We start from the raw sequence: 72,089 nt of genomic DNA, 5'->3' as shown, positions 1-72,089 counted from the left end.
TCCCACTCCCCTCAAAGTCTAGTGTCGACCTACGATGTGGAATATCAACCAGCCTATATCGCCTACGGGGTGCTCCTTTGTGGTCAACCCGTCAAAGCTAAATGTAGAAAATCTTTTAGAGGAAAAACAACGTGCCAATCAGCAATTCCCTTCAAGTCTAAAAGCAGGTTCCCACTCCCCTCAAAGTCTAGTGTCGACCTACGATGTGGAATATCAACCAAAAATTCCCTTCAAGTCTAAAAACTATTTCTCTGCAAGGCTCTCTAAAAATCTGTTTAAAAGATGAGTATTTCAGAATCTTGACGTCAGTTGCACTCTTGCACATAGTGATGGGCGCTTTTGAAGCACTGATTTGTGAAGCTTGGAAACCTTTGTGAGTCATTGGTTTGGAACCAGTGAATTGGAGTTCGCATCAAACTGGGGAAGTCACGAAATTTCAGGAAAGGAGCCATTGCTGCTTCATAACAGTTCCGAAATCTTTGGAAATTTCAATGATCCGCCGCTAGGGCTGTTCGCTGTAAACCCATGAACCAGTGTCTGCTTGGGCTTTACCTGATCTCAGTTGAACTGGTTAATTTTATCGAGATTTCAGACACATTTGTGCTATAAAAAAAATTGTAATAGTTCACAGTCTCTTATTGTCCTCATCAACCAAGCTCTCCATACGAAAAAAACAAAATAATAAATAACACATTATGCATACACGTAATATTTTTTGCTATTAGATGATCTGTACGATGCATTTAATAGATTGCACTTTCAACCAAATATTTGACACTAGCGTGCAAAAGGTGTTTCCAGGCATGTTTGAACTGATTTTCAGTTGCCTTTACACCACTCTGACCAGCAGCTGTCAACACCATGCAGAAATTTTTAACAATTTATTTTACGATGCAAATAGTTTAACTCATTTAAAGTTTCAAAAAGCTTTGTCTGAAAGCTAATTGGTACCTGAAACAATGTTGAGCTTTGATTTATGATCTGAAAAAAAGCTCTTTGTCACATCATGGAAAGACTCTCATCAATGTTTACAACCAAAATCACTTCTACTACAAACTGCATTAATACCACTCAGATCATACCCCTTTCGTCAATATTGCAAAAAGCAATAGAGAACGATCATTAACGACAGAGCTTGAAACCAAAGCCACAGCTCTGTCTTTGATTCACTCTCAGAAAGGAGCATTACAGCTCATCATCATGGGTTGGGAGACAAATGCTTTCGAAACACATTTCCAAGTAAAGAACTATAGAAACGATCCCTGAAAATATAGTCTTAAACTTTGATTGCAAAACAAACAGATTTCTATTCTGAAGCGCCAATCCTCTCAGATGGTTTTGTTTTGTTGACTTCTGTGGGCTTTAACGTCCGCACGACCTTTCTGCACACTTTAGAGCTAAAGGCACATTCCCACTCCCCTCAAAGTCTAGTGTCGACCTACGATGTGGAATATCAACCAGGCTATATCACCCACTGGGTGCTCCTTTGTGGTCAACCCGTCAAAGCTAAATGTAGAAAATCTTTTAGAGGAAACACAACGTGCCAATCAACAATTCCCTTCAAGTCTAAAAGCACGTTCCCACTCCCCTCAAAGTCTAGTGTCGACCTACGATGTGGAATATCAACCAAAAATTCCCTTCAAGTCTAAAACTATTTCTCTGCAAGGCTCTCTAAAAATCTGTTTAAAAGATGAGTATTTCAGAATCTTGACGTCAGTTGCACTCTTGCACATAGTGATGGGCGCTTTTGAAGCACTGATTTGTGAAGCTTGGAAACATTTGTGAGTCATTGGTTTGGAACCAGTGAATTGGAGTACGCATCAAACTGGGGAAGTCACGAAATTTCAGGAAAGGAGCCATTGCTGCTTCATAACAGTTCCGAAATCTTTGGAAATTTCAATGATCCGCCGCTAGGGCTGTTCGCTGTAAACCCATGAACCAGTGTCTGCTTGGGCTTTACCTGATCTCAGTTGAACTGGTTAATTTTATCGAGATTTCAGACACATTTGTGCTATAAAAAAAATTGTAATAGTTCACAGTCTCTTATTGTCCTCATCAACCAAGCTCTCCATACGAAAAAAACAAAATAATAAATAACACATTATGCATACACGTAATATTTTTTGCTATTAGATGATCTGTACGATGCATTTAATAGATTGCACTTTCAACCAAATATTTGACACTAGCGTGCAAAAGGTGTTTCCAGGCATGTTTGAACTGATTTTCAGTTGCCTTTACACCACTCTGACCAGCAGCTGTCAACACCATGCAGAAATTTTTAACAATTTATTTTACGATGCAAATAGTTTAACTCATTTAAAGTTTCAAAAAGCTTTGTCTGAAAGCTAATTGGTACCTGAAACAATGTTGAGCTTTGATTTATGATCTGAAAAAAAGCTCTTTGTCACATCATGGAAAGACTCTCATCAATGTTTACAACCAAAATCACTTCTACTACAAACTGCATTAATACCACTCAGATCATACCCCTTTCGTCAATATTGCAAAAAGCAATAGAGAACGATCATTAACGACACAGCTTGAAACCAAAGCCACAGCTCTGTCTTTGATTCACTCTCAGAAAGGAGCATTACAGCTCATTATCGTGGGTTGGGAGACAAATGCTTTCGAAACACATTTCCAAGTAAAGAACTATAGAAATGATTCCTGAAAATATAGTCTTAAACTTTGATTGCAAAACAAACAGATTTCTATTCTGAAGCGCCAATCCTCTCAGATGGTTTTGTTTTGTTGACTTCTGTGGGCTTTAACGTCCGCACGACCTTTCTGCACACTTTAGAGCTAAAGGCACATTCCCACTCCCCTCAAAGTCTAGTGTCGACCTACGATGTGGAATATCAACCAGGCTATATCACCCACTGGGTGCTCCTTTGTGGTCAACCCGTCAAAGCTAAATGTAGAAAATCTTTTAGAGGAAACACAACGTGCCAATCAACAATTCCCTTCAATTCTAAAAGCACGTTCCCACTCCCCTCAAAGTCTAGTGTCGACCTACGATGTGGAATATCAACCAAAAATTCCCTTCAAGTCTAAAAACTATTTCTCTGAAAGGCTCTCTAAAAATCTGTTTAAAAGATGAGTATTTCAGAATCTTGACGTCAGTTGCACTCTTGCACATAGTGATGGGCGCTCTTGAAGCACTGATTTGTGAAGCTTGGAAACCTTTGTGAGTCATTGGTTTGGAACCAGTGAATTGGAGTACGCATCAAGCTGGGGAAGTCACGAAATTTCAGGAAAGGAGCCATTGCTGCTTCATAACAGTTCCGAAATCTTTGGAAATTTCAATGATCCGCCGCTAGGGCTGTTCGCTGTAAACCCATGAACCAGTGTCTGCTTGGGCTTTACCTGATCTCAGTTGAACTGGTTAATTTTATCGAGATTTCAGACACATTTGTGCTATAAAAAAAATTGTAATAGTAGTCTCTTATTGTCCTCATCAACCAAGCTCTCCATACGAAAAAAAAATAAACAATAAATAACACATTATGCATACAAGTAATATTTTTTGCTTTTAGATGATTTGTACATTGCAGTAATAGATTGCACTTTCAAGCAAATATTTGCCACTAGCGTGCAAAAGGTGTTTCCAGGCACGTTTGAGCTGACTTTCAGTTGCCTTTACACCACTCTGACCAGCAGCTATCAACACTATGCAGAAATTTTTAACAATTTATTTTACGATGCAAATGGTTTAACTCATTTAAAGTTTCAAAAAGCTTTGTCTGAAAGCTAATTGGTACCTGAAACAATGTTGAGCTTTGATTTATGATCTGAAAAAAAGCTCTTTTTCATATCATGGAAAAACTCTCATCAATGTTTACAACCAAAATCACTTCTACTACAAACTGCATTAATACCACTCAGATCATACCCCTTTCGTCAATATTGCAAAAAGCAATAGAGAACGATCATTAACGACAGAGCTTGAAACCAAAGCCACAGCTCTGTCTTTGATTCACTCTCAGAAAGGAGCATTACAGCTCATCATCGTGGGTTGGGAGACAAATGCTTTCGAAACACATTTCCAAGTAAAGAACTATAGAAATGATCCCTGAAAATATAGTCTTAAACTTTGATTGCAAAACAAACAGATTTCTATTCTGAAGCGCCAATCCTCTCAGATGGTTTTGTTTTGTTGACTTCTGTGGGCTTTAACGTCCGCACGACCTTTCTGCACACTTTAGAGCTAAAGGCACATTCCCACTCCCCTCAAAGTCTAGTGTCGACCTACGATGTGGAATATCAACCAGGCTATATCACCCACTGGGTGCTCCTTTGTGGTCAACCCGTCAAAGCTAAATGTAGAAAATCTTTTAGAGGAAACACAACGTGCCAATCAACAATTCCCTTCAAGTCTAAAAGCACGTTCCCACTCCCCTCAAAGTCTAGTGTCGACCTACGATGTGGTATATCAACCAAAAATTCCCTTCAAGTCTAAAAACTATTTCTCTGCAAGGCTCTCTAAAAATCTGTTTAAAAGATGAGTATTTCAGAATCTTGACGTCAGTTGCACTCTTGCACATAGTAATGGGCGCTTTTGAAGCACTGATTTGTGAAGCTTGGAAACATTTGTGAGTCATTGGTTTGGAACCAGTGAATTGGAGTACGCATCAAACTGGGGAAGTCACGAAATTTCAGGAAAGGAGCCATTGCTGCTTCATAACAGTTCCGAAATCTTTGGAAATTTCAATGATCCGCCGCTAGGGCTGTTCGCTGTAAACCCATGAACCAGTGTCTGCTTGGGCTTTACCTGATCTCAGTTGAACTGGTTAATTTTATCGAGATTTCAGACACATTTGTGCTATAAAAAAAATTGTAATAGTTCACAGTCTCTTATTGTCCTCATCAACCAAGCTCTCCATACGAAAAAAACAAAATAATAAATAACACATTATGCATACACGTAATATTTTTTGCAATTAGATGATCTGTACGATGCATTTAATAGATTGCACTTTCAAGCAAATATTTGCCACTAGCGTGCAAAAGGTGTTTCCAGGCATGTTTGAACTGATTTTCAGTTGCCTTTACACCACTCTGACCAGCAGCTGTCAACACTACGCAAAAATGTTTAACAATTTATTTTACGATACAAATGGTTTAACTCATTTAAAGTTTCAAAAAGCTTTGTCTGAAAGCTAATTGGTATCTGAAACAATGTTGAGCTTTGATTTGTGATCTGAAAAAAAAAAAGCTCTTTGTCACACCATGGAAAGACTCTCATCAATGTTTACAACCAAAATCACTTCTACTATAAACTGCATTAATACCACTCAGATCATACTCCTTTCGTCAATATTGCAAAAAACAATAGAGAACGATCATCAACGACAGAGCTCGAAACCAAAGCTCTGTCTTTGATTCACTCTCAGAAAGGAGCATCACAGCTCATCATCGTGGGTTGGGAGACAAACGCTTTCGAAACACATTTCCAAGTAAAGAACTATAGAAATGATCCCTGAAAATATAGTCTTAAACTTTGATTGCAAAACAAACAGATTTCTATTCTGAAGCGCCAATCCTCTCAGATGGTTTTGTTTTGTTGACTTCTGTGGGCTTTAACGTCCGCACGACCTTTCTGCACACTTTAGAGCTAAAGGCACATTCCCACTCCCCTCAAAGTCTAGTGTCGACCTACGATGTGGAATATCAACCAGCCTATATCGCCTACGGGGTGCTCCTTTGTGGTCAACCCGTCAAAGCTAAATGTAGAAAATCTTTTAGAGGAAAAACAACGTGCCAATCAGCAATTCCCTTCAAGTCTAAAAGCAGGTTCCCACTCCCCTCAAAGTCTAGTGTCGACCTACGATGTGGAATATCAACCAAAAATTCCCTTCAAGTCTAAAAACTATTTCTCTGCAAGGCTCTCTAAAAATCTGTTTAAAAGATGAGTATTTCAGAATCTTGACGTCAGTTGCACTCTTGCACATAGTGATGGGCGCTTTTGAAGCACTGATTTGTGAAGCTTGGAAACCTTTGTGAGTCATTGGTTTGGAACCAGTGAATTGGAGTACGCATCAAACTGGGGAAGTCACGAAATTTCAGGAAAGGAGCCATTGCTGCTTCATAACAGTTCCGAAATCTTTGGAAATTTCAATGATCCGCCGCTAGGGCTGTTCGCTGTAAACCCATGAATCAGTGTCTGCTTGGGCTTTACCTGATCTCAGTTGAACTGGTTAATTTTATCGAGATTTCAGACACATTTGTGCTATAAAAAAAATTGTAATAGTTCATAGTCTCTTATTGTCCTCATCAACCAAGCTCTCCATACGAAAAAAACAAAACAATAAATAACACATTATGCATACATGTAATATTTTTTCTATTAGATGATCTGTACGATGCATTTAATAGATTGCACTTTCAAGCAAATATTTGCCACTAGCGTGCAAAAGGTGTTTCCAGGCATGTTTGAGCTGATTTTCAGTTGCCTTTACACCACTCTGACCAGCAGCTGTCAACACCATGCAGAAATTTTTAACAATTTATTTTACGATGCAAATGGTTTAACTCATTTAAAGTTTCAAAAAGCTTTGTCTGAAAGCTAATTGGTACCTGAAACAACGTTGAGCTTTGATTTATGATCTGAAAAAAAGCTCTTTATCACACCATGGAAAGACTCTCATCAATGTTCACAACCAAAGTCACTTCTACTACAAACTGCATTAATACCACTCAGATCATACCCCTTTCGTCAATATTGCAAAAAGCAATAGAGAACAATCATTAACGACAGAGCTTGAAACCAAAGCCACAGCTCTGTCTTTGATTCACTCTCAGAAAGGAGCATTACAGCTCATCATCGTGGGTTGGGAGACAAATGCTTTCGAAACACATTTCCAAGTAAAGAACTATGGAAATGATCTCTGAAAATATAGTCTTAAACTTTGATTACAAAACAAACAGATTTCTATTCTGAAGCGCCAATCCTCTCAGATGGTTTTGTTTTGTTGACTTCTGTGGGCTTTAACGTCCGCACGACCTTTCTGCACACTTTAGAGCTAAAGGAACATTCCCACTCCCCTCAAAGTCTAGTGTCGACCTACGATGTGGAATATCAACCAGGCTATATCACCCACTGGGTGCTCCTTTGTGGTCAACCCGTCAAAGCTAAATGTAGAAAATCTTTTAGAGGAAACACAACGTGCCAATCAACAATTCCCTTCAAGTCTAAAAACTATTTCTCTGCAAGGCTCTCTAAAAATCTGTTTAAAAGATGAGTATTTCAGAATCTTGACGTCAGTTGCACTCTTGCACATAGTGATGGGCGCTTTTGAAGCACTGATTTGTGAAGCTTGGAAACCTTTGTGAGTCATTGGTTTGGAACCAGTGAATTGGAGTTCGCATCAAACTGGGGAAGTCACGAAATTTCAGGAAAGGAGCCATTGCTGCTTCATAACAGTTCCGAAATCTTTGGAAATTTCAATGATCCGCCGCTAGGGCTGTTCGCTGTAAACCCATGAACCAGTGTCTGCTTGGGCTTTACCTGATCTCAGTTGAACTGGTTAATTTTATCGAGATTTCAGACACATTTGTGCTATAAAAAAAATTGTAATAGTAGTCTCTTATTGTCCTCATCAACCAAGCTCTCCATACGAAAAAAAAATAAACAATAAATAACACATTATGCATACAAGTAATATTTTTTGCTTTTAGATGATTTGTACATTGCAGTAATAGATTGCACTTTCAAGCAAATATTTGCCACTAGCGTGCAAAAGGTGTTTCCAGGCACGTTTGAGCTGACTTTCAGTTGCCTTTACACCACTCTGACCAGCAGCTATCAACACTATGCAGAAATTTTTAACAATTTATTTTACGATGCAAATGGTTTAACTCATTTAAAGTTTCAAAAAGCTTTGTCTGAAAGCTAATTGGTACCTGAAACAATGTTGAGCTTTGATTTATGATCTGAAAAAAAGCTCTTTTTCATATCATGGAAAAACTCTCATCAATGTTTACAACCAAAATCACTTCTACTACAAACTGCATTAATACCACTCAGATCATACCCCTTTCGTCAATATTGCAAAAAGCAATAGAGAACGATCATTAACGACAGAGCTTGAAACCAAAGCCACAGCTCTGTCTTTGATTCACTCTCAGAAAGGAGCATTACAGCTCATCATCGTGGGTTGGGAGACAAATGCTTTCGAAACACATTTCCAAGTAAAGAACTATAGAAATGATCCTTGAAAATATAGTCTTAAACTTTGATTGCAAAACAAACAGATTTCTATTCTGAAGCGCCAATCCTCTCAGATGGTTTTGTTTTGTTGACTTCTGTGGGCTTTAACGTCCGCACGACCTTTCTGCACACTTTAGAGCTAAAGGCACATTCCCACTCCCCTCAAAGTCTAGTGTCGACCTACGATGTGGAATATCAACCAGGCTATATCACCCACTGGGTGCTCCTTTGTGGTCAACCCGTCAAAGCTAAATGTAGAAAATCTTTTAGAGGAAACACAACGTGCCAATCAACAATTCCCTTCAAGTCTAAAAGCACGTTCCCACTCCCCTCAAAGTCTAGTGTCGACCTACGATGTGGTATATCAACCAAAAATTCCCTTCAAGTCTAAAAACTATTTCTCTGCAAGGCTCTCTAAAAATCTGTTTAAAAGATGAGTATTTCAGAATCTTGACGTCAGTTGCACTCTTGCACATAGTAATGGGCGCTTTTGAAGCACTGATTTGTGAAGCTTGGAAACATTTGTGAGTCATTGGTTTGGAACCAGTGAATTGGAGTACGCATCAAACTGGGGAAGTCACGAAATTTCAGGAAAGGAGCCATTGCTGCTTCATAACAGTTCCGAAATCTTTGGAAATTTCAATGATCCGCCGCTAGGGCTGTTCGCTGTAAACCCATGAACCAGTGTCTGCTTGGGCTTTACCTGATCTCAGTTGAACTGGTTAATTTTATCGAGATTTCAGACACATTTGTGCTATAAAAAAAATTGTAATAGTTCACAGTCTCTTATTGTCCTCATCAACCAAGCTCTCCATACGAAAAAAACAAAATAATAAATAACACATTATGCATACACGTAATATTTTTTGCAATTAGATGATCTGTACGATGCATTTAATAGATTGCACTTTCAAGCAAATATTTGCCACTAGCGTGCAAAAGGTGTTTCCAGGCATGTTTGAACTGATTTTCAGTTGCCTTTACACCACTCTGACCAGCAGCTGTCAACACTACGCAAAAATGTTTAACAATTTATTTTACGATACAAATGGTTTAACTCATTTAAAGTTTCAAAAAGCTTTGTCTGAAAGCTAATTGGTATCTGAAACAATGTTGAGCTTTGATTTGTGATCTGAAAAAAAAAAAGCTCTTTGTCACACCATGGAAAGACTCTCATCAATGTTTACAACCAAAATCACTTCTACTATAAACTGCATTAATACCACTCAGATCATACTCCTTTCGTCAATATTGCAAAAAACAATAGAGAACGATCATCAACGACAGAGCTTGAAACCAAAGCCACAGCTCTGTCTTTGATTCACTCTCAGAAAGGAGCATTACAGCTCATCATCGTGGGTTGGGAGACAAATGCTTTCGAAACACATTTCCAAGTAAAGAACTATAGAAATGATCTCTGAAAATATAGTCTTAAACTTTGATTGCAAAACAAACAGATTTCTATTCTGAAGCGCCAATCCTCTCAGATGGTTTTGTTTTGTTGACTTCTGTGGGCTTTAACGTCCGCACGACCTTTCTGCACACTTTAGAGCTAAAGGAACATTCCCACTCCCCTCAAAGTCTAGTGTCGACCTACGATGTGGAATATCAACCAGGCTATATCACCCACTGGGTGCTCCTTTGTGGTCAACCCGTCAAAGCTAAATGTAGAAAATCTTTTAGAGGAAACACAACGTGCCAATCAACAATTCCCTTCAAGTCTAAAAGCACGTTCCCACTCCCCTCAAAGTCTAGTGTCGACCTACGATGTGGAATATCAACCAAAAATTCCCTTCAAGTCTAAAAACTATTTCTCTGCAAGGCTCTCTAAAAATCTGTTTAAAAGATGAGTATTTCAGAATCTTGACGTCAGTTGCACTCTTGCACATAGTGATGGGCGCTTTTGAAGCACTGATTTGTGAAGCTTGGAAACCTTTGTGAGTCATTGGTTTGGAACCAGTGAATTGGAGTTCGCATCAAACTGGGGAAGTCACGAAATTTCAGGAAAGGAGCCATTGCTGCTTCATAACAGTTCCGAAATCTTTGGAAATTTCAATGATCCGCCGCTAGGGCTGTTCGCTGTAAACCCATGAACCAGTGTCTGCTTGGGCTTTACCTGATCTCAGTTGAACTGGTTAATTTTATTGAGATTTCAGACACATTTGTGCTATAAAAAAAATTGTAATAGTTCATAGTCTCTTATTGTCCTCATCAACCAAGCTCTCCATACGAAAAAAAAATAAACAATAAATAACACATTATGCATACAAGTAATATTTTTTGCTTTTAGATGATTTGTACATTGCAGTAATAGATTGCACTTTCAAGCAAATATTTGCCACTAGCGTGCAAAAGGTGTTTCCAGGCACGTTTGAGCTGACTTTCAGTTGCCTTTACACCACTCTGACCAGCAGCTGTCAACACCGTGCAAAACTTTTTAACAATTTATTTTACGATGCAAATGGTTTAACTCATTTAAAGTTTCAAAAAGCTTTGTCTGAAAGCTAATTGGTATCTGAAACAATGTTGAGCTTTGATTTATGATCTGAAAAAAAGCTCTTTGTCACACCATGGAAAAACGCTCATCAATGTTTACAATCAAAATCACTTCTACTATAAACTGCATTAATACCACTCAGATCATACCCCTTTCGTCAATATTGTAAAAAGCAATAGAGACCGATCATCAACGACAAAGCTTGAAACCAAAGCCACAGCTCTGTCTTTGATTCACTCTCAGAAAGGAGCATTACAGCTCATCATCGTGGGTTGGGAGACAAATGCTTTCGAAACACATTTCCAAGTAAAGAACTATAGAAATGATCCCTGAAAATATAGTCTTAAACTTTGATTGCAAAACAAACAGATTTCTATTCTGAAGCGCCAATCCTCTCAGATGGTTTTGTTTTGTTGACTTCTGTGGGCTTTAACGTCCGCACGACCTTTCTGCACACTTTAGAGCTAAAGGCACATTCCCACTCCCCTCAAAGTCTAGTGTCGACCTACGATGTGGAATATCAACCAGGCTATATCACCCACTGGGTGCTCCTTTGTGGTAAACCCGTCAAAGCTAAATGTAGAAAATCTTTTAGAGGAAACACAACATGCCAATCAACAATTCCCTTCAAGTCTAAAAGCACGTTCCCACTCCCCTCAAAGTCTAGTGTCGACCTACGATGTGGAATATCAACCAAAAATTCTGCAAGGCTCTCTAAAAGTCTGTTTAAAAGATGAGTATTTCAGAATCTTGACGTCAGTTGCACTCTTGCACATAGTGATGGGCGCTTTTGAAGCACTGATTTGTGAAGCTTGGAAACATTTGTGAGTCATTGGTTTGGAACCAGTGAATTGGAGTACGCATCAAACTGGGGAAGTCACGAAATTTCAGGAAAGGAGCCATTGCTGCTTCATAACAGTTCCGAAATCTTTGGAAATTTCAATGATCCGCCGCTAGGGCTGTTCGCTGTAAACCCATGAACCAGTGTCTGCTTGGGCTTTACCTGATCTCAGTTGAACTGGTTAATTTTATCGAGATTTCAGACACATTTGTGCTATAAAAAAAATTGTAATAGGTCACAGTCTCTTATTGTCCTCATCAACCAAGCTCTCCATACGAAAAAAACAAAATAATAAATAACACATTATGCATACACGTAATATTTTTTGCTATTAGATGATCTGTACGATGCATTTAATAGATTGCACTTTCAAGCAAATATTTGCCACTAGCGTGCAAAAGGTGTTTCCAGGCACGTTTGAGCTGACTTTCAGTTGCCTTTACACCACTCTGACCAGCAGCTGTCAACACTATGCAGAAATTTTTAACAATTTATTTTACGATGCAAATGGTTTAACCCTTTAGCCGCCAGGGTTTTTTGGAAAAAATGCTGGATTTTGACATCAAGATTTCAAAAGCTTGTGGCTTGAAATGGCTTAAAGATAGAGATCTACTGTAAATTAGAAAAATGTTGGGCATGACCGAAAGTTTATGTGGGGTGTAAATATACTCATCTAATTTGCATATTATGACGTCATCAGGGGCGGCCCTCTTGAATTTCATAATATTTAGGAAATGGTAGATATTGAATTGATGTTTGATTTTTTTGTTTGTTTTTTTTGTCTTTTTCTCCTCATTCCAAATAATCAGAAAAGAGGAAACCAACAATAAAACAGGAGAAAGTACTAAATTATTACTATATTACTATACTATATAGTAGTAAAACGCATGTGAACAGTAGCCTACTTTTTGATCAGTTCATCAGTAATATTCAGGAAATAATAGATATTGAATGGATGTTTGAACTTATTTGCATGTTGTTGTTGTTTTTTTGTCTTTTTATCCTCATTCCAAATGATCAGGAAAAGAGGAAATCAACAGTAAAACAGGAGAAAGTAGTAAATTATTACTATATTACTGTGCCACAGTAAAATACATGTGCCTATTTTTTGATAAGTTGACCAGCTATCTGCCCAATCAGGTATCTATGTGACAGTTTATAGTTCTTGAGAGTATGGTACCTCTCATTGCATGGCACAGCACACAGATCTACCCCACACTGACTGCACCTGTACTGTCTGCCGGCGGCCCTTGGAGCGCGCGCGCTCAGAACAAACAGCGCAATCTGGCCGATCATCAGAGAGCAACAGCTCTCCTATGGACACTAAGACCACGTCCACCCCTGCCACCCTCATCCCCGTTGGGCAAAGTGTTGAAATGATCACTTGTTTGTGCTTTGTGAACGATCGCGCCTTGCGCAGCCGCACCATTGCGCGAAATAGATGTACCGGGAGAAGCGCGATCATTAGACGGCCGGTCGTCATTTCCAAAAGGCAAATATTCCCCTTCAGAGTCAGAATCGGCGAATGACATTTGCAACACATCCTCACAGTACAACTTTTTATTAGCCGTTTGGCGATTTTTCTCTCACAAATCTCACAATTTACTCAGACGCTATGAACTGAATTGCTTCCGCATCAATGACACGATAGCTCACTTACTCTGCTATTTCCTCGAACAATTTTGGTCTAGAATCGAAGTACTACATGTCTGCCATCTAGTGGAAGGGAATACAAATGAGCCATTACAACAGATTAGGAACTACAGCCCATTTCATGAAGTATGATGTCTTGTCGCAATTTTGCAACTTTGGCGCTTAGAGGGTTAACTCATTTAAAGTTTCAAAAAGCTTTGTCTGAAAGCTAATTGGTATCTGAAACAATGTTGAGCTTTGATTTACGATCTGGCAAAAAAGCTCTTTGTCATACCATGGAAAGACTCTCATCAATGTTTACAACCAAAATCACTTCTACTATAAACTGCATTAATACCACTCAGATCATACTCCTTTCGTCAATATTGCAAAAAGCAATAGAGAATGATCATCAACGACAGAGCTCGAAACCAAAGCCACAGCTCTGTCTTTGATTCACTCTCAGAAAGGAGCATTACAGCTTATCATCGTGGGTTGGGAGACAAACGCTTTTAAAACACATTTCCAAGTAAAGAACTATAGAAATGATTCCTGAAAATATAGTCTTAAACTTTGATTGCAAAACAAACAGATTTCTATTCTGAAGCGCCAATCCTCTCAGATGGTTTTGTTTTGTTGACTTCTGTGGGCTTTAACGTCCGCACGACCTTTCTGCACACTTTAGAGCTAAAGGCACATTCCCACTCCCCTCAAAGTCTAGTGTCGACCTACGATGTGGAATATCAACCAGCCTATATCGCCTACTGGGTGCTCCTTTGTGGTCAACCCGTCAAAGCTAAATGTAGAAAATCTTTTAGAGGAAAAACAACGTGCCAATCAGCAGTTCCCTTCAAGTCTAAAAGCAGGTTCCCACTCCCCTCAAAGTCTAGTGTCGACCTACGATGTGGAATATCAACCAGGCTATATCACCCACTGGGTGCTCCTTTGTGGTCAACCCGTCAAAGCTAAATGTAGAAAATCTTTTAGAGGAAACACAACGTGCCAATCAACAATTCCCTTCAAGTCTAAAAGCACGTTCCCACTCCCCTCAAAATCTAGTGTCGACCTACGATGTGGAATATCAACCAAAAATTCCCTTCAAGTCTAAAAACTATTTCTCTGCAAGGCTCTCTAAAAATCTGTTTAAAAGATGAGTATTTCAGAATCTTGACGTCAGTTGCACTCTTGCACATAGTGATGGGCGCTTTCGAAGCACTGATTTGTGAAGCTTGGAAACCTTTGTGAGTCATTGGTTTGGAACCAGTGAATTGGAGTACGCATCAAACTGGGGAAGTCACGAAATTTCAGGAAAGGAGCTATTGCTGCTTCATAACAGTTCCGAAATCTTTGGAAATTTCAATGATCCGCCGCTAGGGCTGTTCGCTGTAAACCCATGAACCAGTGTCTGCTTGGGTTTTACCTGATCTCAGTTGAACTGGTTAATTTTATCGAGATTTCAGACACATTTGTGCTATAAAAAAAATTGTAATAGTTCATAGTCTCTTATTGTCCTCATCAACCAAGCTCTCCATACGAAAAAAAAAAAAACAATAAATAACACATTATGCATACAAGTAATATTTTTTGCTTTTAGATGATTTGTACATTGCAGTAATAGATTGCACTTTCAAGCAAATATTTGCCACTAGCGTGCAAAAGGTGTTTCCAGGCATGTTTGAGCTGACTTTCAGTTGCCTTTACACTACTCTGACCAGCAGCTGTCAACACCGTGCAAAAAATTTTAACAATTTATTTTAGGATGCAAATGGTTTAACTCATTTAAAGTTTCAAAAAGCTTTGTCTGAAAGCTAATTGGTACCTGAAACAATGTTGAGCTTTGATTTATGATCTGAAAAAAAGCTCTTTATCACACCATGGAAAGACTCTCATCAATGTTTACAACCAAAATCACTTCTACTACAAACTGCATTAATACCACTCAGATCATACCCCTTTCATCAATATTGCAAAAAGCAATAGAGAACAATCATTAACGACAGAGCTTGAAACCAAAGCCACAGCTCTGTCTTTGATTCACTCTCAGAAAGGAGCATTACAGCTCATCATCGTGGGTTGGGAGACAAATGCTTTCGAAACACATTTCCAAGTAAAGAACTATAGAAATGATCTCTGAAAATATAGTCTTAAACTTTGATTGCAAAACAAACAGATTTCTATTCTGAAGCGCCAATCCTCTCAGATGGTTTTGTTTTGTTGACTTCTGTGGGCTTTAACGTCCGCACGACCTTTCTGCACACTTTAGAGCTAAAGGAACATTCCCACTCCCCTCAAAGTCTAGTGTCGACCTACGATGTGGAATATCAACCAGGCTATATCACCCACTGGGTGCTCCTTTGTGGTCAACCCGTCAAAGCTAAATGTAGAAAATCTTTTAGAGGAAACACAACGTGCCAATCAACAATTCCCTTCAAGTCTAAAAGCACGTTCCCACTCCCCTCAAAGTCTAGTGTCGACCTACAATGTGGAATATCAACCAAAAATTCCCTTCAAGTCTAAAAACTATTTCTCTGCAAGGCTCTCTAAAAATCTGTTTAAAAGATGAGTATTTCAGAATCTTGACGTCAGTTGCACTCTTGCACATAGTGATGGGCGCTTTTGAAGCACTGATTTGTGAAGCTTGGAAACCTTTGTGAGTCATTGGTTTGGAACCAGTGAATTGGAGTTCGCATCAAACTGGGGAAGTCACGAAATTTCAGGAAAGGAGCCATTGCTGCTTCATAACAGTTCCGAAATCTTTGGAAATTTCAATGATCCGCCGCTAGGGCTGTTCGCTGTAAACCCATGAACCAGTGTCTGCTTGGGCTTTACCTGATCTCAGTTGAACTGGTTAATTTTATCGAGATTTCAGACACATTTGTGCTATAAAAAAAATTGTAATAGTTCATAGTCTCTTATTGTCCTCATCAACCAAGCTCTCCATACGAAAAAAAAATAAACAATAAATAACACATTATGCATACAAGTAATATTTTTTGCTTTTAGATGATTTGTACATTGCAGTAATAGATTGCACTTTCAAGCAAATATTTGCCACTAGCGTGCAAAAGGTGTTTCCAGGCACGTTTGAGCTGACTTTCAGTTGCCTTTACACCACTCTGACCAGCAGCTGTCAACACCGTGCAAAACTTTTTAACAATTTATTTTACGATGCAAATGGTTTAACTCATTTAAAGTTTCAAAAAGCTTTGTCTGAAAGCTAATTGGTATCTGAAACAATGTTGAGCTTTGATTTATGATCTGAAAAAAAGCTCTTTGTCACACCATGGAAAAACGCTCATCAATGTTTACAAACAAAATCACTTCTACTATAAACTGCATTAATACCACTCAGATCATACCCCTTTCGTCAATATTGTAAAAAGCAATAGAGACCGATCATCAACGACAAAGCTTGAAACCAAAGCCACAGCTCTGTCTTTGATTCACTCTCAGAAAGGAGCATTACAGCCCATCATCGTGGGTTGGGAGACAAATGCTTTCGAAACACATTTCTAAGTAAAGAACTATAGAAATGATCCCTGAAAATATAGTCTTAAACTTTGATTGCAAAACAAACAGATTTCTATTCTGAAGCGCCAATCCTCTCAGATGGTTTTGTTTTGTTGACTTCTGTGGGCTTTAACGTCCGCACGACCTTTCTGCACACTTTAGAGCTAAAGGCACATTCCCACTCCCCTCAAAGTCTAGTGTCGACCTACGATGTGGAATATCAACCAGGCTATATCACCCACTGGGTGCTCCTTTGTGGTCAACCCGTCAAAGCTAAATGTAGAAAATCTTTTAGAGGAAACACAACGTGCCAATCAACAATTCCCTTCAAGTCTAAAAGCACGTTCCCACTCCCCTCAAAGTCTAGTGTCGACCTACGATGTGGAATATCAACCAAAAATTCCCTTCAAGTCTAAAAACTATTTCTCTGCAAGGCTCTCTAAAAATCTGTTTAAAAGATGAGTATTTCAGAATCTTGACGTCAGTTGCACTCTTGCACATAGTGATGGGCGCTTTTGAAGCACTGATTTGTGAAGCTTGGAAACATTTGTGAGTCATTGGTTTGGAACCAGTGAATTGGAGTACGCATCAAACTGGGGAAGTCACGAAATTTCAGGAAAGGAGCCATTGCTGCTTCATAACAGTTCCGAAATCTTTGGAAATTTCAATGATCCGCCGCTAGGGCTGTTCGCTGTAAACCCATGAACCAGTGTCTGCTTGGGCTTTACCTGATCTCAGTTGAACTGGTTAATTTTATCGAGATTTCAGACACATTTGTGCTATAAAAAAAATTGTAATAGTTCACAGTCTCTTATTGTCCTCATCAACCAAGCTCTCCATACGAAAAAAACAAAATAATAAATAACACATTATGCATACACGTAATATTTTTTGCTATTAGATGATCTGTACGATGCATTTAATAGATTGCACTTTCAAGCAAATATTTGCCACTAGCGTGCAAAAGGTGTTTCCAGGCACGTTTGAGCTGACTTTCAGTTGCCTTTACACCACTCTGACCAGCAGCTGTCAACACTATGCAGAAATTTTTAACAATTTATTTTACGATGCAAATGGTTTAACCCTTTAGGCGCCAGGGTTTTTTGGAAAAAATGCTGGATTTTGACATCAAGATTTCAAAAGTTTGTGGCTTGAAATGGCTTAAAGATAGAGATCTACTGTAAATTAGAAAAATGTTGGGCATGACCGAAAGTTTATGTGGGGTGTAAATATACTCATCTAATTTGCATATTATGACGTCATCAGGGGCGGCCCTCTTGAATTTCATAATATTTAGGAAATGGTAGATATTGAATTGATGTTTGATTTTTTTGTTTGTTTTTTTTGTCTTTTTCTCCTCATTCCAAATAATCAGAAAAGAGGAAACCAACAATAAAACAGGAGAAAGTACTAAATTATTACTATATTACTATACTATATAGTAGTAAAACGCATGTGAACAGTAGCCTACTTTTTGATCAGTTCATCAGTAATATTCAGGAAATAATAGATATTGAATGGATGTTTGAACTTATTTGCATGTTGTTGTTGTTTTTTTGTCTTTTTATCCTCATTCCAAATGATCAGGAAAAGAGGAAATCAACAGTAAAACAGGAGAAAGTAGTAAATTATTACTATATTACTGTGCCACAGTAAAATACATGTGCCTATTTTTTGATAAGTTGACCAGCTATCTGCCCAATCAGGTATCTATGTGACAGTTTATAGTTCTTGAGAGTATGGTACCTCTCATTGCATGGCACAGCACACAGATCTACCCCACACTGACTGCACCTGTACTGTCTGCCGGCGGCCCTTGGAGCGCGCGCGCTCAGAACAAACAGCGCAATCTGGCCGATCATCAGAGAGCAACAGCTCTCCTATGGACACTAAGACCACGTCCACCCCTGCCACCCTCATCCCCGTTGGGCAAAGTGTTGAAATGATCACTTGTTTGTGCTTTGTGAACGATCGCGCCTTGCGCAGCCGCACCATTGCGCGAAATAGATGTACCGGGAGAAGCGCGATCATTAGACGGCCGGTCGTCATTTCCAAAAGGCAAATATTCCCCTTCAGAGTCAGAATCGGCGAATGACATTTGCAACACATCCTCACAGTACAACTTTTTATTAGCCGTTTGGCGATTTTTCTCTCACAAATCTCACAATTTACTCAGACGCTATGAACTGAATTGCTTCCGCATCAATGACACGATAGCTCACTTACTCTGCTATTTCCTCGAACAATTTTGGTCTAGAATCGAAGTACTACATGTCTGCCATCTAGTGGAAGGGAATACAAATGAGCCATTACAACAGATTAGGAACTACAGCCCATTTCATGAAGTATGATGTCTTGTCGCAATTTTGCAACTTTGGCGCTTAGAGGGTTAACTCATTTAAAGTTTCAAAAAGCTTTGTCTGAAAGCTAATTGGTATCTGAAACAATGTTGAGCTTTGATTTACGATCTGGCAAAAAAGCTCTTTGTCATACCATGGAAAGACTCTCATCAATGTTTACAACCAAAATCACTTCTACTATAAACTGCATTAATACCACTCAGATCATACTCCTTTCGTCAATATTGCAAAAAGCAATAGAGAATGATCATCAACGACAGAGCTCGAAACCAAAGCCACAGCTCTGTCTTTGATTCACTCGCAGAAAGGAGCATTACAGCTCATCATCGTGGGTTGGGAGACAAACGCTTTTAAAACACATTTCCAAGTAAAGAACTATAGAAATGATCCCTGAAAATATAGTCTTAAACTTTGATTGCAAAACAAACAGATTTCTATTCTGAAGCGCCAATCCTCTCAGATGGTTTTGTTTTGTTGACTTCTGTGGGCTTTAACGTCCGCACGACCTTTCTGCACACTTTAGAGCTAAAGGCACATTCCCACTCCCCTCAAAGTCTAGTGTCGACCTACGATGTGGAATATCAACCAGCCTATATCGCCTACTGGGTGCTCCTTTGTGGTCAACCCGTCAAAGCTAAATGTAGAAAATCTTTTAGAGGAAAAACAACGTGCCAATCAGCAGTTCCCTTCAAGTCTAAAAGCAGGTTCCCACTCCCCTCAAAGTCTAGTGTCGACCTACGATGTGGAATATCAACCAGGCTATATCACCCACTGGGTGCTCCTTTGTGGTCAACCCGTCAAAGCTAAATGTAGAAAATCTTTTAGAGGAAACACAACGTGCCAATCAACAATTCCCTTCAAGTCTAAAAGCACGTTCCCACTCCCCTCAAAATCTAGTGTCGACCTACGATGTGGAATATCAACCAAAAATTCCCTTCAAGTCTAAAAACTATTTCTCTGCAAGGCTCTCTAAAAATCTGTTTAAAAGATGAGTATTTCAGAATCTTGACGTCAGTTGCACTCTTGCACATAGTGATGGGCGCTTTCGAAGCACTGATTTGTGAAGCTTGGAAACCTTTGTGAGTCATTGGTTTGGAACCAGTGAATTGGAGTACGCATCAAACTGGGGAAGTCACGAAATTTCAGGAAAGGAGCTATTGCTGCTTCATAACAGTTCCGAAATCTTTGGAAATTTCAATGATCCGCCGCTAGGGCTGTTCGCTGTAAACCCATGAACCAGTGTCTGCTTGGGTTTTACCTGATCTCAGTTGAACTGGTTAATTTTATCGAGATTTCAGACACATTTGTGCTATAAAAAAAATTGTAATAGTTCATAGTCTCTTATTGTCCTCATCAACCAAGCTCTCCATACGAAAAAAAAAAAAAACAATAAATAACACATTATGCATACAAGTAATATTTTTTGCTTTTAGATGATTTGTACATTGCAGTAATAGATTGCACTTTCAAGCAAATATTTGCCACTAGCGTGCAAAAGGTGTTTCCAGGCATGTTTGAGCTGACTTTCAGTTGCCTTTACACCACTCTGACCAGCAGCTGTCAACACCGTGCAAAAAATTTTAACAATTTATTTTAGGATGCAAATGGTTTAACTCATTTAAAGTTTCAAAAAGCTTTGTCTGAAAGCTAATTGGTATCTAAAACAATGTTGAGCTTTGATTTATGATCTGAAAAAAAGCTCTTTGTCACACCATGGAAAGACTCTCATCAACGTTTACAATCAAAATCACTTTTACTATAAACTGCATTAATACCACTCAGATCATACCCCTTTCGTCAATATTGCAAAAAGCAATAGAGAACGATCATCAACGACAAAGCTCGAAACCAAAGCCACAGCTCTGTCTTTGATTCACTCTCAGAAAGGAGCATTACAGCTCATCATCGTGGGCTGGGAGACAAATGCTTTCGAAACACATTTCCAAGTAAAGAACAATAGAAATGATCCCTGAAAATATAGTCTTAAACTTTGATTGCAAAACAAACAGATTTCTATTCTGAAGCGCCAATCCTCTCAGATGGTTTTGTTTTGTTGACTTCTGTGGGCTTTAACGTCCGCACGACCTTTCTGCACACTTTAGAGCTAAAGGCACATTCCCACTCCCCTCAAAGTCTAGTGTCGACCTACGATGTGGAATATCAACCAGGCTATATCACCCACTGGGTGCTCCTTTGTGGTCAACCCGTCAAAGCTAAATGTAGAAAATCTTTTAGAGGAAACACAACGTGCCAATCAACAATTCCCTTCAAGTCTAAAAGCACGTTCCCACTCCCCTCAAAGTCTAGTGTCGACCTACGATGTGGAATATCAACCAAAAATTCCCTTCAAGTCTAAAAACTATTTCTCTGCAAGGCTCTCTAAAAATCTGTTTAAAAGATGAGTATTTCAGAATCTTGACGTCAGTTGCACTCTTGCACATAGTGATGGGCGCTTTTGAAGCACTGATTTGTGAAGCTTGGAAACATTTGTGAGTCATTGGTTTGGAACCAGTGAATTGGAGTACGCATCAAACTGGGGAAGTCACGAAATTTCAGGAAAGGAGCCATTGCTGCTTCATAACAGTTCCGAAATCTTTGGAAATTTCAATGATCCGCCGCTAGGGCTGTTCGCTGTAAACCCATGAACCAGTGTCTGCTTGGGCTTTACCTGATCTCAGTTGAACTGGTTAATTTTATCGAGATTTCAGACACATTTGTGCTATAAAAAAAATTGTAATAGTTCACAGTCTCTTATTGTCCTCATCAACCAAGCTCTCCATACGAAAAAAACAAAATAATAAATAACACATTATGCATACACGTAATATTTTTTGCTATTAGATGATCTGTACGATGCATTTAATAGATTGCACTTTCAAGCAAATATTTGCCACTAGCGTGCAAAAGGTGTTTCCAGGCACGTTTGAGCTGACTTTCAGTTGCCTTTACACCACTCTGACCAGCAGCTGTCAACACTATGCAGAAATTTTTAACAATTTATTTTACGATGCAAATGGTTTAACCCTTTAGGCGCCAGGGTTTTTTGGAAAAAATGCTGGATTTTGACATCAAGATTTCAAAAGTTTGTGGCTTGAAATGGCTTAAAGATAGAGATCTACTGTAAATTAGAAAAATGTTGGGCATGACCGAAAGTTTATGTGGGGTGTAAATATACTCATCTAATTTGCATATTATGACGTCATCAGGGGCGGCCCTCTTGAATTTCATAATATTTAGGAAATGGTAGATATTGAATTGATGTTTGATTTTTTTGTTTGTTTTTTTTGTCTTTTTCTCCTCATTCCAAATAATCAGAAAAGAGGAAACCAACAATAAAACAGGAGAAAGTACTAAATTATTACTATATTACTATACTATATAGTAGTAAAACGCATGTGAACAGTAGCCTACTTTTTGATCAGTTCATCAGTAATATTCAGGAAATAATAGATATTGAATGGATGTTTGAACTTATTTGCATGTTGTTGTTGTTTTTTTGTCTTTTTATCCTCATTCCAAATGATCAGGAAAAGAGGAAATCAACAGTAAAACAGGAGAAAGTAGTAAATTATTACTATATTACTGTGCCACAGTAAAATACATGTGCCTATTTTTTGATAAGTTGACCAGCTATCTGCCCAATCAGGTATCTATGTGACAGTTTATAGTTCTTGAGAGTATGGTACCTCTCATTGCATGGCACAGCACACAGATCTACCCCACACTGACTGCACCTGTACTGTCTGCCGGCGGCCCTTGGAGCGCGCGCGCTCAGAACAAACAGCGCAATCTGGCCGATCATCAGAGAGCAACAGCTCTCCTATGGACACTAAGACCACGTCCACCCCTGCCACCCTCATCCCCGTTGGGCAAAGTGTTGAAATGATCACTTGTTTGTGCTTTGTGAACGATCGCGCCTTGCGCAGCCGCACCATTGCGCGAAATAGATGTACCGGGAGAAGCGCGATCATTAGACGGCCGGTCGTCATTTCCAAAAGGCAAATATTCCCCTTCAGAGTCAGAATCGGCGAATGACATTTGCAACACATCCTCACAGTACAACTTTTTATTAGCCGTTTGGCGATTTTTCTCTCACAAATCTCACAATTTACTCAGACGCTATGAACTGAATTGCTTCCGCATCAATGACACGATAGCTCACTTACTCTGCTATTTCCTCGAACAATTTTGGTCTAGAATCGAAGTACTACATGTCTGCCATCTAGTGGAAGGGAATACAAATGAGCCATTACAACAGATTAGGAACTACAGCCCATTTCATGAAGTATGATGTCTTGTCGCAATTTTGCAACTTTGGCGCTTAGAGGGTTAACTCATTTAAAGTTTCAAAAAGCTTTGTCTGAAAGCTAATTGGTATCTGAAACAATGTTGAGCTTTGATTTACGATCTGGCAAAAAAGCTCTTTGTCATACCATGGAAAAACTCTCATCAATGTTTACAACCAAAATCACTTCTACTATAAACTGCATTAATACCACTCAGATCATACTCCTTTCGTCAATATTGCAAAAAGCAATAGAGAATGATCATCAACGACAGAGCTCGAAACCAAAGCCACAGCTCTGTCTTTGATTCACTCGCAGAAAGGAGCATTACAGCTCATCATCGTGGGTTGGGAGACAAACGCTTTTAAAACACATTTCCAAGTAAAGAACTATAGAAATGATCCCTGAAAATATAGTCTTAAACTTTGATTGCAAAACAAACAGATTTCTATTCTGAAGCGCCAATCCTCTCAGATGGTTTTGTTTTGTTGACTTCTGTGGGCTTTAACGTCCGCACGACCTTTCTGCACACTTTAGAGCTAAAGGCACATTCCCACTCCCCTCAAAGTCTAGTGTCGACCTACGATGTGGAATATCAACCAGCCTATATCGCCTACTGGGTGCTCCTTTGTGGTCAACCCGTCAAAGCTAAATGTAGAAAATCTTTTAGAGGAAAAACAACGTGCCAATCAGCAGTTCCCTTCAAGTCTAAAAGCAGGTTCCCACTCCCCTCAAAGTCTAGTGTCGACCTACGATGTGGAATATCAACCAGGCTATATCACCCACTGGGTGCTCCTTTGTGGTCAACCCGTCAAAGCTAAATGTAGAAAATCTTTTAGAGGAAACACAACGTGCCAATCAACAATTCCCTTCAAGTCTAAAAGCACGTTCCCACTCCCCTCAAAATCTAGTGTCGACCTACGATGTGGAATATCAACCAAAAATTCCCTTCAAGTCTAAAAACTATTTCTCTGCAAGGCTCTCTAAAAATCTGTTTAAAAGATGAGTATTTCAGAATCTTGACGTCAGTTGCACTCTTGCACATAGTGATGGGCGCTTTCGAAGCACTGATTTGTGAAGCTTGGAAACCTTTGTGAGTCATTGGTTTGGAACCAGTGAATTGGAGTACGCATCAAACTGGGGAAGTCACGAAATTTCAGGAAAGGAGCTATTGCTGCTTCATAACAGTTCCGAAATCTTTGGAAATTTCAATGATCCGCCGCTAGGGCTGTTCGCTGTAAACCCATGAACCAGTGTCTGCTTGGGTTTTACCTGATCTCAGTTGAACTGGTTAATTTTATCGAGATTTCAGACACATTTGTGCTATAAAAAAAATTGTAATAGTTCATAGTCTCTTATTGTCCTCATCAACCAAGCTCTCCATACGAAAAAAAAAAAAAAACAATAAATAACACATTATGCATACAAGTAATATTTTTTGCTTTTAGATGATTTGTACATTGCAGTAATAGATTGCACTTTCAAGCAAATATTTGCCACTAGCGTGCAAAAGGTGTTTCCAGGCATGTTTGAGCTGACTTTCAGTTGCCTTTACACCACTCTGACCAGCAGCTGTCAACACCGTGCAAAAAATTTTAACAATTTATTTTAGGATGCAAATGGTTTAACTCATTTAAAGTTTCAAAAAGCTTTGTCTGAAAGCTAATTGGTATCTAAAACAATGTTGAGCTTTGATTTATGATCTGAAAAAAAGCTCTTTGTCACACCATGGAAAGACTCTCATCAACGTTTACAATCAAAATCACTTTTACTATAAACTGCATTAATACCACTCAGATCATACCCCTTTCGTCAATATTGCAAAAAGCAATAGAGAACGATCATCAACGACAAAGCTCGAAACCAAAGCCACAGCTCTGTCTTTGATTCACTCTCAGAAAGAAGCATTACAGCTCATCATCGTGGGCTGGGAGACAAATGCTTTCGAAACACATTTCCAAGTAAAGAACAATAGAAATGATCCCTGAAAATATAGTCTTAAACTTTGATTGCAAAACAAACAGATTTCTATTCTGAAGCGCCAATCCTCTCAGATGGTTTTGTTTTGTTGACTTCTGTGGGCTTTAACGTCCGCACGACCTTTCCGCACACTTTAGAGCTAAAGGCACATTCCCACTCCCCTCAAAGTCTAGTGTCGACCTACGATGTGGAATATCAACCAGCCTATATCGCCTACTGGGTGCTCCTTTGTGGTCAACCCGTCAAAGCTAAATGTAGAAAATCTTTTAGAGGAAAAACAACGTGCCAATCTGCAATTCCCTTCAAGTCTAAAAGCAGGTTCCCACTCCCCTCAAAGTCTAGTGTCGACCTACGATGTGGAATATCAACCAAAAATTCCCTTCAAGTCTAAAAACTATTTCTCTGCAAGGCTCTCTAAAAATCTGTTTAAAAGATGAGTATTTCAGAATCTTGACGTCAGTTGCACTCTTGCACATAGTGATGGGCGCTTTTGAAGCACTGATTTGTGAAGCTTGGAAACCTTTGTGAGTCATTGGTTTGGAACCAGTGAATTGGAGTACGCATCAAACTGGGGAAGTCACGAAATTTCAGGAAAGGAGCCATTGCTGCTTCATAACAGTTCCGAAATCTTTGGAAATTTCAATGATCCGCCGCTAGGGCTGTTCGCTGTAAACCCATGAACCAGTGTCTGCTTGGGCTTTACCTGATCTCAGTTGAACTGGTTAATTTTATCGAGATTTCAGACACATTTGTGCTATAAAAAAAATTGTAATAGTTCATAGTCTCTTATTGTCCTCATCAACCAAGCTCTCCATACGAAAAAAAAATAAACAATAAATAACACATTATGCATACAAGTAATATTTTTTGCTTTTAGATGATTTGTACATTGCAGTAATAGATTGCACTTTCAAGCAAATATTTGCCACTAGCGTGCAAAAGGTGTTTCCAGGCACGTTTGAGCTGACTTTCAGTTGCCTTTACACCACTCTGACCAGCAGCTGTCAACACCGTGCAAAACTTTTTAACAATTTATTTTACGATGCAAATGGTTTAACTCATTTAAAGTTTCAAAAAGCTTTGTCTGAAAGCTAATTGGTATCTGAAACAATGTTGAGCTTTGATTTATGATCTGAAAAAAAGCTCTTTGTCACACCATGGAAAAACGCTCATCAATGTTTACAAACAAAATCACTTCTACTATAAACTGCATTAATACCACTCAGATCATACCCCTTTCGTCAATATTGTAAAAAGCAATAGAGACCGATCATCAACGACAAAGCTTGAAACCAAAGCCACAGCTCTGTCTTTGATTCACTCTCAGAAAGGAGCATTACAGCCCATCATCGTGGGTTGGGAGACAAATGCTTTCGAAACACATTTCTAAGTAAAGAACTATAGAAATGATCCCTGAAAATATAGTCTTAAACTTTGATTGCAAAACAAACAGATTTCTATTCTGAAGCGCCAATCCTCTCAGATGGTTTTGTTTTGTTGACTTCTGTGGGCTTTAACGTCCGCACGACCTTTCTGCACACTTTAGAGCTAAAGGCACATTCCCACTCCCCTCAAAGTCTAGTGTCGACCTACGATGTGGAATATCAACCAGGCTATATCACCCACTGGGTGCTCCTTTGTGGTCAACCCGTCAAAGCTAAATGTAGAAAATCTTTTAGAGGAAACACAACGTGCCAATCAACAATTCCCTTCAAGTCTAAAAGCACGTTCCCACTCCCCTCAAAGTCTAGTGTCGACCTACGATGTGGAATATCAACCAAAAATTCCCTTCAAGTCTAAAAACTATTTCTCTGCAAGGCTCTCTAAAAATCTGTTTAAAAGATGAGTATTTCAGAATCTTGACGTCAGTTGCACTCTTGCACATAGTGATGGGCGCTTTTGAAGCACTGATTTGTGAAGCTTGGAAACATTTGTGAGTCATTGGTTTGGAACCAGTGAATTGGAGTACGCATCAAACTGGGGAAGTCACGAAATTTCAGGAAAGGAGCCATTGCTGCTTCATAACAGTTCCGAAATCTTTGGAAATTTCAATGATCCGCCGCTAGGGCTGTTCGCTGTAAACCCATGAACCAGTGTCTGCTTGGGCTTTACCTGATCTCAGTTGAACTGGTTAATTTTATCGAGATTTCAGACACATTTGTGCTATAAAAAAAATTGTAATAGTTCACAGTCTCTTATTGTCCTCATCAACCAAGCTCTCCATACGAAAAAAACAAAATAATAAATAACACATTATGCATACACGTAATATTTTTTGCTATTAGATGATCTGTACGATGCATTTAATAGATTGCACTTTCAAGCAAATATTTGCCACTAGCGTGCAAAAGGTGTTTCCAGGCACGTTTGAGCTGACTTTCAGTTGCCTTTACACCACTCTGACCAGCAGCTGTCAACACTATGCAGAAATTTTTAACAATTTATTTTACGATGCAAATGGTTTAACCCTTTAGGCGCCAGGGTTTTTTGGAAAAAATGCTGGATTTTGACATCAAGATTTCAAAAGTTTGTGGCTTGAAATGGCTTAAAGATAGAGATCTACTGTAAATTAGAAAAATGTTGGGCATGACCGAAAGTTTATGTGGGGTGTAAATATACTCATCTAATTTGCATATTATGACGTCATCAGGGGCGGCCCTCTTGAATTTCATAATATTTAGGAAATGGTAGATATTGAATTGATGTTTGATTTTTTTGTCTTTTTCTCCTCATTCCAAATAATCAGAAAAGAGGAAACCAACAATAAAACAGGAGAAAGTACTAAATTATTACTATATTACTATACTATATAGTAGTAAAACGCATGTGAACAGTAGCCTACTTTTTGATCAGTTCATCAGTAATATTCAGGAAATAATAGATATTGAATGGATGTTTGAACTTATTTGCATGTTGTTGTTGTTTTTTTGTCTTTTTATCCTCATTCCAAATGATCAGGAAAAGAGGAAATCAACAGTAAAACAGGAGAAAGTAGTAAATTATTACTATATTACTGTGCCACAGTAAAATACATGTGCCTATTTTTTGATAAGTTGACCAGCTATCTGCCCAATCAGGTATCTATGTGACAGTTTATAGTTCTTGAGAGTATGGTACCTCTCATTGCATGGCACAGCACACAGATCTACCCCACACTGACTGCACCTGTACTGTCTGCCGGCGGCCCTTGGAGCGCGCGCGCTCAGAACAAACAGCGCAATCTGGCCGATCATCAGAGAGCAACAGCTCTCCTATGGACACTAAGACCACGTCCACCCCTGCCACCCTCATCCCCGTTGGGCAAAGTGTTGAAATGATCACTTGTTTGTGCTTTGTGAACGATCGCGCCTTGCGCAGCCGCACCATTGCGCGAAATAGATGTACCGGGAGAAGCGCGATCATTAGACGGCCGGTCGTCATTTCCAAAAGGCAAATATTCCCCTTTAGAGTCAGAATCGGCGAATGACATTTGCAACACATCCTCACAGTACAACTTTTTATTAGCCGTTTGGCGATTTTTCTCTCACAAATCTCACAATTTACTCAGACGCTATGAACTGAATTGCTTCCGCATCAATGACACGATAGCTCACTTACTCTGCTATTTCCTCGAACAATTTTGGTCTAGAATCGAAGTACTACATGTCTGCCATCTAGTGGAAGGGAATACAAATGAGCCATTACAACAGATTAGGAACTACAGCCCATTTCATGAAGTATGATGTCTTGTCGCAATTTTGCAACTTTGGCGCTTAGAGGGTTAACTCATTTAAAGTTTCAAAAAGCTTTGTCTGAAAGCTAATTGGTATCTGAAACAATGTTGAGCTTTGATTTACGATCTGGCAAAAAAGCTCTTTGTCATACCATGGAAAGACTCTCATCAATGTTTACAACCAAAATCACTTCTACTATAAACTGCATTAATACCACTCAGATCATACTCCTTTCGTCAATATTGCAAAAAGCAATAGAGAATGATCATCAACGACAGAGCTCGAAACCAAAGCCACAGCTCTGTCTTTGATTCACTCGCAGAAAGGAGCATTACAGCTCATCATCGTGGGTTGGGAGACAAACGCTTTTAAAACACATTTCCAAGTAAAGAACTATAGAAATGATCCCTGAAAATATAGTCTTAAACTTTGATTGCAAAACAAACAGATTTCTATTCTGAAGCGCCAATCCTCTCAGATGGTTTTGTTTTGTTGACTTCTGTGGGCTTTAACGTCCGCACGACCTTTCTGCACACTTTAGAGCTAAAGGCACATTCCCACTCCCCTCAAAGTCTAGTGTCGACCTACGATGTGGAATATCAACCAGCCTATATCGCCTACTGGGTGCTCCTTTGTGGTCAACCCGTCAAAGCTAAATGTAGAAAATCTTTTAGAGGAAAAACAACGTGCCAATCAGCAGTTCCCTTCAAGTCTAAAAGCAGGTTCCCACTCCCCTCAAAGTCTAGTGTCGACCTACGATGTGGAATATCAACCAGGCTATATCACCCACTGGGTGCTCCTTTGTGGTCAACCCGTCAAAGCTAAATGTAGAAAATCTTTTAGAGGAAACACAACGTGCCAATCAACAATTCCCTTCAAGTCTAAAAGCACGTTCCCACTCCCCTCAAAATCTAGTGTCGACCTACGATGTGGAATATCAACCAAAAATTCCCTTCAAGTCTAAAAACTATTTCTCTGCAAGGCTCTCTAAAAATCTGTTTAAAAGATGAGTATTTCAGAATCTTGACGTCAGTTGCACTCTTGCACATAGTGATGGGCGCTTTCGAAGCACTGATTTGTGAAGCTTGGAAACCTTTGTGAGTCATTGGTTTGGAACCAGTGAATTGGAGTACGCATCAAACTGGGGAAGTCACGAAATTTCAGGAAAGGAGCTATTGCTGCTTCATAACAGTTCCGAAATCTTTGGAAATTTCAATGATCCGCCGCTAGGGCTGTTCGCTGTAAACCCATGAACCAGTGTCTGCTTGGGTTTTACCTGATCTCAGTTGAACTGGTTAATTTTATCGAGATTTCAGACACATTTGTGCTATAAAAAAAATTGTAATAGTTCATAGTCTCTTATTGTCCTCATCAACCAAGCTCTCCATACGAAAAAAAAAAAAAACAATAAATAACACATTATGCATACAAGTAATATTTTTTGCTTTTAGATGATTTGTACATTGCAGTAATAGATTGCACTTTCAAGCAAATATTTGCCACTAGCGTGCAAAAGGTGTTTCCAGGCATGTTTGAGCTGACTTTCAGTTGCCTTTACACCACTCTGACCAGCAGCTGTCAACACCGTGCAAAAAATTTTAACAATTTATTTTAGGATGCAAATGGTTTAACTCATTTAAAGTTTCAAAAAGCTTTGTCTGAAAGCTAATTGGTATCTAAAACAATGTTGAGCTTTGATTTATGATCTGAAAAAAAGCTCTTTGTCACACCATGGAAAGACTCTCATCAACGTTTACAATCAAAATCACTTTTACTATAAACTGCATTAATACCACTCAGATCATACCCCTTTCGTCAATATTGCAAAAAGCAATAGAGAACGATCATCAACGACAAAGCTCGAAACCAAAGCCACAGCTCTGTCTTTGATTCACTCTCAGAAAGGAGCATTACAGCTCATCATCGTGGGCTGGGAGACAAATGCTTTCGAAACACATTTCCAAGTAAAGAACAATAGAAATGATCCCTGAAAATATAGTCTTAAACTTTGATTGCAAAACAAACAGATTTCTATTCTGAAGCGCCAATCCTCTCAGATGGTTTTGTTTTGTTGACTTCTGTGGGCTTTAACGTCCGCACGACCTTTCCGCACACTTTAGAGCTAAAGGCACATTCCCACTCCCCTCAAAGTCTAGTGTCGACCTACGATGTGGAATATCAACCAGCCTATATCGCCTACTGGGTGCTCCTTTGTGGTCAACCCGTCAAAGCTAAATGTAGAAAATCTTTTAGAGGAAAAACAACGTGCCAATCTGCAATTCCCTTCAAGTCTAAAAGCAGGTTCCCACTCCCCTCAAAGTCTAGTGTCGACCTACGATGTGGAATATCAACCAAAAATTCCCTTCAAGTCTAAAAACTATTTCTCTGCAAGGCTCTCTAAAAATCTGTTTAAAAGATGAGTATTTCAGAATCTTGACGTCAGTTGCACTCTTGCACATAGTGATGGGCGCTTTTGAAGCACTGATTTGTGAAGCTTGGAAACCTTTGTGAGTCATTGGTTTGGAACCAGTGAATTGGAGTACGCATCAAACTGGGGAAGTCACGAAATTTCAGGAAAGGAGCCATTGCTGCTTCATAACAGTTCCGAAATCTTTGGAAATTTCAATGATCCGCCGCTAGGGCTGTTCGCTGTAAACCCATGAACCAGTGTCTGCTTGGGCTTTACCTGATCTCAGTTGAACTGGTTAATTTTATCGAGATTTCAGACACATTTGTGCTATAAAAAAAATTGTAATAGTTCATCGTCTCTTATTGTCCTCATCAACCAAGCTCTCCATACGAAAAAAAAAAAAAACAATAAATAACACATTATGCATACACGTAATATTTTTTGCTATTAGATGATCTGTACGATGCATTTAATAGATTGCACTTTCAAGCAAATATTTGCCACTAGCGTGCAAAAGGTGTTTCTAGGAATGTTTGAGCTGATTTTCAGTTGCCTTTACACCACTCTGACCAGCAGCTGTCAACACTATGCAGAAATTTTTAACAATTTATTTTACGATGCAAATGGTTTAACTCATTTAAAGTTTCAAAAAGCTTTGTCTGAAAGCTAATTGGTATCTGAAACAATGTTGAGCTTTGATTTATGATCTGAAAAAAAGCTCTTTGTCACACCATTGAAAGACTCTCATCAATGTTTACAATCAAAATCACTTCTACTACAAACTGCATTAATACCACTCAGATCATACCCCTTTCATCAATATTGCAAAAAGCAATAGAGAACGATCATCAACGACAGAGCTTGAAACCAAAGCCACAGCTCTGTCTTTGATTCACTCTCAGAAAGGAGCATTACAGCTCATCATCGTGGGTTGGGAGACAAATACTTTCGAAACACATTTCCAAGTAAAGAACTATAGAAATGATCCCTGAAAATATAGTCTTAAACTTTGATTGCAAAACAAACAGATTTCTATTCTGAAGCGCCAATCCTCTCAGATGGTTTTGTTTTGTTGACTTCTGTGGGCTTTAACGTCCGCACGACCTTTCTGCACACTTTAGAGCTAAAGGCACATTCCCACTCCCCTCAAAGTCTAGTGTCGACCTACGATGTGGAATATCAACCAGGCTATATCACCCACTGGGTGCTCCTTTGTGGTCAACCCGTCAAAGCTAAATGTAGAAAATCTTTTAGAGGAAACACAACATGCCAATCAACAATTCCCTTCAAGTCTAAAAGCACGTTCCCACTCCCCTCAAAGTCTAGTGTCGACCTACGATGTGGAATATCAACCAAAAATTCCCTTCAAGTCTAAAAACTATTTCTCTGCAAGGCTCTCTAAAAATCTGTTTAAAAGATGAGTATTTCAGAATCTTGACGTCAGTTGCACTCTTGCACATAGTGATGGGCGCTTTTGAAGCACTGATTTGTGAAGCTTGGAAACATTTGTGAGTCATTGGTTTGGAACCAGTGAATTGGAGTACGCATCAAACTGGGGAAGTCACGAAATTTCAGGAAAGGAGCCATTGCTGCTTCATAACAGTTCCGAAATCTTTGGAAATTTCAATGATCCGCCGCTAGGGCTGTTCGCTGTAAACCCATGAACCAGTGTCTGCTTGGGCTTTACCTGATCTCAGTTGAACTGGTTAATTTTATCGAGATTTCAGACACATTTGTGCTATAAAAAAAATTGTAATAGTTCACAGTCTCTTATTGTCCTCATCAACCAAGCTCTCCATACGAAAAAAACAAAATAATAAATAACACATTATGCATACACGTAATATTTTTTGCTATTAGATGATCTGTACGATGCATTTAATAGATTGCACTTTCAAGCAAATATTTGCCACTAGCGTGCAAAAGGTGTTTCCAGGCACGTTTGAGCTGACTTTCAGTTGCCTTTACACCACTCTGACCAGCAGCTGTCAACACTATGCAGAAATTTTTAACAATTTATTTTACGATGCAAATGGTTTAACCCTTTAGGCGCCAGGGTTTTTTGGAAAAAATGCTGGATTTTGACATCAAGATTTCAAAAGTTTGTGGCTTGAAATGGCTTAAAGATAGAGATCTACTGTAAATTAGAAAAATGTTGGGCATGACCGAAAGTTTATGTGGGGTGTAAATATACTCATCTAATTTGCATATTATGACGTCATCAGGGGCGGCCCTCTTGAATTTCATAATATTTAGGAAATGGTAGATATTGAATTGATGTTTGATTTTTTTGTTTGTTTTTTTTGTCTTTTTCTCCTCATTCCAAATAATCAGAAAAGAGGAAACCAACAATAAAACAGGAGAAAGTACTAAATTATTACTATATTACTATACTATATAGTAGTAAAACGCATGTGAACAGTAGCCTACTTTTTGATCAGTTCATCAGTAATATTCAGGAAATAATAGATATTGAATGGATGTTTGAACTTATTTGCATGTTGTTGTTGTTTTTTTGTCTTTTTATCCTCATTCCAAATGATCAGGAAAAGAGGAAATCAACAGTAAAACAGGAGAAAGTAGTAAATTATTACTATATTACTGTGCCACAGTAAAATACATGTGCCTATTTTTTGATAAGTTGACCAGCTATCTGCCCAATCAGGTATCTATGTGACAGTTTATAGTTCTTGAGAGTATGGTACCTCTCATTGCATGGCACAGCACACAGATCTACCCCACACTGACTGCACCTGTACTGTCTGCCGGCGGCCCTTGGAGCGCGCGCGCTCAGAACAAACAGCGCAATCTGGCCGATCATCAGAGAGCAACAGCTCTCCTATGGACACTAAGACCACGTCCACCCCTGCCACCCTCATCCCCGTTGGGCAAAGTGTTGAAATGATCACTTGTTTGTGCTTTGTGAACGATCGCGCCTTGCGCAGCCGCACCATTGCGCGAAATAGATGTACCGGGAGAAGCGCGATCATTAGACGGCCGGTCGTCATTTCCAAAAGGCAAATATTCCCCTTCAGAGTCAGAATCGGCGAATGACATTTGCAACACATCCTCACAGTACAACTTTTTATTAGCCGTTTGGCGATTTTTCTCTCACAAATCTCACAATTTACTCAGACGCTATGAACTGAATTGCTTCCGCATCAATGACACGATAGCTCACTTACTCTGCTATTTCCTCGAACAATTTTGGTCTAGAATCGAAGTACTACATGTCTGCCATCTAGTGGAAGGGAATACAAATGAGCCATTACAACAGATTAGGAACTACAGCCCATTTCATGAAGTATGATGTCTTGTCGCAATTTTGCAACTTTGGCGCTTAGAGGGTTAACTCATTTAAAGTTTCAAAAAGCTTTGTCTGAAAGCTAATTGGTATCTGAAACAATGTTGAGCTTTGATTTACGATCTGGCAAAAAAGCTCTTTGTCATACCATGGAAAGACTCTCATCAATGTTTACAACCAAAATCACTTCTACTATAAACTGCATTAATACCACTCAGATCATACTCCTTTCGTCAATATTGCAAAAAGCAATAGAGAATGATCATCAACGACAGAGCTCGAAACCAAAGCCACAGCTCTGTCTTTGATTCACTCGCAGAAAGGAGCATTACAGCTCATCATCGTGGGTTGGGAGACAAACGCTTTTAAAACACATTTCCAAGTAAAGAACTATAGAAATGATCCCTGAAAATATAGTCTTAAACTTTGATTGCAAAACAAACAGATTTCTATTCTGAAGCGCCAATCCTCTCAGATGGTTTTGTTTTGTTGACTTCTGTGGGCTTTAACGTCCGCACGACCTTTCTGCACACTTTAGAGCTAAAGGCACATTCCCACTCCCCTCAAAGTCTAGTGTCGACCTACGATGTGGAATATCAACCAGCCTATATCGCCTACTGGGTGCTCCTTTGTGGTCAACCCGTCAAAGCTAAATGTAGAAAATCTTTTAGAGGAAAAACAACGTGCCAATCAGCAGTTCCCTTCAAGTCTAAAAGCAGGTTCCCACTCCCCTCAAAGTCTAGTGTCGACCTACGATGTGGAATATCAACCAGGCTATATCACCCACTGGGTGCTCCTTTGTGGTCAACCCGTCAAAGCTAAATGTAGAAAATCTTTTAGAGGAAACACAACGTGCCAATCAACAATTCCCTTCAAGTCTAAAAGCACGTTCCCACTCCCCTCAAAATCTAGTGTCGACCTACGATGTGGAATATCAACCAAAAATTCCCTTCAAGTCTAAAAACTATTTCTCTGCAAGGCTCTCTAAAAATCTGTTTAAAAGATGAGTATTTCAGAATCTTGACGTCAGTTGCACTCTTGCACATAGTGATGGGCGCTTTCGAAGCACTGATTTGTGAAGCTTGGAAACCTTTGTGAGTCATTGGTTTGGAACCAGTGAATTGGAGTACGCATCAAACTGGGGAAGTCACGAAATTTCAGGAAAGGAGCTATTGCTGCTTCATAACAGTTCCGAAATCTTTGGAAATTTCAATGATCCGCCGCTAGGGCTGTTCGCTGTAAACCCATGAACCAGTGTCTGCTTGGGTTTTACCTGATCTCAGTTGAACTGGTTAATTTTATCGAGATTTCAGACACATTTGTGCTATAAAAAAAATTGTAATAGTTCATAGTCTCTTATTGTCCTCATCAACCAAGCTCTCCATACGAAAAAAAAAAAAAACAATAAATAACACATTATGCATACAAGTAATATTTTTTGCTTTTAGATGATTTGTACATTGCAGTAATAGATTGCACTTTCAAGCAAATATTTGCCACTAGCGTGCAAAAGGTGTTTCCAGGCATGTTTGAGCTGACTTTCAGTTGCCTTTACACCACTCTGACCAGCAGCTGTCAACACCGTGCAAAAAATTTTAACAATTTATTTTAGGATGCAAATGGTTTAACTCATTTAAAGTTTCAAAAAGCTTTGTCTGAAAGCTAATTGGTATCTAAAACAATGTTGAGCTTTGATTTATGATCTGAAAAAAAGCTCTTTGTCACACCATGGAAAGACTCTCATCAACGTTTACAATCAAAATCACTTTTACTATAAACTGCATTAATACCACTCAGATCATACCCCTTTCGTCAATATTGCAAAAAGCAATAGAGAACGATCATCAACGACAAAGCTCGAAACCAAAGCCACAGCTCTGTCTTTGATTCACTCTCAGAAAGAAGCATTACAGCTCATCATCGTGGGCTGGGAGACAAATGCTTTCGAAACACATTTCCAAGTAAAGAACAATAGAAATGATCCCTGAAAATATAGTCTTAAACTTTGATTGCAAAACAAACAGATTTCTATTCTGAAGCGCCAATCCTCTCAGATGGTTTTGTTTTGTTGACTTCTGTGGGCTTTAACGTCCGCACGACCTTTCCGCACACTTTAGAGCTAAAGGCACATTCCCACTCCCCTCAAAGTCTAGTGTCGACCTACGATGTGGAATATCAACCAGCCTATATCGCCTACTGGGTGCTCCTTTGTGGTCAACCCGTCAAAGCTAAATGTAGAAAATCTTTTAGAGGAAAAACAACGTGCCAATCTGCAATTCCCTTCAAGTCTAAAAGCAGGTTCCCACTCCCCTCAAAGTCTAGTGTCGACCTACGATGTGGAATATCAACCAAAAATTCCCTTCAAGTCTAAAAACTATTTCTCTGCAAGGCTCTCTAAAAATCTGTTTAAAAGATGAGTATTTCAGAATCTTGACGTCAGTTGCACTCTTGCACATAGTGATGGGCGCTTTTGAAGCACTGATTTGTGAAGCTTGGAAACCTTTGTGAGTCATTGGTTTGGAACCAGTGAATTGGAGTACGCATCAAACTGGGGAAGTCACGAAATTTCAGGAAAGGAGCCATTGCTGCTTCATAACAGTTCCGAAATCTTTGGAAATTTCAATGATCCGCCGCTAGGGCTGTTCGCTGTAAACCCATGAACCAGTGTCTGCTTGGGCTTTACCTGATCTCAGTTGAACTGGTTAATTTTATCGAGATTTCAGACACATTTGTGCTATAAAAAAAATTGTAATAGTTCATAGTCTCTTATTGTCCTCATCAACCAAGCTCTCCATACGAAAAAAAAATAAACAATAAATAACACATTATGCATACAAGTAATATTTTTTGCTTTTAGATGATTTGTACATTGCAGTAATAGATTGCACTTTCAAGCAAATATTTGCCACTAGCGTGCAAAAGGTGTTTCCAGGCACGTTTGAGCTGACTTTCAGTTGCCTTTACACCACTCTGACCAGCAGCTGTCAACACCGTGCAAAACTTTTTAACAATTTATTTTACGATGCAAATGGTTTAACTCATTTAAAGTTTCAAAAAGCTTTGTCTGAAAGCTAATTGGTATCTGAAACAATGTTGAGCTTTGATTTATGATCTGAAAAAAAGCTCTTTGTCACACCATGGAAAAACGCTCATCAATGTTTACAAACAAAATCACTTCTACTATAAACTGCATTAATACCACTCAGATCATACCCCTTTCGTCAATATTGTAAAAAGCAATAGAGACCGATCATCAACGACAAAGCTTGAAACCAAAGCCACAGCTCTGTCTTTGATTCACTCTCAGAAAGGAGCATTACAGCCCATCATCGTGGGTTGGGAGACAAATGCTTTCGAAACACATTTCTAAGTAAAGAACTATAGAAATGATCCCTGAAAATATAGTCTTAAACTTTGATTGCAAAACAAACAGATTTCTATTCTGAAGCGCCAATCCTCTCAGATGGTTTTGTTTTGTTGACTTCTGTGGGCTTTAACGTCCGCACGACCTTTCTGCACACTTTAGAGCTAAAGGCACATTCCCACTCCCCTCAAAGTCTAGTGTCGACCTACGATGTGGAATATCAACCAGGCTATATCACCCACTGGGTGCTCCTTTGTGGTCAACCCGTCAAAGCTAAATGTAGAAAATCTTTTAGAGGAAACACAACGTGCCAATCAACAATTCCCTTCAAGTCTAAAAGCACGTTCCCACTCCCCTCAAAGTCTAGTGTCGACCTACGATGTGGAATATCAACCAAAAATTCCCTTCAAGTCTAAAAACTATTTCTCTGCAAGGCTCTCTAAAAATCTGTTTAAAAGATGAGTATTTCAGAATCTTGACGTCAGTTGCACTCTTGCACATAGTGATGGGCGCTTTTGAAGCACTGATTTGTGAAGCTTGGAAACATTTGTGAGTCATTGGTTTGGAACCAGTGAATTGGAGTACGCATCAAACTGGGGAAGTCACGAAATTTCAGGAAAGGAGCCATTGCTGCTTCATAACAGTTCCGAAATCTTTGGAAATTTCAATGATCCGCCGCTAGGGCTGTTCGCTGTAAACCCATGAACCAGTGTCTGCTTGGGCTTTACCTGATCTCAGTTGAACTGGTTAATTTTATCGAGATTTCAGACACATTTGTGCTATAAAAAAAATTGTAATAGTTCACAGTCTCTTATTGTCCTCATCAACCAAGCTCTCCATACGAAAAAAACAAAATAATAAATAACACATTATGCATACACGTAATATTTTTTGCTATTAGATGATCTGTACGATGCATTTAATAGATTGCACTTTCAAGCAAATATTTGCCACTAGCGTGCAAAAGGTGTTTCCAGGCACGTTTGAGCTGACTTTCAGTTGCCTTTACACCACTCTGACCAGCAGCTGTCAACACTATGCAGAAATTTTTAACAATTTATTTTACGATGCAAATGGTTTAACCCTTTAGGCGCCAGGGTTTTTTGGAAAAAATGCTGGATTTTGACATCAAGATTTCAAAAGTTTGTGGCTTGAAATGGCTTAAAGATAGAGATCTACTGTAAATTAGAAAAATGTTGGGCATGACCGAAAGTTTATGTGGGGTGTAAATATACTCATCTAATTTGCATATTATGACGTCATCAGGGGCGGCCCTCTTGAATTTCATAATATTTAGGAAATGGTAGATATTGAATTGATGTTTGATTTTTTTGTCTTTTTCTCCTCATTCCAAATAATCAGAAAAGAGGAAACCAACAATAAAACAGGAGAAAGTACTAAATTATTACTATATTACTATACTATATAGTAGTAAAACGCATGTGAACAGTAGCCTACTTTTTGATCAGTTCATCAGTAATATTCAGGAAATAATAGATATTGAATGGATGTTTGAACTTATTTGCATGTTGTTGTTGTTTTTTTGTCTTTTTATCCTCATTCCAAATGATCAGGAAAAGAGGAAATCAACAGTAAAACAGGAGAAAGTAGTAAATTATTACTATATTACTGTGCCACAGTAAAATACATGTGCCTATTTTTTGATAAGTTGACCAGCTATCTGCCCAATCAGGTATCTATGTGACAGTTTATAGTTCTTGAGAGTATGGTACCTCTCATTGCATGGCACAGCACACAGATCTACCCCACACTGACTGCACCTGTACTGTCTGCCGGCGGCCCTTGGAGCGCGCGCGCTCAGAACAAACAGCGCAATCTGGCCGATCATCAGAGAGCAACAGCTCTCCTATGGACACTAAGACCACGTCCACCCCTGCCACCCTCATCCCCGTTGGGCAAAGTGTTGAAATGATCACTTGTTTGTGCTTTGTGAACGATCGCGCCTTGCGCAGCCGCACCATTGCGCGAAATAGATGTACCGGGAGAAGCGCGATCATTAGACGGCCGGTCGTCATTTCCAAAAGGCAAATATTCCCCTTTAGAGTCAGAATCGGCGAATGACATTTGCAACACATCCTCACAGTACAACTTTTTATTAGCCGTTTGGCGATTTTTCTCTCACAAATCTCACAATTTACTCAGACGCTATGAACTGAATTGCTTCCGCATCAATGACACGATAGCTCACTTACTCTGCTATTTCCTCGAACAATTTTGGTCTAGAATCGAAGTACTACATGTCTGCCATCTAGTGGAAGGGAATACAAATGAGCCATTACAACAGATTAGGAACTACAGCCCATTTCATGAAGTATGATGTCTTGTCGCAATTTTGCAACTTTGGCGCTTAGAGGGTTAACTCATTTAAAGTTTCAAAAAGCTTTGTCTGAAAGCTAATTGGTATCTGAAACAATGTTGAGCTTTGATTTACGATCTGGCAAAAAAGCTCTTTGTCATACCATGGAAAGACTCTCATCAATGTTTACAACCAAAATCACTTCTACTATAAACTGCATTAATACCACTCAGATCATACTCCTTTCGTCAATATTGCAAAAAGCAATAGAGAATGATCATCAACGACAGAGCTCGAAACCAAAGCCACAGCTCTGTCTTTGATTCACTCGCAGAAAGGAGCATTACAGCTCATCATCGTGGGTTGGGAGACAAACGCTTTTAAAACACATTTCCAAGTAAAGAACTATAGAAATGATCCCTGAAAATATAGTCTTAAACTTTGATTGCAAAACAAACAGATTTCTATTCTGAAGCGCCAATCCTCTCAGATGGTTTTGTTTTGTTGACTTCTGTGGGCTTTAACGTCCGCACGACCTTTCTGCACACTTTAGAGCTAAAGGCACATTCCCACTCCCCTCAAAGTCTAGTGTCGACCTACGATGTGGAATATCAACCAGCCTATATCGCCTACTGGGTGCTCCTTTGTGGTCAACCCGTCAAAGCTAAATGTAGAAAATCTTTTAGAGGAAAAACAACGTGCCAATCAGCAGTTCCCTTCAAGTCTAAAAGCAGGTTCCCACTCCCCTCAAAGTCTAGTGTCGACCTACGATGTGGAATATCAACCAGGCTATATCACCCACTGGGTGCTCCTTTGTGGTCAACCCGTCAAAGCTAAATGTAGAAAATCTTTTAGAGGAAACACAACGTGCCAATCAACAATTCCCTTCAAGTCTAAAAGCACGTTCCCACTCCCCTCAAAATCTAGTGTCGACCTACGATGTGGAATATCAACCAAAAATTCCCTTCAAGTCTAAAAACTATTTCTCTGCAAGGCTCTCTAAAAATCTGTTTAAAAGATGAGTATTTCAGAATCTTGACGTCAGTTGCACTCTTGCACATAGTGATGGGCGCTTTCGAAGCACTGATTTGTGAAGCTTGGAAACCTTTGTGAGTCATTGGTTTGGAACCAGTGAATTGGAGTACGCATCAAACTGGGGAAGTCACGAAATTTCAGGAAAGGAGCTATTGCTGCTTCATAACAGTTCCGAAATCTTTGGAAATTTCAATGATCCGCCGCTAGGGCTGTTCGCTGTAAACCCATGAACCAGTGTCTGCTTGGGTTTTACCTGATCTCAGTTGAACTGGTTAATTTTATCGAGATTTCAGACACATTTGTGCTATAAAAAAAATTGTAATAGTTCATAGTCTCTTATTGTCCTCATCAACCAAGCTCTCCATACGAAAAAAAAAAAAAACAATAAATAACACATTATGCATACAAGTAATATTTTTTGCTTTTAGATGATTTGTACATTGCAGTAATAGATTGCACTTTCAAGCAAATATTTGCCACTAGCGTGCAAAAGGTGTTTCCAGGCATGTTTGAGCTGACTTTCAGTTGCCTTTACACCACTCTGACCAGCAGCTGTCAACACCGTGCAAAAAATTTTAACAATTTATTTTAGGATGCAAATGGTTTAACTCATTTAAAGTTTCAAAAAGCTTTGTCTGAAAGCTAATTGGTATCTAAAACAATGTTGAGCTTTGATTTATGATCTGAAAAAAAGCTCTTTGTCACACCATGGAAAGACTCTCATCAACGTTTACAATCAAAATCACTTTTACTATAAACTGCATTAATACCACTCAGATCATACCCCTTTCGTCAATATTGCAAAAAGCAATAGAGAACGATCATCAACGACAAAGCTCGAAACCAAAGCCACAGCTCTGTCTTTGATTCACTCTCAGAAAGGAGCATTACAGCTCATCATCGTGGGCTGGGAGACAAATGCTTTCGAAACACATTTCCAAGTAAAGAACAATAGAAATGATCCCTGAAAATATAGTCTTAAACTTTGATTGCAAAACAAACAGATTTCTATTCTGAAGCGCCAATCCTCTCAGATGGTTTTGTTTTGTTGACTTCTGTGGGCTTTAACGTCCGCACGACCTTTCCGCACACTTTAGAGCTAAAGGCACATTCCCACTCCCCTCAAAGTCTAGTGTCGACCTACGATGTGGAATATCAACCAGCCTATATCGCCTACTGGGTGCTCCTTTGTGGTCAACCCGTCAAAGCTAAATGTAGAAAATCTTTTAGAGGAAAAACAACGTGCCAATCTGCAATTCCCTTCAAGTCTAAAAGCAGGTTCCCACTCCCCTCAAAGTCTAGTGTCGACCTACGATGTGGAATATCAACCAAAAATTCCCTTCAAGTCTAAAAACTATTTCTCTGCAAGGCTCTCTAAAAATCTGTTTAAAAGATGAGTATTTCAGAATCTTGACGTCAGTTGCACTCTTGCACATAGTGATGGGCGCTTTTGAAGCACTGATTTGTGAAGCTTGGAAACCTTTGTGAGTCATTGGTTTGGAACCAGTGAATTGGAGTACGCATCAAACTGGGGAAGTCACGAAATTTCAGGAAAGGAGCCATTGCTGCTTCATAACAGTTCCGAAATCTTTGGAAATTTCAATGATCCGCCGCTAGGGCTGTTCGCTGTAAACCCATGAACCAGTGTCTGCTTGGGCTTTACCTGATCTCAGTTGAACTGGTTAATTTTATCGAGATTTCAGACACATTTGTGCTATAAAAAAAATTGTAATAGTTCATCGTCTCTTATTGTCCTCATCAACCAAGCTCTCCATACGAAAAAAAAAATAAACAATAAATAACACATTATGCATACACGTAATATTTTTTGCTATTAGATGATCTGTACGATGCATTTAATAGATTGCACTTTCAAGCAAATATTTGCCACTAGCGTGCAAAAGGTGTTTCTAGGAATGTTTGAGCTGATTTTCAGTTGCCTTTACACCACTCTGACCAGCAGCTGTCAACACTATGCAGAAATTTTTAACAATTTATTTTACGATGCAAATGGTTTAACTCATTTAAAGTTTCAAAAAGCTTTGTCTGAAAGCTAATTGGTATCTGAAACAATGTTGAGCTTTGATTTATGATCTGAAAAAAAGCTCTTTGTCACACCATTGAAAGACTCTCATCAATGTTTACAATCAAAATCACTTCTACTACAAACTGCATTAATACCACTCAGATCATACCCCTTTCATCAATATTGCAAAAAGCAATAGAGAACGATCATCAACGACAGAGCTTGAAACCAAAGCCACAGCTCTGTCTTTGATTCACTCTCAGAAAGGAGCATTACAGCTCATCATCGTGGGTTGGGAGACAAATACTTTCGAAACACATTTCCAAGTAAAGAACTATAGAAATGATCCCTGAAAATATAGTCTTAAACTTTGATTGCAAAACAAACAGATTTCTATTCTGAAGCGCCAATCCTCTCAGATGGTTTTGTTTTGTTGACTTCTGTGGGCTTTAACGTCCGCACGACCTTTCTGCACACTTTAGAGCTAAAGGCACATTCCCACTCCCCTCAAAGTCTAGTGTCGACCTACGATGTGGAATATCAACCAGGCTATATCACCCACTGGGTGCTCCTTTGTGGTCAACCCGTCAAAGCTAAATGTAGAAAATCTTTTAGAGGAAACACAACATGCCAATCAACAATTCCCTTCAAGTCTAAAAGCACGTTCCCACTCCCCTCAAAGTCTAGTGTCGACCTACGATGTGGAATATCAACCAAAAATTCCCTTCAAGTCTAAAAACTATTTCTCTGCAAGGCTCTCTAAAAATCTGTTTAAAAGATGAGTATTTCAGAATCTTGACGTCAGTTGCACTCTTGCACATAGTGATGGGCGCTTTTGAAGCACTGATTTGTGAAGCTTGGAAACATTTGTGAGTCATTGGTTTGGAACCAGTGAATTGGAGTACGCATCAAACTGGGGAAGTCACGAAATTTCAGGAAAGGAGCCATTGCTGCTTCATAACAGTTCCGAAATCTTTGGAAATTTCAATGATCCGCCGCTAGGGCTGTTCGCTGTAAACCCATGAACCAGTGTCTGCTTGGGCTTTACCTGATCTCAGTTGAACTGGTTAATTTTATCGAGATTTCAGACACATTTGTGCTATAAAAAAAATTGTAATAGTTCACAGTCTCTTATTGTCCTCATCAACCAAGCTCTCCATACGAAAAAAACAAAATAATAAATAACACATTATGCATACACGTAATATTTTTTGCTATTAGATGATCTGTACGATGCATTTAATAGATTGCACTTTCAAGCAAATATTTGCCACTAGCGTGCAAAAGGTGTTTCCAGGCACGTTTGAGCTGACTTTCAGTTGCCTTTACACCACTCTGACCAGCAGCTGTCAACACTATGCAGAAATTTTTAACAATTTATTTTACGATGCAAATGGTTTAACCCTTTAGGCGCCAGGGTTTTTTGGAAAAAATGCTGGATTTTGACATCAAGATTTCAAAAGTTTGTGGCTTGAAATGGCTTAAAGATAGAGATCTACTGTAAATTAGAAAAATGTTGGGCATGACCGAAAGTTTATGTGGGGTGTAAATATACTCATCTAATTTGCATATTATGACGTCATCAGGGGCGGCCCTCTTGAATTTCATAATATTTAGGAAATGGTAGATATTGAATTGATGTTTGATTTTTTTGTTTGTTTTTTTTGTCTTTTTCTCCTCATTCCAAATAATCAGAAAAGAGGAAACCAACAATAAAACAGGAGAAAGTACTAAATTATTACTATATTACTATACTATATAGTAGTAAAACGCATGTGAACAGTAGCCTACTTTTTGATCAGTTCATCAGTAATATTCAGGAAATAATAGATATTGAATGGATGTTTGAACTTATTTGCATGTTGTTGTTGTTTTTTTGTCTTTTTATCCTCATTCCAAATGATCAGGAAAAGAGGAAATCAACAGTAAAACAGGAGAAAGTAGTAAATTATTACTATATTACTGTGCCACAGTAAAATACATGTGCCTATTTTTTGATAAGTTGACCAGCTATCTGCCCAATCAGGTATCTATGTGACAGTTTATAGTTCTTGAGAGTATGGTACCTCTCATTGCATGGCACAGCACACAGATCTACCCCACACTGACTGCACCTGTACTGTCTGCCGGCGGCCCTTGGAGCGCGCGCGCTCAGAACAAACAGCGCAATCTGGCCGATCATCAGAGAGCAACAGCTCTCCTATGGACACTAAGACCACGTCCACCCCTGCCACCCTCATCCCCGTTGGGCAAAGTGTTGAAATGATCACTTGTTTGTGCTTTGTGAACGATCGCGCCTTGCGCAGCCGCACCATTGCGCGAAATAGATGTACCGGGAGAAGCGCGATCATTAGACGGCCGGTCGTCATTTCCAAAAGGCAAATATTCCCCTTCAGAGTCAGAATCGGCGAATGACATTTGCAACACATCCTCACAGTACAACTTTTTATTAGCCGTTTGGCGATTTTTCTCTCACAAATCTCACAATTTACTCAGACGCTATGAACTGAATTGCTTCCGCATCAATGACACGATAGCTCACTTACTCTGCTATTTCCTCGAACAATTTTGGTCTAGAATCGAAGTACTACATGTCTGCCATCTAGTGGAAGGGAATACAAATGAGCCATTACAACAGATTAGGAACTACAGCCCATTTCATGAAGTATGATGTCTTGTCGCAATTTTGCAACTTTGGCGCTTACAGGGTTAACTCATTTAAAGTTTCAAAAAGCTTTGTCTGAAAGCTAATTGGTATCTGAAACAATGTTGAGCTTTGATTTACGATCTGGCAAAAAAGCTCTTTGTCATACCATGGAAAGACTCTCATCAATGTTTACAACCAAAATCACTTCTACTATAAACTGCATTAATACCACTCAGATCATACTCCTTTCGTCAATATTGCAAAAAGCAATAGAGAATGATCATCAACGACAGAGCTCGAAACCAAAGCCACAGCTCTGTCTTTGATTCACTCTCAGAAAGGAGCATTACAGCTCATCATCGTGGGTTGGGAGACAAACGCTTTTAAAACACATTTCCAAGTAAAGAACTATAGAAATGATTCCTGAAAATATAGTCTTAAACTTTGATTGCAAAACAAACAGATTTCTATTCTGAAGCGCCAATCCTCTCAGATGGTTTTGTTTTGTTGACTTCTGTGGGCTTTAACGTCCGCACGACCTTTCTGCACACTTTAGAGCTAAAGGCACATTCCCACTCCCCTCAAAGTCTAGTGTCGACCTACGATGTGGAATATCAACCAGCCTATATCGCCTACTGGGTGCTCCTTTGTGGTCAACCCGTCAAAGCTAAATGTAGAAAATCTTTTAGAGGAAAAACAACGTGCCAATCAGCAGTTCCCTTCAAGTCTAAAAGCAGGTTCCCACTCCCCTCAAAGTCTAGTGTCGACCTACGATGTGGAATATCAACCAGGCTATATCACCCACTGGGTGCTCCTTTGTGGTCAACCCGTCAAAGCTAAATGTAGAAAATCTTTTAGAGGAAACACAACGTGCCAATCAACAATTCCCTTCAAGTCTAAAAGCACGTTCCCACTCCCCTCAAAATCTAGTGTCGACCTACGATGTGGAATATCAACCAAAAATTCCCTTCAAGTCTAAAAACTATTTCTCTGCAAGGCTCTCTAAAAATCTGTTTAAAAGATGAGTATTTCAGAATCTTGACGTCAGTTGCACTCTTGCACATAGTGATGGGCGCTTTCGAAGCACTGATTTGTGAAGCTTGGAAACCTTTGTGAGTCATTGGTTTGGAACCAGTGAATTGGAGTACGCATCAAACTGGGGAAGTCACGAAATTTCAGGAAAGGAGCTATTGCTGCTTCATAACAGTTCCGAAATCTTTGGAAATTTCAATGATCCGCCGCTAGGGCTGTTCGCTGTAAACCCATGAACCAGTGTCTGCTTGGGTTTTACCTGATCTCAGTTGAACTGGTTAATTTTATCGAGATTTCAGACACATTTGTGCTATAAAAAAAATTGTAATAGTTCATAGTCTCTTATTGTCCTCATCAACCAAGCTCTCCATACGAAAAAAAAAAAAAACAATAAATAACACATTATGCATACAAGTAATATTTTTTGCTTTTAGATGATTTGTACATTGCAGTAATAGATTGCACTTTCAAGCAAATATTTGCCACTAGCGTGCAAAAGGTGTTTCCAGGCATGTTTGAGCTGACTTTCAGTTGCCTTTACACCACTCTGACCAGCAGCTGTCAACACCGTGCAAAAAATTTTAACAATTTATTTTAGGATGCAAATGGTTTAACTCATTTAAAGTTTCAAAAAGCTTTGTCTGAAAGCTAATTGGTATCTAAAACAATGTTGAGCTTTGACTTATGATCTGAAAAAAAGCTCTTTGTCACACCATGGAAAGACTCTCATCAACGTTTACAATCAAAATCACTTTTACTATAAACTGCATTAATACCACTCAGATCATACCCCTTTCGTCAATATTGCAAAAAGCAATAGAGAACGATCATCAACGACAAAGCTCGAAACCAAAGCCACAGCTCTGTCTTTGATTCACTCTCAGAAAGGAGCATTACAGCTCATCATCGTGGGCTGGGAGACAAATGCTTTCGAAACACATTTCCAAGTAAAGAACAATAGAAATGATCCCTGAAAATATAGTCTTAAACTTTGATTGCAAAACAAACAGATTTCTATTCTGAAGCGCCAATCCTCTCAGATGGTTTTGTTTTGTTGACTTCTGTGGGCTTTAACGTCCGCACGACCTTTCCGCACACTTTAGAGCTAAAGGCACATTCCCACTCCCCTCAAAGTCTAGTGTCGACCTACGATGTGGAATATCAACCAGCCTATATCGCCTACTGGGTGCTCCTTTGTGGTCAACCCGTCAAAGCTAAATGTAGAAAATCTTTTAGAGGAAAAACAACGTGCCAATCTGCAATTCCCTTCAAGTCTAAAAGCAGGTTCCCACTCCCCTCAAAGTCTAGTGTCGACCTACGATGTGGAATATCAACCAAAAATTCCCTTCAAGTCTAAAAACTATTTCTCTGCAAGGCTCTCTAAAAATCTGTTTAAAAGATGAGTATTTCAGAATCTTGACGTCAGTTGCACTCTTGCACATAGTGATGGGCGCTTTTGAAGCACTGATTTGTGAAGCTTGGAAACCTTTGTGAGTCATTGGTTTGGAACCAGTGAATTGGAGTACGCATCAAACTGGGGAAGTCACGAAATTTCAGGAAAGGAGCCATTGCTGCTTCATAACAGTTCCGAAATCTTTGGAAATTTCAATGATCCGCCGCTAGGGCTGTTCGCTGTAAACCCATGAACCAGTGTCTGCTTGGGCTTTACCTGATCTCAGTTGAACTGGTTAATTTTATCGAGATTTCAGACACATTTGTGCTATAAAAAAAATTGTAATAGTTCATCGTCTCTTATTGTCCTCATCAACCAAGCTCTCCATACGAAAAAAAAAATAAACAATAAATAACACATTATGCATACACGTAATATTTTTTGCTATTAGATGATCTGTACGATGCATTTAATAGATTGCACTTTCAAGCAAATATTTGCCACTAGCGTGCAAAAGGTGTTTCTAGGAATGTTTGAGCTGATTTTCAGTTGCCTTTACACCACTCTGACCAGCAGCTGTCAACACTATGCAGAAATTTTTAACAATTTATTTTACGATGCAAATGGTTTAACTCATTTAAAGTTTCAAAAAGCTTTGTCTGAAAGCTAATTGGTATCTGAAACAATGTTGAGCTTTGATTTATGATCTGAAAAAAAGCTCTTTGTCACACCATTGAAAGACTCTCATCAATGTTTACAATCAAAATCACTTCTACTACAAACTGCATTAATACCACTCAGATCATACCCCTTTCATCAATATTGCAAAAAGCAATAGAGAACGATCATCAACGACAGAGCTTGAAACCAAAGCCACAGCTCTGTCTTTGATTCACTCTCAGAAAGGAGCATTACAGCTCATCATCGTGGGTTGGGAGACAAATGCTTTCGAAACACATTTCCAAGTAAAGAACTATAGAAATGATCCCTGAAAATATAGTCTTAAACTTTGATTGCAAAACAAACAGATTTCTATTCTGAAGCGCCAATCCTCTCAGATGGTTTTGTTTTGTTGACTTCTGTGGGCTTTAACGTCCGCACGACCTTTCTGCACACTTTAGAGCTAAAGGCACATTCCCACTCCCCTCAAAGTCTAGTGTCGACCTACGATGTGGAATATCAACCAGGCTATATCACCCACTGGGTGCTCCTTTGTGGTCAACCCGTCAAAGCTAAATGTAGAAAATCTTTTAGAGGAAACACAACGTGCCAATCAACAATTCCCTTCAAGTCTAAAAGCACGTTCCCACTCCCCTCAAAGTCTAGTGTCGACCTACGATGTGGAATATCAACCAAAAATTCCCTTCAAGTCTAAAAACTATTTCTCTGCAAGGCTCTCTAAAAATCTGTTTAAAAGATGAGTATTTCAGAATCTTGACGTCAGTTGCACTCTTGCACATAGTGATGGGCGCTTTTGAAGCACCGATTTGTGAAGCTTGGAAACCTTTGTGAGTCATTGGTTTGGAACCAGTGAATTGGAGTACGCATCAAACTGGGGAAGTCACGAAATTTCAGGAAAGGAGCCATTGCTGCTTCATAACAGTTCCGAAATCTTTGGAAATTTCAATGATCCGCCGCTAGGGCTTTTCGCTGTAAACCCATGAACCAGTGTCTGCTTGGGCTTTACCTGATCTCAGTTGAACTGGTTAATTTTATCGAGATTTCAGACACATTTGTGCTATAAAAAAAATTGTAATAGTTCATAGTCTCTTATTGTCCTCATCAACCAAGCTCTCCATACGAAAAAAAACAAAACAATAAATAACACATTATTATGGTGGCCGTGAGAGCTCAACGCGCTGCAACTTCAGAAAGCACATGCAAATAGACAAAACACCAGCAAATCAAGAAAACATCTTCATCATTTTGACAACACATGCGCTGCAAATGAGAAACGCTGCAAATCCTCACAACACATGCAAATTGAGAAACGCTGCAAATGCTCACAACACATGCAAATTGAGAAACGCTGCAAATGCTCACAACACATGCAAATTGAGAAACGCTGCAAATGCTCACAACACATGCAAATTGAGAAACGCTGCAAATCCTCACAACACATGCAAATTGAGAAACGCTGCAAATCCTCACAACACATGCAAATTGAGAAACGCTGCAAATCCTCACAACACATGCAAATTGAGAAACGCTGCAAATCCTCACAACACATGCAAATTGAGAAACGCTGCAAATCCTCACAAAAACGTGCTGCATGGACCACAATGGAAATGTTTCAAGGGGACCCAAAAAAAGTGACGGACCAGCTGGGATTTGCTTATTGTGCAGTGGCTATTGGTTGAGTTGTTGGTGAACTGAAAGGTGAATGTTTTTTGTTGTTGTTGTTTATTTTAACACCCTGATTGCATGATTTCTTTGTCTTTTGGATATTATTAGATTAATAATGACAAATAACACGATTAACGTTATTATGTAAGATGGCTAACTTATCCTCAACTAAATATAATTTCAAGGTTAATGAAAATAAATTTGCAATGCTTCATTAATTGTTAAAACCAGGTAAAAATAAAAATGTCAGTAAGAATAATATTTAAAAATGTATTCAGGCTCTTTTAGTAGGCTAATGAAAGAAAGGACATTTGCATGTGTTGTGAGGATTTGCAGCGTTTCTCAATTTGCATGTGTTGTGAGGATTTGCAGCGTTTCTCAATTTGCATGTGTTGTGAGGATTTGCAGCGCTTCTCAATTTGCATGTGTTGTGAGCATTTGCAGCGTTTCTCAATTTGCATGTGTTGTGAGCATTTGCAGCGTTTCTCAATTTGCATGTGTTGTGAGCATTTGCAGCGTTTCTCAATTTGCATGTGTTGTGAGCATTTGCAGCGTTTATTAATTTGCATGTGTTGTGAGCATTTGCAGCGCATGTGTTGTCAAAATGATGATGTTTTCTTGATTTGCTGGTGTTTTGTCTATTTGCATGTGTTTTCTGAAGTTGCAGCGCGTTGAGCTCTCTCGGCCACCGTACATTATGCATACAAGTAATATTTTTTGCTTTTAGATGATTTGTACATTGCAATAATAGATTGCACTTTCAAGCAAATATTTGCCACTAGCGTGCAAAAGGTGTTTCCAGGCACGTTTGAGCTGACTTTCAGTTGCCTTTACACCACTCTGACCAGCAGCTGTCAACACCGTGCAAAAATTTTTAATAATTTATTTTACGATGCAAATGGTTTAACTCATTTAAAGTTTCAAAAAGCTTTGTCTGAAAGCTAATTGGTATCTGAAACAATGTTGAGCTTTGATTTACGATCTGAAAAAAAGCTCTTTGTCATACCATGGAAAGACTCTCATCAATGTTTACAACCAAAATCACTTCTACTATAAACTGCATTAATACCACTCAGATCATACTCCTTTCGTCAATATTGCAAAAAGCAATAGAGAATGATCATCAACGACAGAGCTCGAAACCAAAGCCACAGCTCTGTCTTTGATTCACTCTCAGAAAGGAGCATTACAGCTCATCATCGTGGGTTGGGAGACAAACGCTTTCGAAACACATTTCCAAGTAAAGAACTATAGAAATGATCCCTGAAAATATAGTCTTAAACTTTGATTGCAAAACAAACAGATTTCTATTCTGAAGCGCCAATCCTCTCAGATGGTTTTGTTTTGTTGACTTCTGTGGGCTTTAACGTCCGCACGACCTTTCTGCACACTTTAGAGCTAAAGGCACATTCCCACTCCCCTCAAAGTCTAGTGTCGACCTACGATGTGGAATATCAACCAGCCTATATCGCCTACTGGGTGCTCCTTTGTGGTCAACCCGTCAAAGCTAAATGTAGAAAATCTTTTAGAGGAAAAACAACGTGCCAATCAGCAGTTCCCTTCAAGTCTAAAAGCAGGTTCCCACTCCCCTCAAAGTCTAGTGTCGACCTACGATGTGGAATATCAACCAGCCTATATCGCCTACTGGGTGCTCCTTTGTGGTCAACCCGTCATAGCTAAATGTAGAAAATCTTTTAGAGGAAAAACAACGTGCCAATCTGCAATTCCCTTCAAGTCTAAAAGCAGGTTCCCACTCCCCTCAAAGTCTAGTGTCGACCTACGATGTGGAATATCAACCAAAAATTCCCTTCAAGTCTAAAAACTATTTCTCTGCAAGGCTCTCTAAAAATCTGTTTAAAAGATGAGTATTTCAGAATCTTGACGTCAGTTGCACTCTTGCACATAGTGATGGGCGCTTTCGAAGCACTGATTTGTGAAGCTTGGAAACCTTTGTGAGTCATTGGTTTGGAACCAGTGAATTGGAGTACGCATCAAACTGGGGAAGTCACGAAATTTCAGGAAAGGAGCTATTGCTGCTTCATAACAGTTCCGAAATCTTTGGAAATTTCAATGATCCGCCGCTAGGGCTGTTCGCTGTAAACCCATGAACCAGTGTCTGCTTGGGTTTTACCTGATCTCAGTTGAACTGGTTAATTTTATCGAGATTTCAGACACATTTGTGCTATAAAAAAAATTGTAATAGTTCATAGTCTCTTATTGTCCTCATCAACCAAGCTCTCCATACGAAAAAAAAAAAAAACAATAAATAACACATTATGCATACAAGTAATATTTTTTGCTTTTAGATGATTTGTACATTGCAGTAATAGATTGCACTTTCAAGCAAATATTTGCCACTAGCGTGCAAAAGGTGTTTCCAGGCATGTTTGAGCTGACTTTCAGTTGCCTTTACACCACTCTGACCAGCAGCTGTCAACACCGTGCAAAAAATTTTAACAATTTATTTTAGGATGCAAATGGTTTAACTCATTTAAAGTTTCAAAAAGCTTTGTCTGAAAGCTAATTGGTATCTAAAACAATGTTGAGCTTTGATTTATGATCTGAAAAAAAGCTCTTTGTCACACCATGGAAAGACTCTCATCAACGTTTACAATCAAAATCACTTCTACTATAAACTGCATTAATACCACTCAGATCATACCCCTTTCGTCAATATTGCAAAAAGCAATAGAGAACGATCATCAACGACAAAGCTCGAAACCAAAGCCACAGCTCTGTCTTCGATTCACTCTCAGAAAGGAGCATTACAGCTCATCATCGTGGGTTGGGAGACAAACGCTTTCGAAACACATTTCCAAGTAAAGAACAATAGAAATGATCCCTGAAAATATAGTCTTAAACTTTGACTGCAAAACAAACAGATTTCTATTCTGAAGCGCCAATCCTCTCAGATGGTTTTGTTTTGTTGACTTCTGTGGGCTTTAACGTCCGCACGACCTTTCCGCACACTTTAGAGCTAAAGGCACATTCCCACTCCCCTCAAAGTCTAGTGTCGACCTACGATGTGGAATATCAACCAGCCTATATCGCCTACTGGGTGCTCCTTTGTGGTCAACCCGTCAAAGCTAAATGTAGAAAATCTTTTAGAGGAAAAACAACGTGCCAATCTGCAATTCCCTTCAAGTCTAAAAGCAGGTTCCCACTCCCCTCAAAGTCTAGTGTCGACCTACGATGTGGAATATCAACCAAAAATTCCCTTCAAGTCTAAAAACTATTTCTCTGCAAGGCTCTCTAAAAATCTGTTTAAAAGATGAGTATTTCAGAATCTTGACGTCAGTTGCACTCTTGCACATAGTGATGGGCGCTTTTGAAGCACTGATTTGTGAAGCTTGGAAACCTTTGTGAGTCATTGGTTTGGAACCAGTGAATTGGAGTACGCATCAAACTGGGGAAGTCACGAAATTTCAGGAAAGGAGCCATTGCTGCTTCATAACAGTTCCGAAATCTTTGGAAATTTCAATGATCCGCCGCTAGGGCTGTTCGCTGTAAACCCATGAACCAGTGTCTGCTTGGGCTTTACCTGATCTCAGTTGAACTGGTTAATTTTATCGAGATTTCAGACACATTTGTGCTATAAAAAAAATTGTAATAGTTCATCGTCTCTTATAGTCCTCATCAACCAAGCTCTCCATACGAAAAAAAAAATAAACAATAAATAACACATTATGCATACACGTAATATTTTTTGCTATTAGATGATCTGTACGATGCATTTAATAGATTGCACTTTCAAGCAAATATTTGCCACTAGCGTGCAAAAGGTGTTTCCAGGAATGTTTGAGCTGATTTTCAGTTGCCTTTACACCACTCTGACCAGCAGCTGTCAACACTATGCAGAAATTTTTAACAATTTATTTTACGATGCAAATGGTTTAACTCATTTAAAGTTTCAAAAAGCTTTGTCTGAAAGCTAATTGGTATCTGAAACAATGTTGAGCTTTGATTTATGATCTGAAAAAAAGCTCTTTGTCACACCATTGAAAGACTCTCATCAATGTTTACAATCAAAATCACTTCTACTACAAACTGCATTAATACCACTCAGATCATACTCCTTTCATCAATATTGCAAAAAGCAATAGAGAACGATCATCAACGACAGAGCTTGAAACCAAAGCCACAGCTCTGTCTTTGATTCACTCTCAGAAAGGAACATTACAGCTCATCATCGTGGGTTGGGAGACAAATGCTTTCAAAACACATTTCCAAGTAAAGAACTATAGAAATGATCCCTGAAAATATAGTCTTAAACTTTGATTGCAAAACAAACAGATTTCTATTCTGAAGCGCCAATCCTCTCAGATGGTTTTGTTTTGTTGACTTCTGTGGGCTTTAACGTCCGCATGACCTTTCTGCACACTTTAGAGCTAAAGGCACATTCCCACTCCCCTCAAAGTGTAGTGTCGACCTACGATGTGGAATATCAACCAGGCTATATCACCCACTGGGTGCTCCTTTGTGGTCAACCCATCAAAGCTAAATGTAGAAAATCTTTTAGAGGAAACACAACGTGCCAATCAACAATTCCCTTCAAGTCTAAAAGCACGTTCCCACTCCCCTCAAAGTCTAGTGTCGACCTACGATGTGGAATATCAACCAAAAATTCCCTTCAAGTCTAAAAACTATTTCTCTGCAAGGCTCTCTAAAAATCTGTTTAAAAGATGAGTATTTCAGAATCTTGACGTCAGTTGCACTCTTGCACATAGTGATGGGCGCTTTTGAAGCACCGATTTGTGAAGCTTGGAAACCTTTGTGAGTCATTGGTTTGGAACCAGTGAATTGGAGTACGCATCAAACTGGGGAAGTCACGAAATTTCAGGAAAGGAGCCATTGCTGCTTCATAACAGTTCCGAAATCTTTGGAAATTTCAATGATCCGCCGCTAGGGCTTTTCGCTGTAAACCCATGAACCAGTGTCTGCTTGGGCTTTACCTGATCTCAGTTGAACTGGTTAATTTTATCGAGATTTCAGACACATTTGTGCTATAAAAAAAATTGTAATAGTTCATAGTCTCTTATTGTCCTCATCAACCAAGCTCTCCATACGAAAAAAAACAAAACAATAAATAACACATTATTATGGTGGCCGTGAGAGCTCAACGCGCTGCAACTTCAGAAAGCACATGCAAATAGACAAAACACCAGCAAATCAAGAAAACATCTTCATCATTTTGACAACACATGCGCTGCAAATGAGAAACGCTGCAAATCCTCACAACACATGCAAATTGAGAAACGCTGCAAATGCTCACAACACATGCAAATTGAGAAACGCTGCAAATGCTCACAACACATGCAAATTGAGAAACGCTGCAAATGCTCACAACACATGCAAATTGAGAAACGCTGCAAATCCTCACAACACATGCAAATTGAGAAACGCTGCAAATCCTCACAACACATGCAAATTGAGAAACGCTGCAAATCCTCACAACACATGCAAATTGAGAAACGCTGCAAATCCTCACAACACATGCAAATTGAGAAACGCTGCAAATCCTCACAAAAACGTGCTGCATGGACCACAATGGAAATGTTTCAAGGGGACCCAAAAAAAGTGACGGACCAGCTGGGATTTGCTTATTGTGCAGTGGCTATTGGTTGAGTTGTTGGTGAACTGAAAGGTGAATGTTTTTTGTTGTTGTTGTTTATTTTAACACCCTGATTGCATGATTTCTTTGTCTTTTGGATATTATTAGATTAATAATGACAAATAACACGATTAACGTTATTATGTAAGATGGCTAACTTATCCTCAACTAAATATAATTTCAAGGTTAATGAAAATAAATTTGCAATGCTTCATTAATTGTTAAAACCAGGTAAAAATAAAAATGTCAGTAAGAATAATATTTAAAAATGTATTCAGGCTCTTTTAGTAGGCTAATGAAAGAAAGGACATTTGCATGTGTTGTGAGGATTTGCAGCGTTTCTCAATTTGCATGTGTTGTGAGGATTTGCAGCGTTTCTCAATTTGCATGTGTTGTGAGGATTTGCAGCGCTTCTCAATTTGCATGTGTTGTGAGCATTTGCAGCGTTTCTCAATTTGCATGTGTTGTGAGCATTTGCAGCGTTTCTCAATTTGCATGTGTTGTGAGCATTTGCAGCGTTTCTCAATTTGCATGTGTTGTGAGCATTTGCAGCGTTTATTAATTTGCATGTGTTGTGAGCATTTGCAGCGCATGTGTTGTCAAAATGATGATGTTTTCTTGATTTGCTGGTGTTTTGTCTATTTGCATGTGTTTTCTGAAGTTGCAGCGCGTTGAGCTCTCTCGGCCACCGTACATTATGCATACAAGTAATATTTTTTGCTTTTAGATGATTTGTACATTGCAATAATAGATTGCACTTTCAAGCAAATATTTGCCACTAGCGTGCAAAAGGTGTTTCCAGGCACGTTTGAGCTGACTTTCAGTTGCCTTTACACCACTCTGACCAGCAGCTGTCAACACCGTGCAAAAATTTTTAATAATTTATTTTACGATGCAAATGGTTTAACTCATTTAAAGTTTCAAAAAGCTTTGTCTGAAAGCTAATTGGTATCTGAAACAATGTTGAGCTTTGATTTACGATCTGAAAAAAAGCTCTTTGTCATACCATGGAAAGACTCTCATCAATGTTTACAACCAAAATCACTTCTACTATAAACTGCATTAATACCACTCAGATCATACTCCTTTTGTCAATATTGCAAAAAGCAATAGAGAATGATCATCAACGACAGAGCTCGAAACCAAAGCCACAGCTCTGTCTTTGATTCACTCTCAGAAAGGAGCATTACAGCTCATCATCGTGGGTTGGGAGACAAACGCTTTCGAAACACATTTCCAAGTAAAGAACTATAGAAATGATCCCTGAAAATATAGTCTTAAACTTTGATTGCAAAACAAACAGATTTCTATTCTGAAGCGCCAATCCTCTCAGATGGTTTTGTTTTGTTGACTTCTGTGGGCTTTAACGTCCGCACGACCTTTCTGCACACTTTAGAGCTAAAGGCACATTCCCACTCCCCTCAAAGTCTAGTGTCGACCTACGATGTGGAATATCAACCAGCCTATATCGCCTACTGGGTGCTCCTTTGTGGTCAACCCGTCAAAGCTAAATGTAGAAAATCTTTTAGAGGAAAAACAACGTGCCAATCAGCAGTTCCCTTCAAGTCTAAAAGCAGGTTCCCACTCCCCTCAAAGTCTAGTGTCGACCTACGATGTGGAATATCAACCAGCCTATATCGCCTACTGGGTGCTCCTTTGTGGTCAACCCGTCAAAGCTAAATGTAGAAAATCTTTTAGAGGAAAAACAACGTGCCAATCTGCAATTCCCTTCAAGTCTAAAAGCAGGTTCCCACTCCCCTCAAAGTCTAGTGTCGACCTACGATGTGGAATATCAACCAAAAATTCCCTTCAAGTCTAAAAACTATTTCTCTGCAAGGCTCTCTAAAAATCTGTTTAAAAGATGAGTATTTCAGAATCTTGACGTCAGTTGCACTCTTGCACATAGTGATGGGCGCTTTCGAAGCACTGATTTGTGAAGCTTGGAAACCTTTGTGAGTCATTGGTTTGGAACCAGTGAATTGGAGTACGCATCAAACTGGGGAAGTCACGAAATTTCAGGAAAGGAGCCATTGCTGCTTCATAACAGTTCCGAAATCTTTGGAAATTTCAATGATCCGCCGCTAGGGCTGTTCGCTGTAAACCCATGAACCAGTGTCTGCTTGGGTTTTACCTGATCTCAGTTGAACTGGTTAATTTTATCGAGATTTCAGACACATTTGTGCTATAAAAAAAAATTATAATAGTTCATAGTCTCTTATTGTCCTCATCAACCAAGCTCTCCATACGAAAAAAAAAAAAAAACAATAAATAACACATTATGCATACAAGTAATATTTTTTGCTTTTAGATGATTTGTACATTGCAGTAATAGATTGCACTTTCAAGCAAATATTTGCCACTAGCGTGCAAAAGGTGTTTCCAGGCACGTTTGAGCTGACTTTCAGTTGCCTTTACACCACTCTGACCAGCAGCTGTCAACACCGTGCAAAAATTTTTAACAATTTACTTTAGAATGCAAATGGTTTAACTCATTTAAAGTTTCAAAAAGCTTTGTCTGAAAGCTAATTGGTATCTGAAACAATGTTGAGCTTTGATTTGTGATCTGAAAAAAAGCTCTTTGTCACACCATGGAAAGACTCTCATCAACGTTTACAATCAAAATCACTTCTACTATAAACTACATTAATACCACTCAGATCATACCCCTTTCGTCAATATTGCAAAAAGCAATAGAGAACGATCATCAACGACAAAGCTCGAAACCAAAGCCACAGCTCTGTCTTTGATTCACTCTCAGAAAGGAGCATTACAGCTCATCATCGTGGGTTGGGAGACAAACGCTTTCGAAACACATTTCCAAGTAAAGAACAATAGAAATGATCCCTGAAAATATAGTCTTAAACTTTGATTGCAAAACAAACAGATTTCTATTCTGAAGCGCCAATCCTCTCAGATGGTTTTGTTTTGTTGACTTCTGTGGGCTTTAACGTCCGCACGACCTTTCTGCACACTTTAGAGCTAAAGGCACATTCCCACTCCCCTCAAAGTCTAGTGTCGACCTACGATGTGGAATATCAACCAGCCTATATTGCCTACTGGGTGCTCCTTTGTGGTCAACCCGTCAAAGCTAAATGTAGAAAATCTTTTAGAGGAAAAACAACGTGCCAATCTGCAATTCCCTTCAAGTCTAAAAGCAGGTTCCCACTCCCCTCAAAGTCTAGTGTCGACCTACGATGTGGAATATCAACCAAAAATTCCCTTCAAGTCTAAAAACTATTTCTCTGCAAGGCTCTCTAAAAATCTGTTTAAAAGATGAGTATTTCAGAATCTTGACGTCAGTTGCACTCTTGCACATAGTGATGGGCGCTTTTGAAGCACTGATTTGTGAAGCTTGGAAACCTTTGTGAGTCATTGGTTTGGAACCAGTGAATTGGAGTACGCATCAAACTGGGGAAGTCACGAAATTTCAGGAAAGGAGCCATTGCTGCTTCATAACAGTTCCGAAATCTTTGGAAATTTCAATGATCCGCCGCTAGGGCTGTTCGCTGTAAACCCATGAACCAGTGTCTGCTTGGGCTTTACCTGATCTCAGTTGAACTGGTTAATTTTATCGAGATTTCAGACACATTTGTGCTATAAAAAAAATTGTAATAGTTCATAGTCTCTTATTGTCCTCATCAACCAAGCTCTCCATACGAAAAAAAAATAAACAATAAATAACACATTATGCATACAAGTAATATTTTTTGCTTTTAGATGATTTGTACATTGCAGTAATAGATTGCACTTTCAAGCAAATATTTGCCACTAGCGTGCAAAAGGTGTTTCCAGGCACGTTTGAGCTGACTTTCAGTTGCCTTTACACCACTCTGACCAGCAGCTGTCAACACCGTGCAAAAATTTTTAACAATTTATTTTACGACGCAAATGGTTTAACTCATTTAAAGTTTCAAAAAGCTTTGTCTGAAAGCTAATTAGTATCTGAAACAATGTTGAGCTTTGATTTATGATCTGAAAAAAAGCTCTTTGTCACACCGTGGAAAGACTCTCATGAATGTTTACAATCAAAATCACTTCTACTATAAACTGCATTAATACCACTCAGATCATACCCCTTTCATCAATATTGCAAAAAGCAATAGAGAACGATCATCAACGACAGAACTTGAAACCAAAGCCACAGCTCTGTCTTTGATTCACTCTCAGAAAGGAGCATTACAGCTCATCATCGTGGTTTGGGAGACAAATGCTTTTGAAACACATTTCCAAGTAAAGAACTATAGAAACGATCCCTGAAAATATAGTCTTAAACTTTGATTGCAAAACAAACAGATTTCTATTCTGAAGCGCCAATCCTCTCAGATGGTTTTGTTTTGTTGACTTCTGTGGGCTTTAACGTCCGCATGACCTTTCTGCACACTTTAGAGCTAAAGGCACATTCCCACTCCCCTCAAAGTCTAGTGTCGACCTACGATGTGGAATATCAACCAGGCTATATCACCCACTGGGTGCTCCTTTGTGGTCAACCCGTCAAAGCTAAATGTAGAAAATCTTTTAGAGGAAACACAACGTGCCAATCAACAATTCCCTTCAAGTCTAAAAGCACGTTCCCACTCCCCTCAAAGTCTAGTGTCGACCTACGATGTGGAATATCAACCAAAAATTCCCTTCAAGTCTAAAAACTATTTCTCTGCAAGGCTCTCTAAAAATCTGTTTAAAAGATGAGTATTTCAGAATCTTGACGTCAGTTGCACTCTTGCACATAGTGATGGGCGCTTTTGAAGCACTGATTTGTGAAGCACTGATTTGTGAAGCTTGGAAACCTTTGTGAGTCATTGGTTTGGAACCAGTGAATTGGAGTACGCATCAAACTGGGGAAGTCACGAAATTTCAGGAAAGGAGCCATTGCTGCTTCATAACAGTTCCGAAATCTTTGGAAATTTCAATGATCCGCCGCTAGGGCTGTTCGCTGTAAACCCATGAACCAGTGTCTGCTTGGGCTTTACCTGATCTCAGTTGAACTGGTTAATTTTATCGAGATTTCAGACACATTTGTGCTATAAAAAAAATTGTAATAGTTCATAGTCTCTTATTGTCCTCATCAACCAAGCTCTCCATACGAAAAAAAAAAAACAATAAATAACACATTATGCATACAAGTAATATTTTTTGCTTTTAGATGATTTGTACATTGCAGTAATAGATTGCACTTTCAAGCAAATATTTGCCACTAGCGTGCAAAAGGTGTTTCCAGGCACGTTTGAGCTGACTTTCAGTTGCCTTTACACCACTCTGACCAGCAGCTGTCAACACCGTGCAAACATTTTTAACAATTTATTTTACGACGCAAATGGTTTAACTCATTTAAAGTTTCAAAAAGCTTTGTCTGAAAGCTAATTGGTATCTGAAACAATGTTGAGCTTTGATTTATGATCTGAAAAAAAGCTCTTTGTTACACCATGGAAAGACTCTCATCAATGTTTACAATCAAAAACATTTCTACTATAAACTGCATTAATACCACTCAGATCATACCCCTTTCGTCAATATTGCAAAAAGCAATAGAGAACGATCATCAACGACAGAGCTTGAAACCAAAACCACAGCTCTGTCTTTGATACACTCTCAGAAAGGAGAATTACAGCTCATCATCGTGGGTTGGGAGACAAATGCTTTCGAAACACATTTCCAAATAAAGAACTATAGAAATGATCCCTGAAAATATAGTCTTAAACTTTGACTGCAAAACAAACAGATTTCTATTCTGAAGCGCCAATCCTCTCAGATGGTTTTGTTTTGTTGACTTCTGTGGGCTTTAACGTCCGCACGACCTTTCTGCACACTTTAGAGCTAAAGGCACATTCCCACTCCCCTCAAAGTCTAGTGTCGACCTACGATGTGGAATATCAACCAGCCTATATCGCCTACTGGGTGCTCCTTTGTGGTCAACCCGTCAAAGCTAAATGTAGAAAATCTTTTAGAGGAAAAACAACGTGCCAATCAGCAATTCCCTTCAAGTCTAAAAGCAGGTTCCCACTCCCCTCAAAGTCTAGTGTCGACCTACGATGTGGAATATCAACCAAAAATTCCCTTCAAGTCTAAAAACTATTTCTCTGCAAGGCTCTCTAAAAATCTGTTTAAAAGATGAGTATTTCAGAATCTTGACGTCAGTTGCACTCTTGCACATAGTGATGGGCGCTTTTGAAGCACTGATTTGTGAAGCTTGGAAACCTTTGTGAGTCATTGGTTTGGAACCAGTGAATTGGAGTACGCATCAAACTGGGGAAGTCACGAAATTTCAGGAAAGGAGCCATTGCTGCTTCATAACAGTTCCGAAATCTTTGGAAATTTCAATGATCCGCCGCTAGGGCTGTTCGCTGTAAACCCATGAACCAGTGTCTGCTTGGGCTTTACCTGATCTCAGTTGAACTGGTTAATTTTATCGAGATTTCAGACACATTTGTGCTATAAAAAAAAATTGTAATAGTTCATAGTCTCTTATTGTCCTCATCAACCAAGCTCTCCATACGAAAAAAAAATAAACAATAAATAACACATTATGCATACAAGTAATATTTTTTGCTTTTAGATGATTTGTACATTGCAGTAATAGATTGCACTTTCAAGCAAATATTTGCCACTAGCGTGCAAAAGGTGTTTCCAGGCACGTTTAAGCTGACTTTCAGTTGCCTTTACACCACTCTGACCAGCAGCTGTCAACACCGTGCAAAAATTTTTAACAATTTATTTTACGACGCAAATGGTTTAACTCATTTAAAGTTTCAAAAAGCTTTGTCTGAAAGCTAATTGGTATCTGAAACAATGTTGAGCTTTGATTTATGATCTGAAAAAAAGCTCTTTGTCACACCGTGGAAAGACTCTCATGAATGTTTACAATCAAAATCACTTCTACTATAAACTGCATTAATACCACTCAGATCATACCCCTTTCGTCAATATTGCAAAAAGCAATAGAGAACGATCATCAACGACAGAGCTTGAAACCAAAGCCACAGCTCTGTCTTTGATTCACTCTCAGAAAGGAGCATTACAGCTCATCATCGTGGTTTGGGAGACAAATGCTTTCGAAACACATTTCCAAGTAAAGAACTATAGAAACGATCCCTGAAAATATAGTCTTAAACTTTGATTGCAAAACAAACAGATTTCTATTCTGAAGCGCCAATCCTCTCAGATGGTTTTGTTTTGTTGACATCTGTGGGCTTTAACGTCCGCATGACCTTTCTGCACACTTTAGAGCTAAAGGCACATTCCCACTCCCCTCAAAGTCTAGTGTCGACCTACGATGTGGAATATCAACCAGGCTATATCACCCACTGGGTGCTCCTTTGTGGTCAACCCGTCAAAGCTAAATGTAGAAAATCTTTTAGAGGAAACACAACGTGCCAATCAACAATTCCCTTCAAGTCTAAAAGCACGTTCCCACTCCCCTCAAAGTCTAGTGTCGACCTACGATGTGGAATATCAACCAAAAATTCCCTTCAAGTCTAAAAACTATTTCTCTGCAAGGCTCTCTAAAAATCTGTTTAAAAGATGAGTATTTCAGAATCTTGACGTCAGTTGCACTCTTGCACATAGTGATGGGCGCTTTTGAAGCACTGATTTGTGAAGCTTGGAAACCTTTGTGAGTCATTGGTTTGGAACCAGTGAATTGGAGTACGCATCAAACTGGGGAAGTCACGAAATTTCCGGAAAGGAGCCATTGCTGCTTCATAACAGTTCCGAAATCTTTGGAAATTTCAATGATCCGCCGCTAGGGCTGTTCGCTGTAAACCCATGAACCAGTGTCTGCTTGGGCTTTACCTGATCTCAGTTGAACTGGTTAATTTTATCGAGATTTCAGACACATTTGTGCTATAAAAAAAATTGTAATAGTTCATAGTCTCTTATTGTCCTCATCAACCAAGCTCTCCATACGAAAAAAAAATAAACAATAAATAACACATTATGCATACAACTAATATTTTTTGCTTTTAGATGATTTGTACATTGCAGTAATAGATTGCACTTTCAAGCAAATATTTGCCACTAGCGTGCAAAAGGTGTTTCCAGGCACGTTTGAGCTGACTTTCAGTTGCCTTTACACCACTCTGACCAGCAGCTGTCAACACCGTGCAAAAATTTTTAACAATTTATTTTACGACGCAAATGGTTTAACTCATTTAAAGTTTCAAAAAGCTTTGTCTGAAAGCTAATTGGTATCTGAAACAATGTTGAGCTTTGATTTATGATCTGAAAAAAAGCTCTTTGTCACACCATGGAAAGACTCTCATCAATGTTTACAATCAAAAACATTTCTACTATAAACTGCATTAATACCACTCAGATCATACCCCTTTCGTCAATATTGCAAAAAGCAATAGAGAACGATCATCAACGACAGAGCTTGAAACCAAAACCACAGCTCTGTCTTTGATTCACTCTCAGAAAGGAGCATTACAGCTCATCATCGTGGGTTGAGAGACAAATGCTTTCGAAACACATTTCCAAATAAAGAACTATAGAAATGATCCCTGAAAATATAGTCTTAAACTTTGATTGCAAAACAAACAGATTTCTATTCTGAAGCGCCAATCCTCTCAGATGGTTTTGTTTTGTTGACTTCTGTGGGCTTTAACGTCCGCACGACCTTTCTGCACACTTTAGAGCTAAAGGCACATTCCCACTCCCCTCAAAGTCTAGTGTCGACCTACGATGTGGAATATCAACCAGCCTATATCGCCTACTGGGTGCTCCTTTGTGGTCAACCCGTCAAAGCTAAATGTAGAAAATCTTTTAGAGGAAACACAACGTGCCAATCAACAATTCCCTTCAAGTCTAAAAGCACGTTCCCACTCCCCTCAAAGTCTAGTGTCGACCTACGATGTGGAATATCAACCAAAAATTCCCTTCAAGTCTAAAAACTATTTCTCTGCAAGGCTCTCTAAAAATCTGTTTAAAAGATGAGTATTTCAGAATCTTGACGTCAGTTGCACTCTTGCACATAGTGATGGGCGCTTTTGAAGCACTGATTTGTGAAGCTTGGAAACCTTTGTGAGTCATTGGTTTGGAACCAGTGAATTGGAGTACGCATCAAACTGGGGAAGTCACGAAATTTCAGGAAAGGAGCCATTGCTGCTTCATAACAGTTACGAAATCTTTGGAAATTTCAATGATCCGCCGCTAGGGCTGTTCGCTGTAAACCCATGAACCAGTGTCTGCTTGGGCTTTACCTGATCTCAGTTGAACTGGTTAATTTTATCGAGATTTCAGACACATTTGTGCTATAAAAAAAATTGTAATAGTTCATAGTCTCTTATTGTCCTCATCAACCAAGCTCTCCATACGAAAAAAAAATAAACAATAAATAACACATTATGCATACAAGTAATATTTTTTGCTTTTAGATGATTTGTACATTGCAGTAATAGATTGCACTTTCAAGCAAATATTTGCCACTAGCGTGCAAAAGGTGTTTCCAGGCACGTTTGAGCTGACTTTCAGTTGCCTTTACACCACTCTGACCAGCAGCTGTCAACACCGTGCAAAAATTTTTAACAATTTATTTTACGACGCAAATGGTTTAACTCATTTAAAGTTTCAAAAAGCTTTGTCTGAAAGCTAATTGGTATCTGAAACAATGTTGAGCTTTGATTTATGATCTGAAAAAAAGCTCTTTGTCACACCATGGAAAGACTCTCATCAATGTTTACAATCAAAAACATTTCTACTATAAACTGCATTAATACCACTCAGATCATACCCCTTTCGTCAATATTGCAAAAAGCAATAGAGAACGATCATCAACGACAGAGCTTGAAACCAAAGCCACAGCTCTGTCTTTGATTCACTCTCAGAAAGGAGCATTACAGCTCATCATCGTGGGTTGGGAGACAAATGCTTTCGAAACACATTTCCAAGTAAAGAACTATAGAAACGATCCCTGAAAATATAGTCTTAAACTTTGATTGCAAAACAAACAGATTTCTATTCTGAAGCGCCAATCCTCTCAGATGGTTTTGTTTTGTTGACTTCTGTGGGCTTTAACGTCCGCATGACCTTTCTGCACACTTTAGAGCTAAAGGCACATTCCCACTCCCCTCAAAGTCTAGTGTCGACCTACGATGTGGAATATCAACCAGGCTATATCACCCACTGGGTGCTCCTTTGTGGTCAACCCGTCAAAGCTAAATGTAGAAAATCTTTTAGAGGAAACACAACGTGCCAATCAACAATTCCCTTCAAGTCTAAAAGCACGTTCCCACTCCCCTCAAAGTCTAGTGTCGACCTACGATGTGGAATATCAACCAAAAATTCCCTTCAAGTCTAAAAACTATTTCTCTGCAAGGCTCTCTAAAAATCTGTTTAAAAGATGAGTATTTCAGAATCTTGACGTCAGTTGCACTCTTGCACATAGTGATGGGCGCTTTTGAAGCACTGATTTGTGAAGCTTGGAAACCTTTGTGAGTCATTGGTTTGGAACCAGTGAATTGGAGTACGCATCAAACTGGGGAAGTCACGAAATTTCAGGAAAGGAGCCATTGCTGCTTCATAACAGTTCCGAAATCTTTGGAAATTTCAATGATCCGCCGCTAGGGCTGTTCGCTGTAAACCCATGAACCAGTGTCTGCTTGGGCTTTACCTGATCTCAGTTGAACTGGTTAATTTTATCGAGATTTCAGACACATTTGTGCTATAAAAAAAATTGTAATAGTTCATAGTCTCTTATTGTCCTCATCAACCAAGCTCTCCATACGAAAAAAAAATAAACAATAAATAACACATTATGCATACAAGTAATATTTTTTGCTTTTAGATGATTTGTACATTGCAGTAATAGATTGCACTTTCAAGCAAATATTTGCCACTAGCGTGCAAAAGGTGTTTCCAGGCACGTTTGAGCTGACTTTCAGTTGCCTTTACACCACTCTGACCAGCAGCTGTCAACACCGTGCAAAATTTTTTAACAATTTATTTTACGACGCAAATGGTTTAACTCATTTAAAGTTTCAAAAAGCTTTGTCTGAAAGCTAATTGGTATCTGAAACAATGTTGAGCTTTGATTTATGATCTGAAAAAAAGCTCTTTGTCACACCATGGAAAGACTCTCATCAATGTTTACAATCAAAAACATTTCTACTATAAACTGCATTAATACCACTCAGATCATACCCTTTTCGTCAATATTGCAAAAAGCAATAGAGAACGATCATCAACGACAGAGCTTGAAACCAAAGCCACAGCTCTGTCTTTGATTCACTCTCAGAAAGGAGCATTACAGCTCATCATCGTGGGTTGGGAGACAAATGCTTTCGAAACACATTTCCAAATAAAGAACTATAAAAATGATTCCTGAAAATATAGTCTTAAACTTTGATTGCAAAACAAACAGATTTCTATTCTGAAGCGCCAATCCTCTCAGATGGTTTTGTTTTGTTGACTTCTGTGGGCTTTAACGTCCGCACGACCTTTCTGCACACTTTAGAGCTAAAGGCACATTCCCACTCCCCTCAAAGTCTAGTGTCGACCTACGATGTGGAATATCAACCAGCCTATATCGCCTACTGGGTGCTCCTTTGTGGTCAACCCGTCAAAGCTAAATGTAGAAAATCTTTTAGAGGAAAAACAACGTGCCAATCAGCAATTCCCTTCAAGTCTAAAAGCAGGTTCCCACTCCCCTCAAAGTCTAGTGTCGACCTACGATGTGGAATATCAACCAAAAATTCCCTTCAAGTCTAAAAACTATTTCTCTGCAAGGCTCTCTAAAAATCTGTTTAAAAGATGAGTATTTCAGAATCTTGACGTCAGTTGCACTCTTGCACATAGTGATGGGCGCTTTTGAAGCACTGATTTGTGAAGCTTGGAAACCTTTGTGAGTCATTGGTTTGGAACCAGTGAATTGGAGTACGCATCAAACTGGGGAAGTCACGAAATTTCAGGAAAGGAGCCATTGCTGCTTCATAACAGTTACGAAATCTTTGGAAATTTCAATGATCCGCCGCTAGGGCTGTTCGCTGTAAACCCATGAACCAGTGTCTGCTTGGGCTTTACCTGATCTCAGTTGAACTGGTTAATTTTATCGAGATTTCAGACACATTTGTGCTATAAAAAAAAATTGTAATAGTTCATAGTCTCTTATTGTCCTCATCAACCAAGCTCTCCATACGAAAAAAAAATAAACAATAAATAACACATTATGCATACAAGTAATATTTTTTGCTTTTAGATGATTTGTACATTGCAGTAATAGATTGCACTTTCAAGCAAATATTTGCCACTAGCGTGCAAAAGGTGTTTCCAGGCACGTTTGAGCTGACTTTCAGTTGCCTTTACACCACTCTGACCAGCAGCTGTCAACACCGTGCAAAAATTTTTAACAATTTATTTTACGACGCAAATGGTTTAACTCATTTAAAGTTTCAAAAAGCTTTGTCTGAAAGCTAATTGGTATCTGAAACAATGTTGAGCTTTGATTTATGATCTGAAAAAAAGCTCTTTGTAACACCGTGGAAAGACTCTCATGAATGTTTACAATCAAAATCACTTCTACTATAAACTGCATTAATACCACTCAGATCATACCCCTTTCGTCAATATTGCAAAAAGCAATAGAGAACGATCATCAACGACAGAGCTTGAAACCAAAGCCACAGCTCTGTCTTTGATTCACTCTCAGAAAGGAGCATTACAGCTCATCATCGTGGTTTGGGAGACAAATGCTTTCGAAACACATTTCCAAGTAAAGAACTATAGAAACGATCTCTGAAAATATAGTCTTAAACTTTGATTGCAAAACAAACAGATTTCTATTCTGAAGCGCCAATCCTCTCAGATGGTTTTGTTTTGTTGACTTCTGTGGGCTTTAACGTCCGCATGACCTTTCTGCACACTTTAGAGCTAAAGGCACATTCCCACTCCCCTCAAAGTCTAGTGTCGACCTACGATGTGGAATATCAACCAGGCTATATCACCCACTGGGTGCTCCTTTGTGGTCAACCCGTCAAAGCTAAATGTAGAAAATCTTTTAGAGGAAACACAACGTGCCAATCAACAATTCCCTTCAAGTCTAAAAGCACGTTCCCACTCCCCTCAAAGTCTAGTGTCGACCTACGATGTGGAATATCAACCAAAAATTCCCTTCAAGTCTAAAAACTATTTCTCTGCAAGGCTCTCTAAAAATCTGTTTAAAAGATGAGTATTTCAGAATCTTGACGTCAGTTGCACTCTTGCACATAGTGATGGGCGCTTTTGAAGCACTGATTTGTGAAGCTTGGAAACCTTTGTGAGTCATTGGTTTGGAACCAGTGAATTGGAGTACGCATCAAACTGGGGAAGTCACAAAATTTCAGGAAAGGAGCCATTGCTGCTTCATAACAGTTCCGAAATCTTTGGAAATTTCAATGATCCGCCGCTAGGGCTGTTCGCTGTAAACCCATGAACCAGTGTCTGCTTGGGCTTTACCTGATCTCAGTTGAACTGGTTAATTTTATCGAGATTTCAGACACATTTGTGCTATAAAAAAAATTGTAATAGTTCATAGTCTCTTATTGTCCTCATCAACCAAGCTCTCCATACGAAAAAAAAATAAACAATAAATAACACATTATGCATACAAGTAATATTTTTTGCTTTTAGATGATTTGTACATTGCAGTAATAGATTGCACTTTCAAGCAAATATTTGCCACTAGCGTGCAAAAGGTGTTTCCAGGCATGTTTGAGCTGACTTTCAGTTGCCTTTACACCACTCTGACCAGCAGCTGTAAACACCGTGCAAAAATTTTTAACAATTTATTTTACGACGCAAATGGTTTAACTCATTTAAAGTTTCAAAAAGCTTTGTCTGAAAGCTAATTGGTATCTGAAACAATGTTGAGCTTTGATTTATGATCTGAAAAAAAGCTCTTTGTCACACCATGGAAAGACTCTCATCAATGTTTACAATCAAAAACATTTCTACTATAAACTGCATTAATACCACTCAGATCATACCCCTTTCGTCAATATTGCAAAAAGCAATAGAGAACGATCATCAACGACAGAGCTTGAAACCAAAGCCACAGCTCTGTCTTTGATTCACTCTCAGAAAGGAGCATTACAGCTCATCATCGTGGGTTGGGAGACAAATGCTTTCGAAACACATTTCCAAATAAAGAACTATAGAAATGATCCCTGAAAATATAGTCTTAAACTTTGATTGCAAAACAAACAGATTTCTATTCTGAAGCGCCAATCCTCTCAGATGGTTTTGTTTTGTTGACTTTGTCGTGGCACACCGGAGTTGTCTAGTCTGGATCTCAGTTGGTGCAATTAGAAAGGCTCAAAACAGCAGAGTTTCAAATGTGAAAGAAAAGACTTTATTAATAACAAAGCCGAGAACACAGCCGCCACATCAAACTGCTTCTGAGTTTTCAAGTGTTGGTACTTTACTTTATATACCTTTCTCTTATCTATGTTAGACCCTTCTATTTTTTATTTGCTATACCTGGTCGGTTTGCCACCATTATCTCATAGCCCACTTTGCTTATTATCTAATTGTGGAATATGGCTGCCGTTGCTCTTTTTTAAAAACATGCATAGCCTTTATTATCTTGAGGTGACTCAACCGTCAACGGTCTTAGTTTTACATATTCTTCAAATATGGTATGGAAATTTCCAACTAGCTCTCCCTCTTTCCAACTAGCTCTCCCTCTGAGTGCCTCTCACATGAACTTATTATGAACTCACTGCACATAGACAGGCATTCATTCTCAGGCTATTTTAACACAGTATTTAGTATGTTGATTGCTTCCATGATTTACTTTTTCTTGTTAGTATAACCTATATTCTAGGGCAAAATTATACAATATATTCCCCTCTTTGAGACTTACTAAGTCTCACCATCACGTCCATTACCTAGAGTGCAGTTCCATAAGTCCACCCCTCAGTTTATACCTTCTTTCAGCCAGTGTATGGCCTCTCATAACCTCTTATCAAATGGTTTCTTCATGATACCGCACTCCAGAGGAAGCCAGACCCAAACATCTCTCCTCACCCTTGACTAGAGGAGAGTAAAAGAATCTGTCTTCCCATCTAAACATACTTTTGGGGATCAACAATTCAATCATCAATGTGTGTGTAAGCATGTGCACAAAATGTTCAAGCCTTGCCCATGGTTGTCATGGTCATGTAGATTATATGAATGATTAATCAACACATCTAGAAAATTGATTTAAAACACTGGTTTGTCCCACGCAGCCAGAGGAACTCTAGGCATTTCCGGTAGCCTAGAGTGCTATCTGGTGATGTTATCCTTCGTTGCCAGAGGAGCTTCCTCCAGCCCTATCTGGTGTTGGAGTAGATGGTGGGTTTTTAAACCCCCAGTTGAATCTACTCATGTTGCTAAGCACTGAGGTGCTCGTCGATCCTTCCTTCTTCTTTTCTGACGACATGTCCCAGTTTATACAGCAATTATTGTTATAGTAACCAATGGAATGTTAGTGTAATAGCATAAAAAATAAGTATATAATAAAAAAAATACATATTGATCTCTGAAGGCTGGGCTAAATGCATAAACACTGTTATTGCACTCCTGACTTGGGTCAGACCCTCAATCACCTTTCAGATACCAATT

Source organism: Barbus barbus, assembly GCF_936440315.1.
Source record: "Barbus barbus genome assembly, chromosome: 14".
In the NCBI taxonomy this organism is placed as follows: Eukaryota; Metazoa; Chordata; class Actinopteri; order Cypriniformes; family Cyprinidae; genus Barbus; species Barbus barbus.
This window is presented reverse-complemented; position numbering follows the sequence as displayed.